Source organism: Gymnoscopelus braueri (genome assembly GCF_963280865.1).
Source record: "Gymnoscopelus braueri genome assembly, chromosome: 17".
Classification (NCBI taxonomy): Eukaryota; Metazoa; Chordata; class Actinopteri; order Myctophiformes; family Myctophidae; genus Gymnoscopelus; species Gymnoscopelus braueri.
The window spans coordinates 3,350,297-3,422,385 of NC_137617.1; the positions used below are offsets into that span (position 1 = coordinate 3,350,297).

Here is a 72,089-nt window from a genome sequence, read left to right on the forward strand (position 1 = left end):
CAAGGCATTCAGAGGGTCTGCTATCCGGGAGAAATTTGGCACATACCGGTGGTACCATCCGGCCATACCTAGAAATCTTTGGAGAGCCTTGAGGTTTGAAGGTACAGGCAGGTCCTGGACTGCTCTGATCTTTCCAGGATCCACCTCGATTCCTGTGGCAGACACAATGTGTCCAAGGAACTTAAGTGAAGTCTGGCAGAAGTTGCTCTTTTTCATGTTGACAGTTAAGCCAGCATCCCTTAGTTTGTCCAATACTTCCTGGAGGTCTTGTGAATGTTGCTCTCTGGTTTGTGAGTAAATGATTATATCGTCAAGATAAACAAAGCACTTTTTCCCCCTCAGCTCACCCAAAGCCGTCTCCATAAGTCTTTGGAAAGTGGCAGGGGCATTCTTTAGCCCGAATGGCATAACCTTGAATTGGAAAAGGCCTTCTGCACAAACAAATGCAGTCATGTCACGGCTAGATGGATCCATTTCAACCTGCCAATAACCACTATTGAGGTCAAGGGTGGAAAAGATGACTGAACCCGACAAGGAGTCCAAGATTTCATTTATGGTAGGCAGAGGGTAAGCATCATTCTGGGAAACACTGTTTAACTTCCTGTAGTCCACACAGTACCTGTAATCTCCTGTCTTTTTGGGGATAAGGACAACAGGCGAAGCCCAGGGAGACATTGACCGTTCAATTATGTCATTGGCCAGCATATCCTGTAGGAGTCCATGTTGGATGCTGTACTTAGCTGGAGACAACCTGTATGGTTTTTGCTTGATGGGCATATCATCTTGTGTAAGATGTATTTTATGCTTCAAGAGCCCAGTGCGTCCCAGCAGTGATGTACATACATCAGAATTCCTACGCAGCTGTTCCAACAACTTCAACTCTTCGGACTGTCCCAACTGAGCTCTCTTTACTGCGAGTTCAAGTAGATCCTCAACTGGTTTGTCCTGGTTGGGCAGAAGGGGAGCAACAGCAGAAAAGAATGCGACAGTGGGCCGCCAATCCTGTAGCTTTGCCCCTTCTGACAGGAAAGAGTACTTCTTGCCTGGGTGGTGAGGGAACCAGTAATAGTTGTGGGTGATATCCATCTGGATTCCACTGATGTACATGAAATCAAGTCCCAACACCGCAGGAAAAGCAAGGGTTTTGGAAGTTAGGATCACTGAAGGGATTACATAAGACTGATTATCAAGACGAAGTTCAACCTCACACCATCCAAGTGGTTGTTTGGGTTCTCCATCAGCCAGATACAAAGGACCTTCGATCCAAGGTTGTAGTTTTTGATTTTTGCCCCTCACTTCATTCCACAACTGTTCATTGAGTAGGGTGAACGATGATCCAGTGTCCAGGATGGCCTTTCCTGTCCACACTCCTACAGACAGTGGTAACACCAGCTGACGTGGTATGGGTCGATGGGGAGGTACTATGGAAGGATGGACATAAGCATTTCCTCTGGTTCTTTCCGGCGGGGTTAAAGCACTTAGGGTAGGTTGGTTTGTCTGTTGCTGAGAGTGAGGATTGGATGATTGGTTTTTATTGGAAGACTTATTGGGGTTTCTGGGGTGCAGAGAGTAACAAGTGTCCGGGGAATGTCCCTTCTTGTTACATCTCCAACAGAATAGTCCAACATTGGATGCAGACTCGGACTGAGGTGCTTGACTTTGGTTGGTTTGGGTGGGTTGCTTGGTTTGCTGCTTGGTTGAGGGTTTGGTGCGCAGTTCGTATTGTTGTTGACATTCTCTGTCCTTTTCAAACTGCTGCCCCAGCCGAACAAGGGCATCAACCGTAGTTGCTCTCTCTCTGAGTTGGCTGGCAAGAAGAGGGTTGATATTTTTGAGAATCAACTTGATTACCTCATCCTCCTGTATGTCCGTCTTCCAGCGTCTGCACAGTGAGTGATAGCTGTACGCAAAGTCTCGAATACTCTCCTTCTCGCCTTGAACTCGATTTCTGACTCTGTCGGCCAGCTCATCAGTATAGTCTTCAGACAAGAAAGCAGAAGAAAACTTGTTCTCAAAGCCAGCCCAAGAGTGAGTGTTCAAGCGTGCCACATTCCACCAATCTCTAGCGGTTCCATGAAGCACATTTCTTAATGTGGCAAGCAATTCGTCATCCGCTAGAGGATTGAGAGCCAGGAAATCGCGACACCTCTCGAGGTAAAGGAGGGGATCAGAACTGTCATCCTTCTTCCCAAAAGAAGGAAATTCCAATTTAATTGGCCGTACAGGGCGTCTATACCCATCTGTGTGAGCAGACGTATGAGTAGATGAACCAGAAGGAATTGCAGAGGTGGTAGGTGAAGGACTAAGGAAGGAATGGGTTTGAGGACCAGGATGCATAGTGGACTGCATCTGGGAAGGTGTGGTCTGGGCAGTAGTAGACACCATAGAAGCTGTGTGCAGTGACGTTCGGAGGGTGGTTATGTCGACCGACATGTCCTTTAATATTTTACCACATTGTGTAAGCTCCGCCTGTAAATGGTCAACTGAATTAATCAAAGGAGTAGTGGTTGCTTTGATTTCCTGAAGAAGCGCTTGGTGGTGGTTCTGTAAGCGCCACTGAACGGCAGTGGTGAGTTGTGTTCTGTGGTAGTCAAATTGTTTGTCCATATAATTGGTTATTTCATCCCTTCCCTTCTCATTGAGTGGTGTTAAGTTGTTAGACAGTGCGTCCATGGCATTCTTAATCTCCTTTGTTTGTCCTTCCTGTTCAACGCGGAGCTGTTTGATTTGATCGATGATGAGTGTTTGTAGTGTTAGCTGATTTTTATGCAGACTGCTTATATCATCCTGAATTCGTAGTAATATCCATGAAGGTGTGAAAGTAAGTGGAGGTTGCTGTTGTCCAGGTGGCAGATGGCGGCGTTCAGTTAAATTAACGAGGTCCATGTCAAGTAAGGTATGGCTAGTTAGCATTCCTTCCTCCTGCACATCCACAGGAATCTGACCATCTCCAGATTGAGTCACAGCAACAGGTTCCACATTGCCTTCCTCCTCAGACTCAGTTTCGGATTCAGGTTCACTTGGTGCATTGGTGACATTGGTTTCTGGGGTGTCCATGTTGGCTCCATTGATTGGCTGATTGAGTAGGTTTGGTTCTGTGTTTTCCAGATTGGCTCCATTGATTGATTGATTGACCGTGTTTGGCTCTGGGTTGTCCATGTTGATTTTATTATTCTCAATGTTTTATTCATCCCATCTGGGGTGCCACTTTTATGTAACGGTTTCCACTGAATTGGTTAATTTGTATTCGGGGTGCCAGGTAGACTCTGTCTACCAGAGAAATAATACTCCTTATTCCTCCTTTTTATATTTAGTGAGTTCTTCCTCATCTGAGTTTTTTAACCATTGGTGAAACCACACAAAGGACTTAAATATAAAATATAAACCCTTTTGTCATTGAGAATAAACCAACAAACACACGTTTTAAGTTCCGTTGCAATTGTTTTAGTGAAGAAATGTCATATTCAACACACAAAGCAGTTCATCAAACTCAATTCAACACCAAAATGAACCAAAAGCCAACTCAATTGATCAACAGTTTCAAAAACAAACAAAAAAGAAACAAAATATAATTCACAAAATCACAAAACCCAGGTTACGCGTGTAACCCATCGTTTTCAACGCAAAACACAATTCAATGCATTACCATCAGTTCACAACATCGCACAACACAATGCCATCATAAACCAAGGTCTTTGATAGATAAAGTCACGTACCACGGGCTTTAATAGTCCGTGCCCGGTCCTTAATACGCACGCAGCACGCAAGACGCAACGCAACGCACGTTATAGTAAGTCCTCTTCACCGAGTATATCGGCTCCTTGTTTAGGTTCCCCCAAACAATAAACAAATAAATCAAAATAAAGTTCGCTCTCCCCAAAACAAAAGTAGGCCTATGAGCTCAAATAATAAATAAAATACCAGTACGGCAGGCAGCGGAGGTGATCTGGAACGGTTCCCTGCATGTCAGCAGGAACGGCCAGAATGCGGGGAATCGCACAGTTGTTCAGGATCCGTTGGCGGGGTGTGTGGCTCCTTCTTTCGTGGGATCAACGTCCACTTCACGGCGGGCTACGAACACTGTTAACGGTCTAAAACACACGGTACAAACACTGAGGGAACGAGGGTCTGACTTCCTCGTCCTCCACGCTTCCCACGCTCACTCTCTCGCACCGCAGGTGCCAGCACCGGGACATTTAATGACAACGGGGGGTGACGAAGGGGTGATTGACGGTCGGCTCGCGGACCATTTCGGGCCGTCGGGTAACAGGCGGCTCGCGGACCATTTCGGGCCGTCACAGTGTGTCCGTCATTCTGTCTGTGTACAGCTAATCTCCGGCACGTTGGCTTGCTCGCAGTGAAACTGTGCACACACACTCCCTGGATGCCAAAGCGGAATCTCTGCCCCACATTTTCACATGGGCCTTTTATAGCGCCACTAGGAGGCTGATTTGTGCAAAACATTTTTTTTTTACAATACTCCTACAGATTTTGTCCAAAAATCCCGCAAATCGGTACACAGTATCTCTATAGTCATTAAACGCAACAAGTCTTTCAGATTTTTCATATTCCATCCTGATTGGCTAAAAATGGCTTTTCAGAAGTGCTCCGTTTTGAACAAAATGCCTCAAATCATGAACACAGCATGCAATTTTCTTGAAATTTTGCACGCATATTTCCACTATGCAGAGGAAGAAATGCCACTTGATTTTTTTCAAATCAACCTCATGGTGGCGCTATAACAGGCCGAATTCTTGTTTTTACCTATAAATGCACCGATCTGTGTACAATTTTGTAAGCACACTCCCTAGAGGTCAAGGAAAAACCCTTGCCCTGCAATTTTCACATCTGGCTTTTATAGCGCCACCAGGAGGCCGACTTATGTAAACATTTTTATATATTTGTCTCCGCCAGGCCGAAAGGCATGGCGAGAATATGTTTTCGCCCCTGTCCGTCCGTCCGTCCGTGTGTGTGTCCGTCCGTCATTCTGTCATTTTGTGTACAGCTAATCTCCGGCACCGTTGGCTTGATCGCAGAGAAACTGTGCACACACACTCCCTGGATGCCAATTCAGAACCTCTGCCCCAAATTTTTCACATGGGCCTGTTATAGCGCCACCAGGAGGCCGCTTTTTGCAAAACACATTTTTGGACAGTACTCCTACAGATTTTGGCCAAAAATCCCCCAAATCGGTACACAGTATCTCTATAGTCATTAAAAGAAACGGCTAATTTCAGATTTTTCATATTCCATCCTGATTGGCAAAAATTGTCTTTCAAAGTTTGCAGGAGTACTCCGTTTCGAACAAAATGCCTCAAATCATGAACACAGCATGCAATTTCCGTGACATTTTGCTCACACATTCCCATTAGGCCGAGGAAGAAATGCCATTAGAAAATGTTCAAATCAGCCTCATGGTGGCGCTGTAACAGGCCGATTCGTGTTTTTACCTATAACTGCACCGATCTGTGTAAAACTTTGTATGCACACTCTCTAGAGGCCAAGGAAAAACCTTTGCCCTGCATTTTTCACATTTGCCTTTTATAGCGCCACCAGGAGGCAGACTTATGTAAAAACACATTTTTTGATATTAAGCCTTCAGATTTGATCTAAATTTCACGCAAATAGGTACACATGATCTCTATAGTCATGTGATCAAGATGGATCTGTTAGATTTTTCATATTCCATCCTGATTGGCTAACATTGACATGTAATGTTTGCAGGAGTGGCCCGTTTTGAACAAAATGCCGCAAATCATGAACGCAGCGTCCGATTGTGGTGAAACTTTGAATGCACATTTGCACTACGTTGAGGAACCTTTTAACATTAGCATGTTATAGCGCCACCAGCAGGTCAAAATTAGCAAAACACATTTTTATACAGATGGGTACGATACTCCAGGGACAATCTTACTTTCTATCCCGTACTACAACTTTAAATGATTATGGCTGACATAACTAGTGATAATGTACGCTCAGGAGGCACAGCTGTTAGATTTACTTCCTGGAATGTAAAAGGTTTAAATGGGCCAGTGAAACGAGCTAGAATATTTACCCATCTGAAATTTTTTAAAACAGACATAGCGTTCTTACAAGAAACTCACCTACGTACAGTGGACCACACCAGACTAAGGAAATCATGGGTAGGTCAAATGTTTCACTCAAACTTCAATACTAGGTCCAGCAGGGCGGCTATATTTTGCTTCATAAGAAGTTACAATTCACCATGTATAACAAGGGTACAATTATCGTTTTGTAAGCAGTGTTACACAACAGTATGCAACTAGAAATTATGCTAGTATGCTTTGTGAATATGCAGAGGTGTCTTATGTTTGAATATAAAGTCTGTAAATACACTTTTGCAACGTTTATAGGAGACATGTGTTTCCCAATGTTACAGGGTTCCTTGTGTGCTGCTGAACACTGTGTACAGTATATGGAGGACTGCATACTCACAGTGTTGTGTGCTGCTGAACACTGTGTACAGTTTAGAGGACTGCATACTCACAGTGTTGTGTGTTTGTTCATGGTATGTTCATTCCGTTTTTGTTATGTATTTGCATTTTGTATTAATTGTATTTGGTATGCTGGAACTTGTGTGTGGTTAATTGTATTGAAGATGCACTTTTTCTGTTAATAATAATGAGCTATACAGTGTATTAGATGCAAGTGTATATCAGGCAGTTCATGCTGGATTCACTGAGAGGAGGGTTCCTTGTGTGCTGCTGAACCCTGTGTACAGTATATGGAGGACTGCATACTCACAGTGTTGTGTGTTTGTTTTATGATTGTACAGGACTGTACAATGCCACTATACCACTGCCAGTAAACAGCAACCAGCAGCAACTTGTGTCCGAGTCCCTTCTTCCCAGCAACCATAGAACACAACGCAGAGATTATCAGGGGTTAACGGATTTGCAGCCAGCCAGTTAGACTGACAGAGCCAGGCACACCCGCTACAATGGTGCCGTGACCCTTCTAAGATTGGTCTAAGGATCGACGTCAGCTCGTTCACCGTGGGAGGCTGCTTTCATTTACCTGTTACGGTGTTAAGGTATTTTTTTCTGTTTATGGACTGAGCCAGTCTTACGGTAGACTGTTATTTTTTTTTACATGGACTGTGCGTTTTTAGATATTTGTGCCTGTGTGTGTATTAGCTCAAAGGTCTAAATAACTAGCCTGTTTCCAGACGAATCTGCCTTTGCAAAATTGCATCGCACTTTAGCCCTCGGCAGATTAGGTCTGGCCCCCCTCAATAGAGATTTAATTTCTCTCCCTCCGAAGTCGTGAGGGACCAATCAGGGCCCAGTATCCAAATGTGGGCGGGCTTATCACCTTATTTGGAGCAATGACGTACAAGGAAGCTCTGCTCTGATTCGTTCGTAAAAGGAAGCACTGCTCTGATTGGTTTAGGTCTAACCAATAGAGTCCGTTTGGATCTTTTTGTAACCGCCCCTTGGAAAAAAATCTATCGTTGATAGGGACCAGACTAATATCCACGCAGTGTGTCGTGTGATATTGTCTGGCCACGCGAGGCTACTGAATAACAGGAGGTGAACTCCATGGAATGTTTCTTTATTATTTCTTTGGAATGACGCAGAGAAAATAATTTGTGGAGGAATCATCCAGAAAGAGTACAAGGTCAAAGTTGTATTAGTAACGTCACTGTTACGGCCACTGGCCGTTGGTATCATTATTATTATTGTTATTAGTATTATTATTTGTATTAAGGTACTGTGCTGTCACGGCTGTGTTTCTACATTCCATATAGTGGAAGTCTCAAAGTCATGAATGGGAGCGCTGGGCGTTGGCTTGATTGCCCCATTCATTCATCCTCGGCATGGGGGCGTGGTCTGCTACCGGATCGTCACGTGGGGAGTGATCGTCCCCACGGATTGGTCTTCTCACTCCGTCGCCATGACAACGGTCAGCTGGGAGGCCGGTGATCGCCCATAAAAGCTCAGTCTGTCGCTGACAGCCGTTGGGGGGAAGCAACAGCACTCAATATGTGCAAGCGGAGTCCTATCCCTCCTTCCCCCTGCCACCTACTACCCTTAAAATACCAATGACTATGGTGCCTTGAGATCCCTTCGGGGAGTCCTCATTTTGTGTTAAGTTATAGTTATTTCTGTTATCGGTTAGCCTGCTTAGCCTTTGCCTTCTGTTCTGTTGATTATTTGCTAAGTAATTTCTTCTGTTATTTCTTATTATTATTATTATTACTCACTAACCAGATTGTATTATACCAGTATTATACAATTTTCGAGTTAATAAATACAATTTATGCATCAAACGCTGTTGTATTCATCAAACGCTATTGTTTCCATAATTATGTTATGTTGCGTATCTTTACCTAGACCTTAAGGGTCGTAACATAATTTGGGGGCTCGTCCGGTCCAGTTTGTGTGGTGGTTTGGGTCGGATCCAGACCATTACATAAACTGGGTTTAAAAAAAAAAAATATATATATATATATATATATATATATATATATATATATGTTTTTTTTTTTTTTTGTTAGGCTAATTGATTACATTTGTTTGGTTGATTTAAGCAGTCATATTGTAGGTTGGTTGCGGGTAAAAGGGGTGTATTGTGCTAAAAAAAATAAAAATAAATATTGGCAGGGTGTAATAATGTCCTCTGGTCCGGAAGAAGTGGTACATGTCCTTACTAATGAACGCTTGAGCCAGTGCACAAAAGTGGAACTGTTGGCCATTGCAAAAGATTACAAAATCTCTGTTTCGGCTGGGGCCCGAAAGGCGGAGATACAGGCCAGTGTGAAACAGCGACTTAAGGAGAGGGGTATCCTGGAACCGTCCGAAGAACCAGCAGCGGTGAGTACATCTGGGGGTGCAGCTGAGGGGGGGCCAGACACCTCCTTGGCAGCCCCTGGAGGCCATGGGGATGCGGATCTCCATGGTTTAGGTACCGATTCAGAACCGCCAGAACAGTCTGAGCATGAACATGAAGCTGAGGGGGACCTAGGTGGCCTAGGAGTGGCCCTCCGCCTCCGAGAGGTGGAGCTCCAGATGAAGCGGCTCGAGCTCCAAACCGCGGAGGTCAACCTCCTGCGGCAGAGCAGGGAGCTCAAGTTGTTTCATCTGTGAGTGAGGTTAGACTCCGACCGGTCACCTGCCTCTCAGCCTGAAGCTGCGGCAGGATCCAGCCCCCTCCCTGAGCGCACTGAGCCAGTATTTGACATCAGCAGGCATATTGCCTTATAGACTAGGCAGGATTTCAGAAAATGTGCTTATTTAAAGTGCTGAAGGCAAATCGTGTTAATTTATGACACACATGTTTTTTAGGGGTATTAAGGTGTGCTGAATCCAAATCTGCTGTGTGTCAAGCTCAAAAATGGCCGCTAAGCCCTCAAAATTGACCATTTAAAGATGGCGGCCGCCACTATGCTGTAATATATTACAAAGCATCTTTTTGACTAAACAAGGTAGAAACTTGATTTTTTTTTTTTTTAATAGGTTTTCAGATTTTTTTCAGGTTTTTCATTAGATATTTTGATTTGAAATCAAGTGTGAGGAAACTGCTTAAAACTCATATATTGTGAAAATTGTCATTTATTGGTGAATATTGTTCCAACCAACTTTATCCGCTCCAAAGAGAAACGACTGTCCACAATACAATTGTGTGTACACACACACACACACACACACACACACACACACACACACACACACACACACACACAAATACCAGAATAGCGTCTGCAGTGAGTAGATGGACATTGTCATATAATCTGAGGACAGACATAGTTTCTCAGACATCAGCTTTGCTAGGAATGACATCAGGCAATGAAGATGATGAGTACACACACAATGAGTGCACAAAAACTAGACCAGGAGACCTGGATGTGCCAGACCCCTAGTGGTTAAATACTAAAGGTGACGTCGAGGTGACGTCATGCGACATCTGAATGGCTGGGTAGGAAAAGAGGGACAGACCGACCGACAAAGCCTCATGTAGGCCGACCCCCTGGGTCTGGCAAAAAGAATGGAGAAAGACGACTCTGATGAAGGCAGGATAGTTGTGTCATTGAAACAGCATGGTGTGTGTTTCAAGATGGTGGAGACACATTGAAAAACATGATCAACAAGGTAGTCACATCTGAGATTCAGGAATCTCTGCTTAATGCAGAAGAACTTGGACAAGTCGAGAAACGTCTATATGAGCCTCCAGATAGTGACCAGCACCTGGCTCTGAAATCACCTATTCGAAAGAATAAGGCCAATACATTTGCCTCTTTATATGAAGTTGAGCAACTTTCCAAGGGCAAGCAAAACACTATCAAAGTGGATAGGAACATTCTGCATAACTGCAAAAGTTACACTTGATGATTCCAGCTGCCTGCTCATTGATGGCCATGCACTCGTGATGGCACTAGGAATGCAACCTGGCATTAGAACATTTGGTGAATATGCCAACATGTTTGCTGGAGCTGTTCTTAAAATGGGAGAAAACTGCCAGAGGATTGATGTAGTCTTTGACAGGTATCAAGAGCTAACGATCAAAGCAGGCACAAGGATTAAACGCAAGCAGCGCCACCGACCAATACGTCGTAAAATAGAGAACGAGTCCGTTCCTCTTCCACCAGACTGGTCTAGCTTCATGGCACTTGAGGAAAATAAAGCAGACCTTGCTCTATTGCTTTCAAACCATCTGATTAAACACAGCCCAAATAATCTAACCATCATTGTATCAGGGGGGTTTGCCGAAGTGACCACTGTCAAGTCATCGGATCCAGATCTTGAAGTCTCTCTTCCAGTACATGAAATTCGCACGTTGCTTTCTGCTGATCAAGTTGACACACTACTTGCCTTCCATGCTGTCACTGGCTGTGACAGCGTGTCTCAGTTCAGTGGCCACAGTAAGAAAACAGCCCTGCAGGTGTTCCAGCAACATCACACAGATCTCATTGGGCTTGGAAAAGGCCCTCTCACAGTAGACATAGCGAGGTCAACAGAGAAATTCATCTGTAAGATATACGGTGTGCCTGAAGTTGATACATGCAATGAAGCAAGAGTCAAGTTGTTTTGTATAGGTCGTGCACAAGAGACTCTGCCACCAACCTCAGATGCAGCAAAGTTTCACATCATGCGTTCCCACTATCAAGCTCTTGTCTGGAACCAAGCTCACTTGCCACATCCTGATCTTCCTCCAGTGACCGAAATGGGATGGATGCACCTGAATGGTCAGTTCGTGCCACGGCTGCTTTCTCTGCCACCTATGCCAAAAGCATGCAGGGAGATCACGTCATGCAGTTGCACAAAGGGATGTCTCAGCCAACGCTGTGGCTGCAGGAAAGTACGTATGGAGTGCATTGAAGCGTGTAATTGCAAGAAACTTGGCAACACCTGCCAGAACACTGAGGATGACTGGGACTAAGTCCATGTGTCTGCTGCCTGCAAATACAAGTCAGAAACACAAATTAAGGCAATTGTACATCTTAAAGCAATTATTCATTAACAACCCAAAAAAAAGGAAAAGAAAAAAACATTCTTCATTACCAAAGAGGCCAATTTTCACAATATAAATTATATAAAAGTGGTTCCTTCACAATTGATCTTATATCAGAATATTTCATTGTATTCCCCATATATGTAAACATAAAAAAGCACATTTCAGTCTATTTTCTACCTTGTTTAATCAAACATATAGTGTTTTATTATGTTTCAGCATAGTGGTGGCCGCCATCTTTAAATGGTCCATTTTGAGGGCTTAGCGGCCATTTTTGAGCTTGACACACAGCAGATTTGGATTCAGCACACCTTAGTACCCCTAAAAAACATGTGTGTCATAAATTAACACAATTTGCCTTCGGGGTTAAGATTTTTGGAAAACTGACCTAGTCTATTAGTGCAGCCCTTTAAGGAAAAGGAGATAGATTCCTATTTTCATTTATTTGAACGTATCGCTGCAACTGTGAAATGGCCCAGAAATATGTGGAGCTTATTGGTACAGTGTAAATTAGTGGGCAAAGCCCAAGAGGTTTGTACCAGTCTAACGGTGGACCAAAGTTTGGACTACGATATTGTTGAAGCGACAATTCTGCGGGCGTATGAACTGGTTCCTGAGGCGTATCGCCAAAAATGTAGAACTGATAAAACTTTCAATCAGACCCACGTATAATTTGCACAGGAGAAGTGTGTGCAATTCCAAAAGTGGTGTAAAGCGAGCAAAGTACACAACTTTGACCAGCTCCGCGAGCTGATTCTATTAGAAGAGTTTAAGTCTTGTCTTCCAGAGCGAATTGTAGTATATCTGAATGAGCGAAAGGTGGAAACTATCGCTAAGACTGCAATTAGTGCGGATGAATTTGTGTTAGCTCACCGTCCCATTTTTCCATCTGGGCGTCGCGAAAACGGCTCAAATGGAAAATCTGGTAAACAGTACCACAAGAGAAGGTCCTCAAAAAGCCCGCCGCCCTCTGGTAATAGTAACAGTGCCTCTTCGGAGGCTAGGGAATGCTACTATTGCCATGAGAAGGGGCATCTCATTTCTCGTTGCCCCGCGCTCCTGCGCAAATATAATCAGAGCTCCAATTTGCCTAAAAAATCTTAAGGTGTGGGTTTTGAGCGTTTTAGTCCTCCGTCTCCTCTTGGCCCAGGTGAGCCTGTCCAGGAGGAGACGGACGAGTGCTTTGGCCCATTCCTTTTAAAAGGTACAGTTGCGCTGTCTGAAAGTGAAGAGGAGCAGGTCCCCATTGTCATGTTGCGTGATACGGGGGCTTCTCAATCTTTGATTTTACGCAGTGTTCTGCCCTTTTCCAATAGATGTTTTTGTGGCTCTGATGCGCTGTTGCTCGGGGTAGAAATGAGCTCGTTACGCGCGTCACTGCATACCATCTTTTTGCGCTCGCCTCTTGTGTCTGGTTTTGTGCAGGTCGGTACAAGAGATTGTTTACCTGTTAATGGTGTTGCTTTAATTCTCGGTAACGATCTGGCAGGGGAGAAAGTTTTCCCGACGCCAGAGGTTACTGAGAATCCTGTGATTGACTTGAACCATTTTGATTCTGTGTGTGGGGGACCACCCACTGTGTTCCCTGCCTGTGCTGTGACCCGTGCGCAGGCACAGAAATTTGATGATGTGTTAAGTTTGAACGATTCGTTCTTATTCTCTGAGAAGCCACCCACCCTTTGACAGACAAAAAAATAAGAAATGTGTCTTTGTGTGTGTCTGCAGCGTTCTGTTTCACCTGGGCCACAGTGCGTCAACGCTTTCTCTACCCAGGCCTGGCCGCCTGTTCCTTACAAGGTAAATGCTGTTTTAATTGTATTTCATATTGGTCTATCTTCAAGCTCACAACGCATTGCATCACGACACGTTGTGAGCTTGTAGCTGTGCCATTTTTGAAGGTCTTAACTTGACAGACAATAAGATGCGTCTTTGTGGTCTCTGCAGCAACAGCCGTGCGTCTTTGTGGTCTCTGCAGCAACAGCCGTACGTCCAGGATGTCTTTGGACCACGTCAGCTGTACAGTCCACCTCTCTCCACCCAGGCCTGTCCACCTGTTCCTGAGGTTTTTATAGATTTGAAATTTTACATTTGAGTAGTTTTAGTTATTTTTGCAAGATTCAACCAGGTAAAAATACAAAATAGCCAATCTGCAAACTCACAATGTGATGCAATAAATATGACATGTTGTGAGCTTGTAGATCTGCTATTTCTGTGAGCTTGTAGATCTGCTATTTCTGAAGAATTTTTACAAAGTAAAACTTAAGGGCATTTTCTCTGTTTTCTGCACAGCCTCATCAATCCGAAATGGGCGCTACATATGCAGACTTGGATCAGCCGCAGCTGCAGTGGACCCAACCCACTCCAAACGAGAGCTTTCTCCAAATGATGGTCCCTAGCACTTCATGTCCACAGGCATCTTCTGCAGATGCACTGGAAGGTGTGGTTCCTCAGCTAAGTGTCATCACTCATATTATGTCCTTCAAATTCAGGATGCAATAGATGCGTTTCGGCTCTATACCTGGCATAATAAACATGGCATAGAGTGGAAACGCGGCTGTTGCCATCCACTGCAAAAATTGGATTTTAAGAAAGTAAAAAAAATCCTCAATCCTAGCATATTAGTCTTATATTTTGTCCAAAAAGAAAAAATGTGCTTGTCAAAGATTTTTTTTGCTTTTCAAACAAGAAGTTTTTTTCTCATTGTAGGGAAATATAACTTGCATTTTCTTAATAGGGAATTTAATCCATTTTTGAGCAATATTTAACCAGTAACAAGCTACAACAGTGGTTTGCATCATATCCCAGCAGAGGCACAAGATTATTTTTCCTTATTTTAAGAGTAAGACCAGTTGGAACAGCTTCTCAATTTAAGAATTGTTTTATTGAATTCAACTGTCAATAAAATGCGACTTCATCACATAGAAATAACATGTTTCAGATCAAACAAACATGTTTCAGATCAAACCAACCATTTAACAAAGTGCACATTGGCTTTGGTAAAAGTGCAAGCTACACTTTAAAATATGGTAACTATAAAACATTTCATTATCACATCTTAACAAAACTCGGCAACGCTGTGCATGCATGTTACTTTCAGATGAGATAAAAATTAAAAGTTATATAAAACAAAAAAATAGAAGTTTGGGTTCAACTGGTCACACGCACACTACAGTTTCATTCCCACCCCCAGTACATTAATCTAATTCAACAATCTGACACAGATAAAGACCATGTTTCAGATCGCTCAAACCATTTAACAAACAGAATTGGTGCACGAATTGGTGCACGCTACACTTTAAAATCTGGGAACTATAAAACCAGTCTTAAACTCTGCAGTAACGCTGTTAGTTTTATGCATAATGTTATTAGGTACTTATTGGACAAAAGAAAAAGGGATATAAAACAAAAAAATGTCAGTATGATATCAAGCACGCTCTGTAGGCTTCAACTTGACACACTACAGCCCCCCCCCCCCTCCACCCACAGTACAGTACACACCAAAAGAAATGAACAGGCAGGACAGTGTCATAAAAAAATAGTAAAATAAACAATAATAAAGAAACCACAACAGTCACCAGTCTCAATTTGGATCAACTCGCCATTGCAAAGTGAGCTCTAATGGGGTTTTACACTGACGAAACAAGGGACATTCCATTCGTACAGGGGACCTGGGGAATTGCACGGTGCTGCAATGCTCGAACATGCTTCCAATGGCACCTAAACAAAGGTGCAACCAAATCAAATGTTTATATACTATTTGTACAAGGCAGGAAGATGTATAGCTAAAAAGCTATAGACTAGTTCATCCAAGGCATTGCTCCATTAGAAAAGAAGAGTGTCATAAAATGCCCTTGCCCATCATACATTGTCTACACTGACGGTGATCGGAGACGTGCTTACTTGAGCCAGCATGTTATCTAAAAAGCTCTTCTGCCGACTAATCTCCCGGGCCCCCACACACATATCAGTCACAAACCATCTCCCCACGGCACCGACACGATCCCAGCCGACCGAACCAGTGGCGGGTGAGCCACAACGCCAACAGTGTCGTTCACTGCCTGTGGAATGGTATGGGAGACCAAACAATTAAAAACCTGGCCAAGATAAACACCACGCACGTAACATAGTCGCCAGCACGCCCCGTCCAAATAGGAAACACCCATCCTGTAGACATCACAGGTATCAGTCGGCAGCGTGCACCACCCAACCAGACAACAAGTGTTCAATGGACATCGGGCACAACCCGACGGAGACCGGCCCAGTCAGCAGCACACGCTACCAAGTTGGATAGTGCAGCATGACCCAGTCAACAGCACACGCTACCCAGTCAAACACCATGTGCTCTCCCAACTCGACATCTCAGCATGGACTGGTGGACATGCACGATCTGTCCAACTGCATAGCTCAGCCCTTCCCAGTAGACCGCGCAACCCGTCCTGCGGGGCAGCCCAGCACAACCCACTACACAGTTCGAAATGTCCTGCTGAATAGCAAGTATGAATACATTAATAAATGAATGACTGGCTCAATTTGTTAGTGGTGTGTTTTGTTATACTTTTACTGGCTCCTGCAGTTGATATACAAATTGACAAAGCAGCTGAATTAATTATAACATATTGGCTGTAACAACTGTAAATGTATTATAATTAAACATTTTAGATGGTGTGCTCCAGAGGTCTGCTAGATCAGTGGTTTCCAAACTTTTTAGCTCAAGACCCAAAAGAGAAATTCGACATTTGCCCGGGACCCAAAATAGTGAAAATAGCAGATCTACAAGCTCACAATATGTCGCTTCACGCCGCGTTGTGAGTTTGTAGATCTGCTGTGACTTAACAAATGTGCAGATACCCTGTACTGATGTTGGTTTGTTTACTGTTGAGTGAGAGCAATGTAAGCTAATCGTCTGCATGGGGATCCCCCAAAATCTTTTGGGGAACCCCTGTTTGGGAACCACTGCCATAGAACTAAAATATGATATATTTAACCCATTAAGACCGGGAAAGAATCTGTATTTTTTAGATATCTTTGGCTATTAAAAAATAGCAGATCTACCAGCTCATAGTGCGGCACCGAGTGCCGTGTTATTTTTGAAAAATCGTGAGTATGAGAGAAAATCTTTGAATATGTATATAGAAAAAGAAAAAAAATTGCACACATTTTCACGAAAAAAAAGAGGCAGATCTACAAGCTCATAGCGCGGCTATGCGCTTGTAGATCTGCTATTTTTGAATAGCCCAAAGAAATCTTAAAATGACAGATGCGTTTTCGGTCTGAAAGGGTTCAAGTGCTTGGCCTCAAGTGCAATCTAGTTGACTTTTGTAGTGCATCTAAAAATCGATATTAAAATGAAGTTATCACAATAAGATTTATAAGACATTAGGTTTGTTATAATGAATTAAGCTGCTTTGTCAATTTGTCTATCAACTGCAAGAGCCAGTAAAGAAATAAAAAGCACAAAATGCACAACAAAGTGAGCTATAGACCGTGTATAAGTGTAGTTTCCTTTTCCAGAAGGTGGCATAAACATTTTCTGTTCCGGGTCAATTTCTCATAGCTTAATTTGATTGGCAGCAGCAGATTTGAACCGGCAACACAAAGAGGTCGTGTGCAGTTCAAATCTGCTGCTGCCAATCAATGGATCAAATGGGACACTGACCCGGAACAGGAAATGTTTATATCACCTTCTGGAAAAGGGAACTACAGTAATGCATAGTCAATTCAAGCATTTATAAATGTATTCATACTTGCTTTGCAGCAGGACATTTCGTGCTGTTGAGTGGGTTGTGCTACGCTGTCCAGCAGGACAGGATGCGCTGTGTACTGGGAGGGACTGAGCTGTGCAGTTGGACAGATCGTGCATGTCCAACGGTCCAAGCTGAGCTGTTGAGTTGAAGAGCAGATGCTGTTGATGGGTAGCAAGTGCTGTTGACTGGGTCGCGCTGCACTATCCAACTGGGCAGCGCATGGGCATGCTGTCTGGGCCAGTCTCCGTTGTGTCGTGCGCGATGTCCAATGCATGTGTCGTCCGGCTGGGAGGTGCACGCTGCCGACTGACGCACGCAATGACCACTGGATGGGTGTTTCTGGTTTGGGTCAGTGCACACTGGCGACTGGAACATGCAGTTGTTGGGTGTCTATCTTGGCCATTCAGGCCTTTTCATTGTTGGCCTCCCACAAGCCTAGCTCACCCAACACTAGCCCGGCCAGCCGCACGGTTCGCCATGACTCAATACCCTGCAGACCCTGACCTCCACAGTGGAGTGGCCTGGAACGACCTCAACAACCCCCTGGTTAAACGACAGCATATTAAGAACCTTTTCCCATATACAGCACAAGACCCCATAACCCCATTGAGAAACACTGACGCATGTCCACCATAGGGCACCACCTGAAATCAGTCTGAGGCTTTGTGTAGCCCAATCACATCTCCTAGGTAATATTTCATAGGGACATATTCCATATTCTTGTGAGTAAAACGATAATATGGAGTGTAATCAACAAGGTTATCAGCAGATATTAACTCAGTAGCTTGAGCCATGTGTGGAATCTCAATTTTATATGCCATGTAATCAGAATCAGAATAAAGAGTATCGTGCTGCTGTAACTGTGGATGGGGAAATTTAATGCACTAATAAATCAATATCAATAAAACTATGCAACCAATCTCTTAGCAAAATACAAGCACACGATTCCCGGTGAAGCCGGTCATTTTGACATATGGCACTAAATTGGGAAAAATAAACAATATTGTTTATCTTGAATATGAATAATAAAGTGTGAGGATTACTATAGTCTGGTTGCCCTGTTAGGGCAACCACACTAATTATTTTGATCAACGTTTGCCTGTCATCTCTCCTAGGGTACCACCAGCATGGAATTGTGGACAAAATCATATCCAACGATAACAAAAAATATATAACTTGATATGAAATGGGTTGAAAACCACTGCTGTATAGCTTCATAGACTTTGACAGCACTATCATCAGTATAGTGTAAATTATTGTTTGTTTATACCTTAACTTTTCCATTTCCCTCAATACTTTTGGATATGTACTTGGTCAGCTCTTTTTTTCGCTCTACACCGAACCTCTTCACCAAAAACAGAAGATCTACAAGCTCACGTGTGGCACTGCGACACGATCTGCCATTTCTGGCGAATGTTCCCCCAGTATAGGGATGCTAGGGTTCAAGTTTTTTATTATTTTTAAAGACCCCCACCCTCCCCCCAGTTACTCTGAGGACCCCCCTAGGCCTACGCTTAAAGGGACAGCTAGCTAGTATTAACAATACATAATACATAAACAAACCTGTGAAAGACGGTGCTTTTCTCTCGCAGTCAACAGAATCGCAGTAGCTTGTCTGGTCAGCTCCTTTAAAAAAAAACAATATCAGAGGTGTGTGTTAAAAATCACTTAACAATTTCACAATATTCATGCTATCGTGTTGGAGAAGCTATAGGCTTACCGTAGATGTACATGATGGACCTTCTGCAGGCTCTGGAAGATTTGTAGCAGCATGTCTGGTCAGATCCTTAAAAAAACAAAAACAATATCAGAAGTGTGTGTGTGTGTGTGTGTGTGTGTGTGTGTGTGTGTGTGTGTGTGTGTGTGTGTGTGTGTGTGTGTGTGTGTGTGTGTGTCACTGAACACAACATTCATTTTAAAAGTGAATCACTTGCATGCTATCGTGTGATGATTGAACTAGGTTTACCGTCGATGAGCATGATGCAGAGGGGCCTTCTACAGGCTCTGGAAAATCTGTTGGGTAAGCAGTCTGGGGCAGATCATGGTGCAGTGGAGGGGTAAGGGTGTCACAGGTGAAGCCAGAGTACAATGACACAGTAGTGTCAAAAGCACCAAAATGCTCTGGAACGATAGAATCCAGACATGGTCAGAATCAACTTTATTGTCACATCACAGGTGTAAAACAGTGGGTGAAATTTGTTTTGGTGCATGCTCCATTGTTTGTTATTTCCATAAGAAAAAGGAGAGAAGAAGGGGGACAAGGGGGTAGAGAGATCAAGTGCGATAAGTACCTGAGGGTGGCACTCCATTATCCTCCATCGTTGGCGTTGCATGGTCTTCAGCAGATTGCACTCTGTCCATTCCATCCTCAGGATGGATTGGTTGGTCCCTGTCAATGGTGCAAAGTGAAAGTATTTAAGTACTAATTTCAGGTAGTTTACGTGAGTGTATCCATCTAATGCCCTCCACTCTACTACATTCACCTGTCAGCTGTAATTACTTAACCCATTAAGACCTGGAACACATCTGTGTCATTTATAGATTGAGCTAAAAAGCATTATTTTACACTTTGGCTATTCAAAAATAGCAGATCTACAAGCTCATAGCACGGCACCCAGTGCTATGAGGATGTAGATCTGCCATTTTTGAAAAATCGTGAAAACGTGTGCAAATCTTTGAATATATATTTTTAAAGCAAACATTTGTAACTCAAATCTTTGCTTCTGGGGTCCCTGGAACAAAATATTTTGAGATGGGGGTCCACGGCCAAATACATACAATTTTTTTTTAAACAAATCAATACATTACTGGACAAACAGCTTCTGTTGACAATGAATATAAACCAACCACTTACTATATAAATTAATACAATTTAATATAAATTATTAATCATAGTGAATAATCATTGTGCTTAATTTTTTTTTTTTTTTACATTTTTGACTAAATAGCCAATTTTACATTGATTTGCTCAGATGTACCTAGTGCCCAGTTACGTTGCAGATCCCACAATAGTTAAATTATTAGTCTATTTACCGCCGATATCGGTTGATTCTAAGGGAACCGAGAAGGTTCCTTACATAGCATTATGCATAGCATTAGCCAGCCACGGCTAACGATGTACAAACACCGTGTTTTAAGTGGAAAAACAGTAGCCGTTAGTTACAAAAATAGACGAGTTGTTACCGATAAAAATCGATAACCAAATTCGTAGGCAATGAATTTAGTGATTGATTTTTATCAATTTAATCGTTTCGTTGTTGCAGCATTAGGCTACTTACCTCTGCTCTCTGTTGGCCTCGGGCGGCTTGTAGGCCCAATGGCTGCTAGGAATGCTAGCTGCCGGCACTGTTGTGGGTCCTCTTCTACGGTTATTAGGGTTGTTCCTCCTCCGGAGTTTACCTTTGCTTATGGTACTATTAAGATGTTCTGGGTGGGCTCTCCGAACGTGGTACCAGAGCGAGTTGTACACCCTGTACTCGTTCAAGCAATCATCTATTCCACAGACGACATGGAAATCTGGGCTACGACTATGTGTTGTGTGTATGTGACTCAACAAGACGTTGAGCGTCAGAGCCACAAACACACTACATATAACACAGCGCCAATACATTTTTTTTCTTCATTCCTAACCTCGCATCACCACTGCCAGCTGCCTTTGCACCGCGGAGGAAAAGTTATTTACTCTTTAATTTTAACGTTACGTGTTAAGTTCCGCTCGTCACCAACATCAGAAGATGAATGAGATACAACCACAACCGGCTTCTTCACTGTGTTGTTTACAATGCTGCGCACCTTCTTCTGATCTATTGGGGTTTATTGATGGTTTGCAAACATATTTGCTCATTACCGCCACCTACTGGTCAACATAAATAGTCCCAAACTACAACTAAACATAACAACAAAATGACCAATAAAACTAAATTCTTGTCTATCAAATTGGTTACTCTAAGTAAGACAATGGTTCTCAACCTGTGGGTTGGGACATGATTTTTGGGGGGTCCCCAATATAAGGACTTTTAAGACCTTTTTAATACCTAAGAAATGTTTTAATCACATTTTGAAAATAGCATTACATCAAAAGTAATCAACAAACTATACTATAAAAACTGGTTAAACATTGGCCAAATTGTCAAATAATATAAGAAAGAGGCACAAATATTTATCTGTGGAATCAGGGTGGGGGGTCCCCAGTTCAAATATGATTATTTTGGGGGGTCGAGGCCTGAAAACGTTTAGAACCACTGCTCTAAGATACTAAAATACATCGATAGCACCTTTCCCCTGAATTTTGACTTATATTTACTAAATCATATAACGTTCTTTAATTTCTGTTAAAGTCTCTATTAGCTGTCTTCTTTCTATCTCTACAGTTCATCATCACATGTTCCACTGTTTCTTCCTCCCCACAATGATTGCATCCCACCCTGTGTTGTGTTTCTCAATAATCTACAGTTAGCCTGGCATGGCCAGACAAATATCACTGTGTAGGGCTTTTTTTTTCAGTGACTCATTTAACCCTGTGCGCCCAAATCTTATCCATGATATTATTGTCTCTTCTATTATGCTCCTTCCTGCTCCCCTGATCTCTCCTACTTTCCTCTGAATTCTGTAAAACCATCTTCCCTTCCTCTCCTCCTCCCACCTCTTCTGCCATCTGTCCTTCATCCTTCTTTTTATACCCTCTGTCTTGCTAACTTTAACTGTCATCCCTACTTCAGCACATATATATATAAATAAACTTCCTCAACTGTTGTGCCCATAATCCCAATTCTATATTCATATTTGTTGTATTTCCATTAATATGTCCAGTCTTAGCCTATCTGAATGATTGTAAACGTGTTAATACTGAACTTGGATCTGAACAGACAATTGCTCTGAATGGTCTTATTTCCTCTATCCAATATACTGCTAATACTATTGCAAGCATTTCAGATGTTAATCCTTTTACCTATACATCACCTGAAATTCTGCACCATGAAATGCTATCCCTACCTTTATATCTAGACTCTTTGACCCATCAGTGTATATCTTCACATATAAACTGTAAAATGTATCAATATATTATTGTACAATGTGAGAATTACACAAACTCCATATACTTACTCTTCCTTTCTAATATTGTGAAGTCCACTGTAGCATTTGGAAGAATTCAAGGTGGAATTGCTGGCATTGGCATTGTTGGACTAAAATGTAACTGATCAATTCCAATTTCCTTCGCCCTCTGAATTTCTGTCCATCCAAAGTTTTTAATGTTCTTTTTCTCTTTTCCCCAACTAGGCTTTAGTGCCTTGTGCTGGATGATCCTGACTATGGCCTTATAAATTAACCCAATAATTTAGTTGTAATCTTATTAAATCAATTTCACCCCATCTCTTAAGGACATCATTTATTATAATAAAAAATAACAGTGGTGGAAAGTAACATTTACTCAAGTACTGTACTTAAGTACAATTTTGAGGCACTTTTACTTTACTGGAGTATTTCCAGTTTTCACTACTTTTACTTCTACTAGTCTCCACTACATCTCAGAGCAAATATTGTACTTTTACTCCACTACAATTATTTGAAAACTGTAGATACTAGTTACTTTGCAGATATAAATCATTACATTATAAAACATACATTAACTGCTTTAGCCCTATTTTATACATAGGCTATTTGAAAATAGCCGATCTACAAGCTCACAACATGTCCTGTTGTGAGCATGTAGATCTGCTATTTTCAAACATTTCAGTCCTTTTACTTTTGGTACTTTTTGATACCAATACTTATGTACTTTTACTCAAGTAAATTTTGAATTCCGGACTTTTACTAAACAGAATAATTCTACATGGCAGTATTGATACTTTTACTTCCCTCCAAACTTTATGTATTTACTCTGATTACTTTTGCTCAAATGATTAAGCTTAGATTATGTATAATTTGCAGGTGGCATGCTCGTCAAAGACCTGACGTTAAGGGGTAGTCCTCATAATTATGTGCCTTCACAGCATCAACTTAAGGCCATTTATTAATGTTCAAATACATGTGAATTTATATATACTATTTTAAGTGTAATTCTATAATTGCATTTAGAGGGAACACTTATTGGCAAATATAAATATATTTATTACAGCAGCCAGACACCCCTTGGAGGAGTTGGTTTAATCCAACCCAGGTGACGTCATGCATGCTGCTCGGCGCGAACGTCAAATCCCACTGAGGCCAGCCTACCAAACAAACAGTGTAACATTTCATTCATTGCAGTTTTAATATAAAATAAGATATATTGTTGACAATTCCGCGGCATGGACGACGTTGTTAGTAGCACGCTCGCAGGTAAGGTATAAATAAATGTATGTGTATTGACAAAATGTATGTGAAACTTATATTGTGTGTGGTTGATGCTGCATTATCAAGCTTGGTGCTAGTTAGCAGTTAACGTTAGCCTAACTGACCTGCCACTGTCTAGCCAGTGCAGCATTAGCATGTGGCTAATGCTAGGTTTATTAGCCTAGCGCAGTAACTTGTTTTTTAAGCCAGTGTCTCTTCTACAGGGAGACTAAAAGTAAAACAAAAAAAATCCTCATATTGTTTATTACCGTATGTTATTTTTTAAAATATACTATGTCAGGGTTTTTGCTTCATATATCTGTTTTGACGTTGTGTGTTTGTGAAACAACGTAAATAATCGGCGCTGGTTTACAGTGTTGGCTGCTAACGTTAGCCTACGCCCTAGCTAAGCTAACCTAGACCCAAGGTGGGGGCTGTGGGCCTTTGTAAAGAGGCTGCGAGTGGCAGGGATTGAGCTAGGCTGTAGCATTTAAAGTTTATACCTAGTATTGTTTATTATCATACGTTATATTTTCATATACTAATGTCAGGGTTTTTGCTTAGCGTGTACTATTAAGCATAATGCTTTTGCAATGCTCATTCTGGATGGAACCAGTGTTGTCAGGTCTGCTTATTATAAGTTAAGTTTCCCTCAATATATTATTTATGAAAATAGCAGATCTACAAGCTCACAACGTGTCGCTTGCTATGCGACGCATTGTGAGCTTGTAGATCTGTTATTTTCAAATAGCCGATGTATCCAGTAGGTTTAAAGTGCTCATGTGGCCCATAGTAGCTTCTTTTGGGCTTGTTTTCCTAGACCTCGTTGCTTGTTTCTCTCTCAGATTCTGGCAACACTGGATAGAACGTGATCTCAAGCCTGATTTATACTTAGTTGTAGGGCGGTGTTGCGCACCGAAAATAGACTACACCCAAGCTCACAACGACGCGTTGTGAGCTGGTTTGATATGTTATATACCTTAGTAGCCTACATAAGATTAATAAAGCAACAGTAAGTAACTAGAAATGTGTGGGACTAAATATATTTTCCTAAAAAAAAAAGAGTGCGCTAAATCAGTGGTTGTCAACCTGTCGGTCGGGCCCCCCAGGGGTGACAATTTAAGGACTTTTAAGACCTTTTTTAATACCTAAAAATGAAACGAAATGAAGAGAGGCCATTATTGCATCAAAAGTAATCAACAAACTATACTATAAAACATGGTCCAACGTTTGTGAAATTGTCAAATAATTTAAGAAAGAGGCAAACATTAAAAAAATAGCTGATCTACAAGCTCACGAGGAGTTGTGAGCTTGTAGATCTGCTATTTTCACAATATATCTGTGGAACCGAGTCAAACTAAATGTAATGCCTACAATTCCAAACTACTTGTCAGATATTATGATTATTTTGGGGGGCCACGGCCTGAAAAGGTTGAGAGCCACTGAGCTTAATGACAGAACATTATGGCAATTGTACAGGATATGTCACAATGTAAAATAATAATAAAGTTAAATATCCTCAACTATTATACAGAAGCTCTGAAATGTTCATGTTCACAGAGCTTGTAGATTGGCTGTTTTAAAATATCCAATTTATAGGATTGACTGTGTTATGCAGATTTTCTGGGGACACCCTGGAACCCCCTCAATAACCCCGGACCCCACTTTGAGAACCACTAATGTACACTGGGCTGAATTAATTGTATCATTTTAATAATTATTAACTGTAATTTCTGTTCCAGCTGCAAACATTGATGAGGACTTGCTTCACTCCCTGTCTCGGGATGAAGTTAATGAACTCTTTCCGGGGCCTGAGAACTTTTTGAGGCGCCGGACTGTATGGCAGCTGGTGACTGGAGGCAAAAGGGTTAGTTATTTGAGTTATACTCTATGACAAAACTAATGGGCCATTCCAATTGAACTGGGAAATGTAACTGTATATTATTCTTTTCTTTGTCCTTGCTAGTCAGATGCTTGATTGTGATACTGCACACAGGTATACTCTTGTATATTTGGCATTTCAATAATGGACAACATTAAGTACTTATACTTGCTTTCTTTCATTTATTCCCTGATAGATACTGCATGTTAATTTAACTATAAAGTAAAGGCACGCTACAATAGGTTATCCCATGAAATATCTTAAGATTAAAATGTATTTCAGGCAGAGGCTTCTGTTCCTGTACACCTACAACCGTCAACCAGTGGACAACCCTCAACCAGTGGACAACTGTCAACCAGTGGACAAAGTGAGCTTTCAGAAGAGGACCAAAAGATTGTATCACATATTGTGACCATGCCCACCCCATCATACATTGTCTACACTGACAGTGATCTCCAACGAGCGAGAGATGCCTACTTTGAGGAGATGCGGCAGGGGACTCAGCACAGCATGTTATCTAAGGAGCTCTTATGTCGACTAATAAGACACACCATGACAAACATGCTTTCAGTAGCAAGAGTGACCGGCAGCAGGTATCCAAAAAGATTTGAGGCTGAAGCAATGGCCAAGAGATTGGTGGAGTACTATCCGATGTTGAGCGTTGACTGTTCATGTGTAAGTATAGCTTTTGTAACAATTGTTCTTGAGGGTGTTCAGAGTAAACAAAGGTGCAACCAAAACATTGAGTGCCCCATCACTGGAACACCTAAATAAAGTGTTAGTTGGAAACCTGCTTTGTTTTGGTAGCACCTGTGTGTATCATGTTTTTTTTTTTTTAGACAAAATGTCTGTAAATGTCAGGCTTAAACAGTGCCATGTCTTGTCTTGAGTTTAAATGCAAATTAACTATTTGGATGATCAAATGTTTACTACCTACTATTTGTGCCCGGCAGGAGGATGTAGCTAAAAAGCTAATGAAGAGACTATCAAACGTGAAAAGTCCAAAGAAGGCTACAAAGAGACCACGACAGACTGAGACTGCGCAGTCTCACCCTACTGACTTTGAAGGAGATTCCAGTTCATCTGAGGTTATCCTTGAGAGTTGGTCACCTCCAATACAGCACCCCAGAGCGCCGGTATCTGCTGCCAGCACCCCAGTGCGACCCCGGGAAAGCAGTGATGGATGTATGTATATGCATGCTGTCTTGAGTACTTTGGTTACTTAACAGTTTGTTAACCTATCCATCTATTTCCCCCCCCTTTCCATCATCATGCAGCCAGTAACTCGGTGCAACGCCAGCTGCTTGCAGCCAGTGGGTGTGTAATTGATAGAAAATAAGTAATTTTTGGGGTGAATACTGCAAAGATTTTGTTCAAATGTTGTTCTACTTGAATGTTACATACTAGACAAGGTTTCCACCTGACAGTTAAAATCTGGCACATTAACATGTCTTTAGGTGTTATATAAAACCTGTGGCTAGTTGAAGAGTAAATTTAGGTCTCATGTACCGTGCATGAATGTTCAGATCATTTAATATTATTTCAGACAATTTTCTAAAGCATTTAATTTTCCACATTGAGGTGCCTTCTCAGGTACCCACTCTTGTATCCAGATTTTCTTTTTCAGGAAGCAGACAATCTGTTGACAAACCTTTTATAATGCACAAAATTGAAATCCTGTTTTTTTTATTATTATTAAAGGACCATCACTTTAGAGTGTTGCAGTAACAGGGGTCTCTCCAGCTCTTTAATGAACAGAAAATACATTTTCAGGTGCGGGCTGCCAATATAATTTTGTGTTCCACTTCAAATAGTGTCCCGATCTGAAAAAGCATTTTGTTTATAAGGGCTGGAGAGACTGCGAGACACCTGTTACTGATGAACACTCTAAAGTGATATCATGATGCAGTCCTATCATGATACAGTCCTTTGATTTCAATTACTTATCTTTGCACTGTCCTGCCTGCATTCAGTGCACTTTTATTTACTTCTCTTGTAAGAAAAGACATGTTGCTTAATGCTGTAGTTTTGTTTTGTTTCATGAGTTTTACTATTTTGTCTTACATATTTATTTTGTTTTAAAGGTGTAGTTCACCCCAAAAATAACTTTTTCCTATCAAATACTCAACCCATGGAGACTTGAATTCATGGAGACTATTTTGGTTTTGTCTCATTCCTAAGCCAACAATTTGACTCAAGCATCTTTCCACCACCATCAAATTATTGGCTGAGAAATGCGACAAACCAAAAAAAAAAACTCCATGAATTCAAGGGTGTGTAATTGGTAGAAAATAAGTCATTTTTTGGGTGAACTACTCCTTCAAAGATTTTGTTCAAATGTTCTACTTGAATGTTTCCAGTTCAGTGTTCGGACGAGTGAAGTCCTCCCCCCAGGATCCCCAAATTAATAGTTGGACCCCCATCTGAAAAATCTGTGCCAGGGAGTCCCAATACTCAATTTGGGTTGTTAAAAGATATCCATGTCAACACATTTTCATGAGAATCCCCTCAAGGACTCCTGGGGTCCCTGCGTGGACCCCACTTTGAGAACCACTATTTTATGGGCCTGAGCTGCTAAAAAGAAAATAAATTCTGGAAATAAGAATGCTTCTTGTTGTCTTAATTTAAGACTTTTCATGATGCTATTTGAAGAAATGTCGTCTTATTGTAAGATTTTTGTGGCTAATTATTATTCTTAGATTTAAGGAAAAAATTCTCAGAATCGGCTTAATCAATAGACGAAAATACCACATTTAAGAAGATATTTCCTAAATAACAAAGTCTTCATTGCTTTTATTAAGCAAGAACTTGCTTCAGATGTAGGCATTTTTGTCTAGTTTTAAGCACCAGTATGCTCTTTCAGTGGCTAGACTTTGTTTCTAGGTTTAAGAATTCTAGTATAGAAAAAAATGCTGACGCCATTGGCAGATTGTTTTGCTTTATATGAAAAAATATGTCTCAATTTAAAAATATTTTGCTTGTTTTAATATGGCCATTATTTGCAGTTATTAATTAATTAATTGCATTATTCCCACCCTGTAATTGGGAGTGGCGTAGTCACACTGTGTATAAAGGAGTACTTGGTGACTCCTTCTGGTTACACTAAGATACGGTCTGTGCCCCATAGATTGTAGGGTAAAACGGGGAGGGGCTACTGGCAACCTGTTGTGAAATAAGGACAGATCTACAAGGCAACAACGCGTCGACACGCAAGGCGTTGTTAGCTTGTAGATCTGTCCTCCAGAAATTGTGGCGATTGCAGTACCTGCGGAAGTGATTTACATACGTATTGGGTCATAATGCGTATGTTAATTGTACATCGTGCAAGTACAGTAACGGTATGGGAAGCTTTTGGTGTTATACTGTAGGCATAATATTGAGTAATATTTTGTGCAAAAGTGTGTGAGTTGTATGGAGCATGCATCTGCCATTTTACCCTGGCGAACGCTGACTATCCACTCCATGGGTCTCGGCTCGGATTAGTGTAGGAGGATAATATACATATTCATTTTTGTTTATGTTTATAAAAAGGTATAGTGGACATGTGAGTTGGACCCAGAATTCAAACCACACAATAAAAAGTATTGACAAGACTAAGTAATGAATACAAGAAACAACAAAATACTTTTGTTACCATGCACTTTTATTGAATACAATGGGTCATATTTTATGACTTTGTACGGTGACTTGAATTGGAGAACTTATTCAGCAGCTTCTTTTCCCTGTAACAAAAGTAAAGAATATAATTTTAGATATTCAACATACATTTTCAGTTGAATCTTAGTTAACATAATGAACCTTCATATTGAACATGTATTACCTTGGAGTCACGACTTTTAGCTCTCATCTTGTTGACCTGGCCTTCAGCGATGTCAGCACGCTCTTCAGCCTCCTCCAGCTCATTCTGAACCTTTCTGCACTTGGACAGGTGAACGTTGGCTGCTTCCTCCTACAATATGATAGAGATGGTTCAAAGCCTCAATATTTGAAAAGAGAATCTTACAATTATAGTTCAAACAAGACTATTTCAGGAAATTGTAATGTGTGGTTGTGACACAGTGGCCCATGCAGCATGTTTATGAGTGAGCCTCGACAGGTTCTCATTGGAATGGCACAATCATGGCTGTTTTCTTGTTCTTGTTTGGCACTCGAGCCAAGAATTGCAGGTTATAGGAAGCAAAATCTATTGCTTTCTGTAGTCCATTTTGGAAATGTACTTTTACCATTATGCCTGAAACACACTGCCTGCGTCTGCAGCATGTGCAAGCTTTTCCTTTCAGCACCCATGTTACTGTATAAGGTCAGAGCTTCCACAACACCCATGTGTGCAGTGCACTGCAGTACCGCCGTGTGCATGCTATACTGCAGAAGCATGGCAAGCTAGAGATTACATGTGCCGCTTGTGGAAAGCAGCAAGATGGACACTGAAAAATGCTCTGCTGTTGGTCATATTAACAACTGATTCCTATTATACCTTTAATTATTCCATTAGTTAAACTTCGACAATAACCCTATTCCCATCGTGACCACAACTAAAGATGTATATTTGTCTTACCGCTTCCTCAGCCTGCCTCTTGTAGCCCTTCACCTTCATCTGCAGTTTGTCTACCAGATCCTGAAGCCTGCCAAGATTCTTCTTGTCCTCTTCAGTCTGAAGTAAAGTGAATTTATAACATCAGTTGTATGTTCATGCCATCTATTAATCTAATCAGTGGCATGATGGTTATTTAAGTGAACATGATATACAGTACCTGGTATGTCAGCTCCTTCACTCTCCTCTCGTACTTGCGGACACCTTTAATAGCGTCTGCTCCGCCTCTCTGTGCTCCTTCAACCTCTCCCTCCAGTTCACGCACCTTCAAAATGAAATGATGCACAATTAAACCATTTCTTTTTATTTCATTGATTATAAGCCGTGTTGAAGTAAACTACTCTTACCCTAGACTCCAGTTTTTGGAGCTGCTTCTTGCCTCCCTTCATAGCCAGGTTCTCTGCCTCATCCAGGCGGTGCTGCAGGTCCTTGACTGTGACCTCCAGATTCTTCTTCATCCTCTCCAGGTGAGAACTGGTGTCCTGTTCCTTTTTAAGCTCCTCGGCCATCATAGCAGCCTGGAAAGTAATGTTTGTAAAAATATACTTCATTGTCCAGCAAGGAAAACATTATGCTGCTTTATCACACTTGCCAAGAAAATCCAAGCCAATCCAAAAATACAAACATGGTACATAGATTATACTTATATGAATGCACATGTTGACTGTGAGATATTAGCTCATTAAAATGATAATAAAAAGGTCATAATAAGGTAATAAACAGATACTACTGTCATAAGACCAGAAGGAAACAAACCAGGTAAATATCTTTGAATAAATGAATACATTCTTGTACCAGTTCAGTCTGCACTGTAGCATTCGGAGCCATCTGTCAGAAGCCAGCACCTCAGAATGCTGGGTTCAGAATGTTATCTTTCTCCCTGAGCACATATTTCTGATATAAAGACTGAAAATAGCTATATTCCTTTTTTCCCTATGATCTTCATCATATCTGTTTGAATAAGACAAGTTTAGCATTTAGTTCTAAAATACATCCTCTGTTGTAGCCTATTATACAGCAAAGGTTTTCAACATAAGACAGGCCATGAGCTATTGTATTATACTGCATGTTTATATTAAGGATAACATAAGGATGTCTAATTGTCCTGGTATATTGGATAAGGGGCGGTCATCCTAACTTACATCAGTGATGGCTTTCTTTGCCTTCTCCTCAGCATTCCTTGCTTCTTGAACACTGTCATCCACTTCGCCTTGGACCTGGATCAGGTCACTCTCAAGTTTCTTCTTGGTGCCCAAAAGGCTTGTGTTCTAAAATAAAGATTCAGTTTAGCAATGCAAGTATGCATGACTTGTATGTTAAATATGTTGAGAGTTTTTCCATTGACTTACCTGGGAGTGCAAAAGGCCAGCGCGTTCACTAGCATCCACTAGTTCTTGTTCAGCCACTTTGCGGCCTCTCTCTGTCTGTTCCAGAGCCACTCTCAGCTCCTCAATCTCAGAAACCATGAGGCCATTCCTACGCTCCACCATGGCAGCTTGCTCCTTCACATCTTCTTGGCCTCTGACAGCTTCGTCAAGGTGCAGTTGGGCATCCTAAAATAAATCACATTTGAGGTGGTCAGGTTAAGAGGAACATCAGAATGTGACTTGTTCAGTGCAGTTCCATTGTGTGAATATGTATCTAACTAATATGTTTTGCACCTTAAGCGTTCCCTGGACGTTCCTCAGCTGCTTCTGGGCCTCAGCAGCCTGGCGGTTGGCGTGGCTCAGCTGAACCTCCATCTCGTTCAAGTCTCCCTCCATCTTCTTCTTGATTCTCAGGGCATCGTTTCTGCTCCTGACCTCGGAATCCAGAGTGCTCTGCATGGAGTCAATCACCCTCTGGCTGTTCCTCTTGATCCCCTCCATCTCTTCGTCCTTCTCTGCCAGCTTCCTGTCAACCTCACCCTTGATCTGGTTGAGCTCCAGCTGGACACGAAGAATCTTGGACTCCTCGTGCTCCAGAGTACCCTAAAATGTAATACAGGATCAAAAGGTTGTAGGACATTTTTATGTAACATCGATCATATACTGCTACACTGTCTGAATATAAAACTTATTGAAAGAATTCTAAGATATAGTCAATTGGTAAAAGTTTTACCTCAGCTTCCTCCAGGGCTGTCTGGATCTCTGACTTCTCTGTCTCTGTCTGTTTCTTGGATTTCTCCAGCTCATGGATGCTCTTTCCAGTCTCACCAATCTGTTCAGTCAGGTCTGAGATCTCCTCTGCAGTTGATTGAAAATAATGAATGAGCAACTTTCCAATCAGCAACTATTTTGTATTTGAATTTGCATTTGAATAAAGTTGTAGTTTGATCTTGAATATTTAATGATTTTATTATTTTACTGTTATAAAAAAAACTCACGTTGCAGGTTCTTGTTTTCACGCTTCATGGTCTCCAGTTGGTCCAGAGACTCCTCATAGGAATTCTTCATTTTAAACATCTCAGTGCTGAGTGAACGAGCCTCTTTCTGGGCTCCCTCCAGCTCGGCCTGGCCCTCTTCATATTTCTGCTTCCAATCTGCCAAGACCTGCACAGCATTTGTAACGAAATGTGTCATTTACCCCAGTTTAAGGAGGCAAGAATGATTTTGTTCTAAATAAATAATGTATGTCAAAGCACCTTATCAAAGTTCCTCTGTTTCTTGTCAAGGTTGGCAGCCAAAGCATTGGCCCTCTCCACATCAATCATGAGGTCTTCCACTTCACCCTGGAGTCTCTGTTTGGTTTTCTCCAGAGAGGCGCACTTGGAATTCACAGCCTCGATTTGCTCCTCAGCTTCTTGAAGACGCTGGGCGAGCTTCTTCCTGTTGATCAGTTTTGAATGGAATCAAATTATTGTGAGTAATATGTTGGTATTGGGAGAAATCAGTGGTACCTGATGTTGTAAAAACACTGATCACTTACTTAGCTTCCTCCAGCTCCTCAGTGCGTTGGACAGCATCAGTCTCATACTTGCTCCTCCACTGACACACCTCAGCGTTGGCCTTGGACATTCCACGCTGCAGCTCGGCCTTGGCCTCCTGCTCCTCCTCAAACTGCTCCCTCAAAAGGTCACAGTCGTGGCGAGCTGATTGCACCGCATGGGCAAGGGCATTCTTTGCCTGTCAAAAGAAAAATGCCAACGAAATGTCAGCTGGATAAAATTACAAAAAGACACCTATACGCCTATTAAAAAAAAAAAGAAAGCTGTTCCTTACCTTAACCTCCTCTTCAACGTGTCTCTTCAACTCCTCAATCTGTTGGGTGAAGGCCTGCTTGCCTCTGGTGAGCTGAGAGACAAGACCTTCCTTCTCCTCAAGTTGACGACCAAACTCACCTAGTTAGAAATGTAAATATTAGTTTCAATCATTTAAATAATCTTTGTTGAAAACATATTCCTTAAATTCCTGGGATGACTGCTGATCAAAGCATTATCTCTAATTATGGAATTTACCATTGAAAAACCATATAGCCTAGTAGACTTTAACGTGAACATTTACCATTTTCCGTCAACAGTCTTGCTCTCTGAGCTCCAATATCATTTAACTGGCGAACATTCTCATCACTCTTGGCCTTGATTTCACTGAGTTGGTCCTCAAGGGTGCGGCACATCTTCTCAAGATTTCCCTGTTGATTAACATTGGACATATTCAATCACTGAACTACAATGTATTCCCTTGTTTTAGTAATTCTTGTATTTGTCAAGAATTACGCACAAGCATTCTATTCTACCTTTGCCTTAGCAACAGCTTCCATGTTGCTGGACAGGTCATCGATCTCCATCTTGTATTCACTCTTCTCCTTCTCCAGTTTCTGCTTGACACGCTGGAGGTTGTCGATCTGCTCGCCTAGCTCTGCAACGCTGTCCGCCTGTTTCTTACGGAGAGCAGAAGCAGTGGCTTCATGCTGCAGGGTGGACTCTTCGAGGTCACGACGCAGCTTCTGGAATTCAGCCTCACGCTTCTTATTCATCTCGATCTGAGCAGCGGTGGCTCCACCGGCTTCCTCCAGCCTCTCGCTGATCTCCTCAAGTTCCCTGGAGAGGTCAGCTCTCTGCTTCTCAACCTTGGCACGAGCGGCACGCTCTGCCTCGATCTCCTCCTCCAGTTCTTCAATGCGAGCCTTTCAAATTAATGAACATATTAAAATCCTAATTTACACTTACTTATTATCAATGATTTTAAAGAAGATGAATAAAATAAATACCTGGAGTTCTTTGATCTTCTTCTGCAGCTGGGCTCCCAAAGATTGCTCATCCTCAATCTTACTCAGAAGCTGGCTTACTTCAAAGTCCTTCCTGTGGAATACAGTACATCATATTTTAGTGGTAGTTTTTATCCATGGCATTTCATATTAATAATACATAATATGAATAAAAATAACAATATCAATTATTCATATTGTGGTCCACATTACTTCTTAATCTTCTCATCAGACTGCTGCTTGTCATTCTCCAGATCCATGATGGATTCCTGGGCCAGTTTCAGATCACCCTCAAGCTTTCTCTTGGCTCTCTCAAGGTCCATGCGGAGCTTCTTCTCTTGCTCCAGAGAACCCTCCAACTGCACAACAATATATTTGTCTTAGTATTCAGTACAATAATAGAACCTTATACGTTCAAAACATCCAATTGACTTGATAAACTCACATCGTCAACTTGCTGCTCCAGCTTGGTCTTGGCCTTGGTCAGAGTGTTGACTTTGTCTTCCTCTGCCTGCAGGTCATCAAGAGTCTGCTGATGTGCCTCTTGGAGGGCCTTCTTTTCCTTGGTCAGCTTAGCAAGACCTTCATCCTGAGAGGCCATCTCCTCAGTCAGGTTCTTCACCTGAATAACATGAATGAATGGATCATTATTGTTCTATAACTTGATAAGACGGCTTGAGTGTATAATCATGAATGGATCATTATTGTTCTATAACTTTATAAGACGGCTATGTATAATGTTGAACCTTGTTTTCAGTGGCGTGTTTCTCCTTCTCCACTTTGGCCAGGGTGAGCTCCAGGTCATCAATGTCCTTCTTGAGCTCAGAGCATTCATCTTCCAGCTTCCTCTTCTTGGCAGTCAGTTCAGCATTGATCTCCTCCTCGTCCTCCAGTCTCTCAGTCGTCTCTTTGACCTTTGCCTCCAACTGGATCTTACTTTTAATAAGACCCTCACATCTCTCCTCAGCATCATTCAATGCTTCATCTCCCTGGTTGTCAATGAAAAAGATAAGTGAGGGAAATTGTTGCAGCATTTGTTCTGGTTGAGATATAAGAGATTTGTTTTGCAGCTGCTTCCTGGGGGGGGGGCTACATTAACACAGGGGAGATTAACTGACTTAACAAGCTGATGAAGAAGGCAGGCTCTATCATTGTCAGAGCCTGGACGGTACGGAGGCGGTAGCGGAGGTGAGGACAAGGAAGAAGCTTGAGGCTATCAACCTCCTCCAAAAGAATATACTATAGTAGTGCGTGGTTGAGGAGCAGTGGCATATACAGATTCAACTTCCACCACAGAAGAACGACAAATTGGGTCAGGCCTTTGTGATAGTAGCCATGTAGCTATACAATGATGCCAACAGCCGTTCGACCACCAGACATTCTCTGCCATGGTCTACATCTACATTATACATTAGATAAAATATATAAGATAGGCTGATAAACAATATGAAATATTATCAACATTTCCTGTACAAGTGTAACTTACTGATGACGCTGCCGTTGCAAGGTTATTCTTCTCCTGCGTCACAGCCACCAGTTTCTCTTCCAGTGTCTTCTTCGTGGCCAGGGCAGCAGCCAGGTCAGTCTTCATCTTCTCATAGTTCTCTTTCATGTTCTGCAGCTCCTTCTCAGTCTCAGCGCTCTGCAGGAGAGGCTTGATCTTGAAGTACAGCCCCATCCATGGCCAGTTTTTCACATTGCAGAATGAGCGCACGTTGAACTGGATGGTGTAAACGGCCTCTCTGTGGAAAGCGGTTTCAATGGATCATGATTTAGCTGAAGATCGAGGGTTTCCATGTAATAAGACTGCAGGCTGTTATTAAAGCTGTTATTATTGTGTCATAGTTGTTTCTGTTGTTGTCGTTATTATTAGTGTGGTTGCAACCAGACTATAGTACTCTATGAAAAAAAAAGCATCTCCTACCACGTCAAAATGACCGGCTTGACCGGGAATCGTGTGCTTGTATTTTGCTAAGAGATTGGTTGCATAGTTTAATTGATATTAATTTATTAGTGAATTACATTTCCCCATCCACTTTAATGGAAAATGGGAAAATTAAAAAACTAGATTTCAAGTATTTTTTTCTCAGAAACTGTAAGGGCTAGAGTTAAAAGGCTTGGAGGGGAGGTTTATAATTTAGTCCGAAATTATCCCCAAAAAAATTACACTAGTCGGCCTCATGGTGGCGCTATAAAAGCCCCCTTTACGTTTTGGCCTATAACTCTTTAACCGTAGGTCGTAAAATAAAAATATTTTCCCCTAGATTCCTTGGGTCAAGACGCAACTTCCCATATAGGCCACGCCCATTTGCATCAGGATAGATTTTCCGCCATTTTGAATTTTCTTCAAAACACACCTTTTGCTCCTTATCCTTCAAATTTTGTCCAAATCTCACACAAATCGGTACACGTGATCTATGGACCCATGCGATAAATATATCCAAACAGCATTTTGATAGTCCTTACCGTTCGTCCGTAATTGGCTTCCAAAGTTAGTGGGAGGGGCCCGTTTTACAAAGAATGCCAAAAATCACGAACGGAAAGTCCGGTCAATCCCAAATTTGAATCACATGTCGAGGGTGGTTTACTTAACAAATCCCCAAAAGCATTTCCACTTTGACCCATAGGGGGCGCCACAAATGCACAAAACGTAACCGTTTGATGCAAAAACATGATTTTTGGGGGTATCAATCCTCTCAAAATGAAACGCAAGTGATCTCAGGAGTGACGTGACAATGTAATTGGCACAGCCTTCGACGGTATTCCTCCCAGCGTATTCCTCGAGTCCCGGCGGCAGCGACCCGCGACTCGCGTCGGCGCAACCACACTTTGCAATTGCCCTGAATTGCGAAAATTCTAGTTGCTGTTGGTATTATTGTTGTTAACCCCCGGGAAGGTAAATGCAGATGGCCACCCGTCCTAGAGCCCGTATCTGCTCAAGGTTTCTTCTCCTGTTTGAGGGGAGTGTTTTTCCTTACCACCGTCATCAAAAGCTTCCTCGGTAATGTTTGCTATTTTTATTATAATGATTTGACATTTTACTTTTGTTTTATTGAACAGCAATGACAACGTTTACTTACAAATTGTACTTAATATTGAATTGATGTTTTCATATTACCTCCTAACCGTCATCTTGACATATTCCTTCCTCATGAGGTAAGCTCGTCCGAGAGCCTGAGTCATGGTGACCAGAGCAAACAGCTTTTCATCTCGCATCTCCTCAAGGACACCCAGCAGACCAGCTTTGAAGAACACCTGAATACAATGTTACAAACACTGAGCATTGAGCAACTAAACAACCGTAAAATCTACTTTTAGTCCTCTCTGGATAATGTTAAACCAGAATGGGAGTGTGTTTACCTTGGTGTGTCCAAACTTGTACTCATCATGAGGTACGTCAATGGACCCAAGAAGCTTCTCAGAGGCTTTCTTGTTGTCCATGAACGCGCCATCGGGACATGCGCTGGCATTCAGTACTTTGTACCTGTTTTTTTAAAGTTCATGGTCATTTTGCGCTGACATTCAGTACTTTGTACCTGTTTTGTAAAAGTGGGTCATTTTGTGTTAATAGGTGTGGAACTAAAAGTTGCTGGAAAAAGGAATGAATACCTCTGCTTGAAGTCAGCATAGGGGATTCTGCTTGGGAAGCCCTTTGTACAAATCCTGATGCCCTCCAGCACACCGTTACACCTCAGCTGGTGGATGACCAGGAAGTTCTCCATCAGGCCTGTAAAGATGTTGCTTCATTATTATTAGGACAAAATAGTTACACACTGGCCAAAGTTGCATTCAATGGCCACCTCACAATCATTTGTTTAAATGTTTATTTTCAGTGTTTACCTGGAGTCTTGGACTCGTTGGGAATCAGGCAACGCACAAAGTGAGGATGAGTGCTCCTCAGATTGGTCATCAGCATCCCCAAGTTCGCCTATTGAGACAATTATTATTAGTAAAAAGTAAGACAATATTGTACTTTTCCCCCCACTAGAATTATTGGAACTGTTTAGATTCTAGCTACTTGACAGATTTAGATTTTTCTAAAACATACATTAACCACTTAAGCCCTGTTTTAAACTTCAGCCATTCAAAGATAGCTGCTCTACAAGCTCACATCATGTGATACAGAAATTGTTTAATTCCAACATGAAAAGACATGCCTATTTTTTACAGGAATATAATGTTGATAATAATGAATAAATATTCTTACCCTGAAAGCACTAGACACAGTCTGCATGGAACCACCCTTCTTCTTGCCGCCCTTCTTTGTGCTATCTGTTTATATTGGTTAGAATCATGAGTGGACAGTTTCTCCCGCATCCCTCCTTTTCTTCATTTGTTAACAGACATATATTTTTTGATATACAGAATGAAAATTCCTCCCTTCTTGTCAAATTCTGAGTGTTTATAGTATTAGGCTAAGGTGGGGGATAGAACACATTACATTATGTTATTATATTAATAAACATACCTTCAGACTCAGGAGGAGGATAGAACACATTATATCATATTATTATATTAATAAACATACCTTCAGGCTCAGGAGGAGGATAGAACACAGCCAGCAGTTTAACTGTAGACTTTTGGAACAGCCCAATGACAGAGTCGTTCAGGGGGTCCTTGTTCTTCTCAAGCCAGCCTGTGATGCTGTAGTCCACAGTTCCAGCGTAGTGGACCAGGGAGAAGTGGGCCTCACCCTTGCCTTTGGCCGGCTTGGGCTTCTCAAAGGCCTTGTTCTTCCCAAGATGCTGGTCAAGCAACTTTTCGGCGAAGGTTTTGTCTGAAGACTTTGGGAACATGCACTGCTCTTCAAGGATGGAGAAGATGCCCAAGGGCTTTGTAAAGGAGACAAAAGAGACAAATCACCACAAACGAAGTGCCAATGACAAACTATATTATCATCATGTCCGCACAACATAATTGTATACCTTCTCAATGAGCTTAATGCAGACAGCCAAGTCCATGATAATATATAATAATATAATAATAATTGTATAACTTCTCAATCAGCTCAATGCAGACAGCCAAGTCCATGATAATATGTAATAGTATAATACTAATTGTATACCTTCTCTTCTCTTCCATTTTTATCCCACGATTTTGTAACCCTATTTTTTACACCCAGTGCCAATTGTCTATGTAATCCTGGGCACTACCTTCCCTCTGCCAACCTAGGGAGGCCAGGGCCGAGCTCATGCCTCCTTCAGTGCATGAGAGCCAACTGACCTTCTTATCACCTGACAGGGGAGAGGTTCCCTGGTTGGACGTAGTGCGTGGAAGGAACACGTTATTCCAACCAGTTCCATTCCCCTCCATCAGGCACCCCGGCTGGCCAGGGGGAGGCAGTATAATGACCAGGATTACTGCATGTTTTTGTGAGGTTACCTACCCTAGGAGACACGGGGAGAACATGCAAACTCCACACAGAAAGGCCCTTTCGCCAACCCCACCTAGGGTATGGGCACTGATGACGCGGAGGAGAGAACACGCCCCCAGCGCCCACAGCGTCCCCTGCGGGAATCGAACCCAGGACCTTCTAAATGTGAGGCGACAGCGCTACCGACTGCGCCACCATGCCCCCTTTGTATTGTATACCTTCTCAATCACCTCAATGCAGACAGCCAAGTCCATGATAATATATAATAGTATAATAATGATTGTATACCTTCTCAATCAGCTCAATGCAGACAGTCAAGTCCATGATAATATATAATAGTATAATAATAATTGTTGTTTAAATCCCAGACAATAGGAACACAGAGGGGGTAGGGCTTAAGCAATTACAGCCTGTCCATATTGGCCGCCTAAGAGCACCTACCAAGTTTGGGGCGTTAAGAATGCTGGGAACTGGAGTTATGGCTGTTTAAAGCCCAGCCAATAGGAACACAGAGGGGCAGGGCTTAAGCAATTACAGCCTGTGTTTATTGGACCGTCTAAGAGCACCTACCAAGTTTGGGGCATTTAGCAAGCTGGGAAATGGAGTTATGGCTGTTCAGCCAATAGGAACACAGTGGGGGCGCCCACTGGGTGCCACATATGGTCCCTGTTGTGTCTATTCTGATGGCAGACCCCTGACTAGTGTTGGTGCCAAGTTTGGTGCGGATCGGGGCAATGGTACGCCTCGCTGTTCCGCATGTTACATTTGTGACGTCCGTCCACCCGCCCGTCCTCTAGACAACATAAATTATCCCGCTAATTAAATGGCTACTTAAAGTGAAACAAGATTTCTCAAGTCTAGCGAGAATTTCGGTGGGGCGAATTCAAGACAGTCACGTTGGATAGTATTCTGTCACTATGAACGTCTGATCTCACCAAAAAAAAACAAAAAAAAAAGCTATTCAAATATGCGATTTAGCGCCCATAGGCGCGCGTTTTTAGCTGTGACGGACCCGGGATGGAGTTATGACATTTTTCTACTGTACCACTCATTCTAGGATATCATAACATCATAGAAAAGGTGAGAAAACCGTGGGGAAATTCCTTTAATAAATAAATTAATAAATGTAAATAAAATGTCGGTTACTGCATTTCTATTTCTCGCAGAAATAACACACAGCTGAATTCAGTGATTGACCAATCAGAATTAAGCATCCAACCAAGCCGTGTAATAAAATATAATAATACCTTCTCAATTAGCTCAATGCAGACAGCCAAGTCCATGCCGAAGTCAATGAGATCCCAGGGAATTCCTTCCTTCTTGTACTCTTCTTGCTCCAGAACAAACATGGTGTGGTTGAAAAACTGTTGCAGTTTCTCATTGGTGAAGTTGATGCACAGCTGCTCCAGGGTGTTGAACTGTGAGTGGAAATATCATTAGCCCAATTTCTTGTAATTGTGTAATTGTGACAAAAATAATAAGTCTCCCACTTAAAACAAGTCCATGCTTACATCAAAGATTTCAAAACCAGCGATGTCCAGCACACCAATGTAGTAGTTTCTCTGCTGCTTGGTGTCCAGCATCTCATTGATCCTAACAACCATCCAGAAGAACTCCTTCTCATAGAGGGACTTGGCCAAGGCACCAACTGAGTTCATTACCTATGGAAATAGGAACGTTATTAGTAGGGGTGTGAATTACACAATTTACAATTAGGCATTTAGCAGACACTCTTAATCCAGAGTGATTTACAGTAAGCAAGGAAAACACGAGGTAATGCATCAAATGCATTGCATTAGTAATCTAGGATCATAGGTAAACCAATAACCTATCATCAGTCTAAACATTATAATCTAAAACAATCTATAATCTGCACATTGATGCACACTTGGATGCCAGGTCTACAGATTAACCTGGCATCTGTCTACATAACATGCCATCGAAATTACATTTAGCCTTTGCATAAGCCTGCAAGGTCATCAAGGCTAGGGCAAGTTCTACGGCAAGTGCTACGGGCTATGGAGTCTGAAGAGGTGAGTCTTCAGATTAAGGCGGAAGATTGGGAGTGAGTCTGCAATGGGGAGTTTGTTCCACAGTTTGGGAGCCAGAAGGGAGAAGAGTCTGTCCCGGGTGTTTTTACAGAAGATGATTTAAGACAGTCTGGACACAACTTAAAAAGATATTAGAGTTCTAATGGTATGCTGTGTTGAGAATATAAAGTGTGTATGAAATCAGAACATGGCAATAATGTAATTTACTCACCTGTGGCACAGTCTGTCCCTTAGTGACATACTCGTTTCCAACTTTCACTCTGGGGTAGCAATACGCCTTAAGCATCTCTGCTGAGTTTATGCCCAACAGGTAGCAAATCTTGTCAGCCTCTGAAATGTTCATACAATTTGCAATTTAGGCATTTAGCAGACGCTCTTAATCCAGAGTGTGATATACATTAATATATATATATATATATATATATAGTTTTTTATACCAGATATTTGTAACCCTTTCTTTTACCGAGTGCCAATTGCCTAAGCTTTAATCCTGGGTGCTACTCTCCCTCTGCCAGCTTGGGGAGAGCCCCGAACTGAGCTCATGCTTCCTTCAATGCATGAGGAGTGAGCAGGCCGCTTCTTATCACCTGACTTTTGGGTGGAGTTTCCCCAGAAGGGTGTAGCGCGTGGAACACATTTATTTACCATAGGGGACACAGGGAGAACATGCAAACTCCACACAGAAAGGCCCTTTCGCCAAACCCACCTAGGGTATGGGCACTGATGACGCGGAGGAGAGAACATGCCCCCAGCGCCCACAGTGGGAATCGAACCCAGGACCTTCTCGCTGTGAGGCGACATCGCAACCGACTGCGCTACCGACTGCGCCACCGTGCCACCGTAAACGGTAAAATATAAAAAAAACTAGAAAAAGTGCTCCTCGGATTACAGGTCTCCGCCAGGTCAGGTAGGTTATTGTGGCCTCCTGGTGGCGCTATAATAGGCCAATGTGAAAAGGGTGCCATTTCTTCTTAAAACTTGCACGGCAATCGGACACTGCATTCATGATTTGAGGCATTTTGTTAAAAAAAATGTTTTGCTAAATTAGACCTGCGCTATAACAGGCCAATGTTAAAAGGGTGGCATTTGCTCCTCAATATAGTGTGATTGTGCGTGCAAAGTTTGACAGCAATCGGATGCTGCATTCATGATTTGCGGCATTTTGTTCAAAACAAGCCACTACTGCAAACTTTAGATGTCAATCTTAGGCAATCAGGATGGAATATGAAAAATCAAACACATCCGTCTTGATCACATGACTATAGAGATCATGTGTACCGATTTGCGTGAAATTTGCATAAAGTATTTAGGCTTAACACATTGGGTGCCAGAGGTTTATTAAAATATTATACGTTGAGTGCCAGCATTTCTTCCATCCACTTGCGTTATACATTTCGTGCTGTGAGAAGCCCCGACGAGGAAGTGCATGTAAACAAAGCGTGCGTGCGAGACGGCGGAGGGTCCCGACTAACGCCTGGAACAATAATGTTTCCAACGCGACCCTCCATTGCAGCGTGATCGCCGATCGAAAACGGCTCGTTTCCACCACATTAAAAAGAAATGGAGATATTAAGCTTTTAATCAAGGAGATAACATTGAAAACGCCGACCGGAAGGATTTTTTACATGGAGCCAGATCCAGCCTCTTCTTCTCAGAAACTCCTTGGGTGATGTCAAAGTTTCGTTTTAGCGCCCCACGTGGCCCACATGTATAAAAATAGAATTGGGTCAAAAACGGTCCGGACCGTTTTCGGCACTTCTCGTTTGGACCCTCAAAAACGGTTTTTGGCATTCAATGTGTTAATAGCAAAAAAATTGTTTTACCTAAGTCGGCCTCCTGGTGGCGCTATAAAAGGCAAATGTGGAAAATGCAGGGCAAAGGTTTTTCCTTGACCTCTAGGGAGTGCGCTTACAAAATTTTACACAGATCGGTGCAGTTATAGGTAAAAACATCGGCCTGTTATAGCGCCACCATGAGGATGATTTGAACATTTTCAAGTGCCATTTCTTCCCCGGCATAGTGGAAATATGCGTGCACAATTTCAAGGAAATTGCATGCTGTGTTCATGATTTGAGGCATTTTGTTCAAAACGGAGCACTCCTGCAAACTTTGGAAGCAATTTTTAGCCAATCAGGATGGAATATGAGAAATCTGAAAGACCCGTTTGGTTTAATGACTATAGAGATACTGTGTACCGATTTGCGTTATGTTATATATGTTTTGCACAAATCGGCCTCCTGGTGGCGCTATAACAGGCCCATGTGAAACATTTGAGGCAGAGGTTCTGAATTGGCATCCAGGGAATGTGTGTGCACAGTTTCGCTGCGATCAAGCCAACGGTGCCGGAGATTAGCTGTTCACAGACGAACACACGGACGGACGGACATACACACACAAGGACGGACGGACAGGGGGCAAAACATACTCTCTCGCCATGCCTTTCGGCCTGGTGGAGACAATAATAATAATGGAAATATATTGAAAATATATTTAGCTTAGTCCATTTAGAATGTAAGTAAATACAGCTAGTAGATACAGCTAACCCTCCGTGTTAATGATACATAATAATAATAATAATAGTAATAATAATAATGATAAAGATTAGCTCACCCTCCGTGCCATCAGGTTCTGCCTGTTCTTCACGCTGCTTCTGTTTGAACTTCATGACACCATGATGCATCACTGCACCGGTGAACTTGTAGATCATCTGTTTTTCCTCACCGTTGAAGCCCAGGACGTCAATAGCATCCTGATGTCAATAAGCAGAGATGTATTCAAAAGATTGAGATTAAGCATTAGATTAACAAACATAATTTAGAACTGTGTACAACTCAACAGTTAACAAACCAACATACAGTATAAGTGTATATACATGGTATCTGCACATTTCTAAAGTGACAATGTAAGGACTTTTAAGACCTATACAATAAGTAAGTTGAAATAAAACAAATAAGACCATTACTGCATCAAAAGTAATCAACAAACTATACTATTCAAATTGTCAAACATTGGCCAAATTGTCGAATATTATATTATAAAAATTAAAACATGTAGATCGGCTATTTTCACAATATTTATCTGTGGAACCGAGTCAAACTAAATGTAATGCCTCAACTGCTACAATTCCAAGTGCTTGTCAGGATGGGGGGGGGTCCCCAGTTCAAATAGGATCAGTTTGGGGGGTCACGGGCACGGCCTGAAAACTTTGAGAACCACTGCTTTATAAAATACATTTTGCAGAGCAATTGACTGCAGTTCACACTATAGTGAGTATTAGAAAGAAACAAAAATGTTCACTGACATCAGTAGCGTCCAGCTCCACTTTGTCATCAATGCTGGCCACAGTGATCTGACCCATGCTGATCAACGGGAAGTCGTAGGGGTTGGAGCTGATCAGACACATTTCTTAAAAGGGATTAAAAAATGGTGAACATGTGTTTTTATTCATTAATTTATGTTCTCACTGCATCATCAGTAATTCCACTTACCAATAATCTCAGGTTTGTGGTTGGTCATCATCTGGAAAAAGATGTGATAACCTCTCTCTGCAGGAAGCTGATAGGTCACTCTAGACTTCTCCAGCAGATCTATATGGGTTGTACATAACTCATAGTAATAATAATAATAATAATGATAATAGTAATAATAATAATAATAATAATAATAATAATAATGATAATAGTAATAATAATAATAATAATAATAATAATAATAATGATAATAAGAATTATAATTATAATTACCCTTATAATTATAATTATAATTATAACAATTTCAATTATAATAATAATTATAATAATAACAATAATAATCTATATGGGTTGTACATAACTCAAAATGTAATCCTCAAATGAACACATATATAATTTATCATCTGTGAACTTCATACTTACATGTCTCAATATCAGCACTGGCCAGTTTACCCGTTGTGCCGAAATGGATTCTGATGAATTTACCCTGTTTGATATAGCACAATTAGTTGCATCTACACTGTGGAATTATTGCAGGTTTTCTAATAAAGTGTAATTATTTATACTTACAAAGCGAGAGGAGTTGTCATTCCTCACAGTCTTGGCATTACCATAGGACTCCAGCAAGGGATTGGCTGCAATAATCTGATCCTCCAGTGACCCCTAGAATGTTTTAGACAATTGAACATTTGGTCAGAATTCTTTTAAATTGAATTGCTATATTGCATACAAATGCTTTATGTTCAAAAACATGTATTTGTTGAAGTTAAAAACCTGTACATATACCTTGATTTTACCGCTATCGGCCGCCGATTTCTCTCCACCAGAACTAGCTGTTGCAAAGTACTGGATGACACGCTTGGTGTTCACAGTCTTTCCAGCACCGGATTCTCCACTGGTTATAAATACACATATTCAGAGAAATGCAGTTAGTGAATTGATGTACAATGTTCTATTTTTAAAGCCTAGTAGATGGGAAACTTACGTGATCAGGACAGACTGGTTCTCTTTATCTGTAAAATGTAAAGCAAGCTTTTAGTCATGGATACACCACAAAACCATTAAAGTTATATTATTGTTTTGACATTGTCCTAAGTAGTACGTACCCATCTGCATGAACTGATAGGCGTTGTCAGAGACAGAGTAGATGTGGGGTGGAGCCTCAATACGCTTCTTGCCTCTGTAGGCATTTACAACCTCCTGGTCATACACTGGGAGCCACTTGTAGGGGTTCACAGTTGCACAAAACAAGCCAGAGTAGGTCTGAAGGGGAGAAGAGAGAGAACAATAACATCATACAACATAGCACTGAGCATGCCACATATCTAGCACAACGGATCACTAGAGCTGGGATTACAGTCACGAGTTTCAAGTGGCATCAACTAATGAGCTAGTTAACTTCAGAAGAGTTTGTTTGCATTTGTTTTTCTATGGTTTTCACTTGATGATATAACTTGTACACTGTATTTTTCTTTCTTCGCTATCGACTCAGTATGTAGAAAACCTTACATAGATCATCCATGCTGCATAACGCTCTTTGAGGTTATACAGGACAGTGGCTTCACTGAGGTGGGTCATCATGGCCATGTCCTCAATTTTGTCATACTTGGGAGGGTTCATAGGGTAGACATCAGCCTCCTTTACAGTTCTTTCCTAAAAAAAAAAAGCACAACCTCAGAATGTAATGTGATTTTTACTGAGCCACTATTTGATTTTAGATACACCTCTACCTACCGCCTTATCCAAGAGCGTTTCCACGGTGACGTTGCCACCGTCCTTCTTTAAAATTTTACACTTGAGGTAAAGCTCCTTAACATCGGCCACATATGCTGCAGTTTTGCCATCAAAGGGTGCAGCTTGAGCCTCCATTCTCTCCCTCTCTGGCTTACGGAGATAAATGGCGGCCTTGCCATACTGCTCCATCTCTGCGTCCGTACTCATGGTGGCGGCTTTCTGTAGACAGACAAATAGATGGTGTTGATGCCTTTGCTGACTTGAGATCTGAGCAGATAATTGTAGGACTATTCTTATGGTTATAGCTTATTGTAGGTTTATTAGAAAAATTATGAACACTCACTTTTCCCCACTACCAGTAGCAGTAGAATCTTGAGTGCAACCCCTAAGAGTGGAAAAAACACATCATTTTGAGGACATTAACATGAGTTGATGACTCAATAGAAGAGGTGGGAAGACTAGCCAAACTGTAGTTGAGTAAAAATATTGTTACTTATTACTAATAATAACTAGTAGATGTTAAAGTACTTTTCCAAATAACTACTTGATTGAGATTAAGAAAGTATCTGGTAAAAACACACACACACTGTAAATTATGATTTAAATAATCATAACATAATTGAAATGTCTAAATACAAATTAATGAACAAAAGTAAATTCCAATCTGGCCTAAACCAGATTACTATACAATAATACACAATCAATCATCTACATTGTTCAATATAACATAAATTATTCTGTCCACTCATTATTCGATGTCTTTAGCTATGTGGCACTATGTACGGAGTCATTAAAAAAATGAATAACTTTACGACTATGAATAGCTAACATCTCTAAAACATTCAGACTATGAAGGACAGATGAAGTCTCACTCACCACTAAATGGAACTCCTCTGCAATGGGTACGTGTCAACCATCTCAGCATGCCTTATATTAGGTGCTCATTGCATGCTATGCAGAAAGTAAAAGGAGTTGGAGTTGCCTTTCAAGGTCCTTTAATTCCTGTTGACATTGCAATCGTATCCATTTAGCCATACCTTTAAAAAAAAACATTTAAAATCTATTAATAATCTTGTAAAATTATACTTCCAACACTCACGTGATATTTGATAGTGCTTCTTGGCTATGTGGTTTATGTACATGCCAGTGGCTATGGTATAAAAATAGTATAATTGGCAGGGTGGTGGTCTGAGGACAACCTAGAGAGTGGTGGGGTGCTGGGTTTCTTCATCTGGTCATTACAGCAGGTTTATCAGATACATTATTTGGAATGTTGATATTCAGTGAGGAAAGTAAATACTGAAATACTGTACTTGTCATTTTACTTGAGTATTTCCATTGTATGCTACTTCATACTTCCACTCCACTCCATTTGAGGAGGACCCTTCACTAAATTTGACAGCTTTAGTTACTTTTTGGGGGTCTTGATGTTTATGTAGTCAGGGTCACAGTTCAGATGTTTATGAGTTGTTAACAGCTCCAACAAATAGTCTGGCACTGGCTTAACGGGACAGGCTTCACTGTGGGTGTATCACTGTCACTTAATCCTTGACAGACCCATAAAAAAAGTGTCCACGTTATTTCCATTCCTTGTACTCATCACTATTCATTTCTGCATTACATTTCACCATAAATATATTCATTTGCAGACTCTGTAATGTATAATTGCACACACAGCCCCTCTCACACAGCTGATACGGTCGAAGATTGTTGTCACAGCTTGCCTATCAATTCAAGCAGCCAAGTGAGCCCTACCATCAAGGGGCAGTTAACCCAAAAAACTCTGATCCAATATTCCAATTTTTTATTAATTGAAGTAAATAGGAGGCCAACGCAAAAGTATATTTTAAAAAAAGTATAAACTCCAAAACAACTCTGTGTAATCACTGCGAGGCTTATTACTGTTCAGGTTATAAGCAAAACGTTTAAATATAGTATTGCTCTTGTTAAGATTGGCCGATATTTACTTTAAATAATTATAAATATTGGTCAATGGATCAGGAATGTGACAAAAACAAATTCTCCATGATTTTATAGGAAGAGCAATTGAAAGAGGAAACAAATGTGGGTGAGCTTTAAGCTGGTCCCATGCAGACAGGAGTTTTACAATCTTAAAGCATTTGGAAATCTGGTTGCCTCACACACTACAGGAAAATCTTATCAGATTATTTTGTAGGATTATTTTAAACATGCACACACGATGTCGTGTCAGTTGCATCTTTTTGTACTGCTGCTACTAACATTGAATCTCAATGGGACTCAATAATAATAACTAGAAAAAGTGCTCCGCGGAGCACAGGTCTCCGCCAGGTCAGGTAGGTTATGGTGGCCTCCTGGTGGCGCTAAAATAGGCCAATGTGAAAAGGGTGCCATTCACGGCAATCAGCAGCGTCTGATTTGAGGCATTTCGTTCAACTTTTTTTTTTTGCAAAAATCGGCTGCTGGTGGCGCAATAACAGCCAATGGGAAAAGTGTGGCATTTCTTCCTCGGCCTAGTGGGAATGTGCATGCAAAGTTTTACGGCAATCGCACGCTGTGTTCATTATTTGAGGCATTTTATTCAGAACGAGCCACTCGTGCAAACTTTAGATCTTAGGATCTTAGCCAATCAGGATGGAATATGAATAATCGGACGGATCTGTCTTAATCACATGACTATAGAGATAATGCGTACCGATCCTCGTGATGTTAGGACAAAATCTGTAGGAGTAATATAAAAACAGGTGTTTTGCAAAAATCGGACTTCTGGTGGCGCTATAACAGGCCAATCTGAAAAATTCGGGACAGAGGTTCGCCTTTGGCATCCAGGGAATGTGTGTGCACGGTTTCGCAGCAATTACTTAAATTTTGATTATTATTACAAAGCATACATTAACCACTTCAGCCCTTTGTGCATTTCAGCCATTTTAAAATAGCTGATCTACAAGCTTACAATGTGTCGCGATGCGACACATTATGAACTTGTAAATCGGCTATTTTCAACAGAGTTTTATTCATTTGAAAACTTGTGAAATGGGATATTTTGCATTATTTGTACTTTCTACTTTTGGTACTTAAATACAGTTTGATACCAATACTACTTTTATACTTTTTCTCAAGTATTTTTTTTGCAGTATTAATACTTTTACTTAAGTACAAAAAATGTAGTACTTTGTCCACCACTGTGTACATTCTGGACCGAATGACAGACCATATCAATCATTACAAATCTGAACAGAAAAGGAACGAATAGATTAGCCTTTGATCATGACAGTCATGTATCAGGGCTAGAACCAAGCTCCACAACGCAATATGAGATACAAGATGTGTCCTAATTAGTAAGTTGGTTTGTGGTGATTTTCTTATCTGCAATATAATACATCAGTTATGTTTTGATAGGAAGGTGGTACATGATGCAATGACATGACATGATGCAATGACAAAAAAAGCCGCTTCATCCTCCAGAAAATATTAATTTAAACACAAACTGCCCACGAACTGCGTTCACAAAGTAAACCCCAGCTGCGCGCTCTTGCTCGTGCATGTATTCGCCCCTCCTGCAGTTCCAGCTTTGGCCAGTAGGGTAGGGCGGCTTAAATGTTTCCCAGCAGCTCTGGGGGCCGGGTAGGTTCTCACTCCTCCAAGTTCCACACCCAACTGAACAGGCCCCCTGGCCAACCTGGAGGACTGACTAGTGCAGAGATAACCCTCCCCACCTGCCTTCCTGCAAACATGGCCAAATGTATTTGTTGGAAGCCAGGCCCAGTTGGAGGCCCCATGGAGGATTTGAAACCCTAGTCTCTGAGGTGGGAGGCAGGAACTTTACCCCTGTACCACCAGAGAACCCTATAGAGATATAAAGATTGAATTCACACACACACACACGCGCGCACGCACGCACGCACGCACGCACGCACGCACGCACGCACGCACGCACGCACGCACGCACGCACGCACACACGCACACACACACACACACACACACACACAGCTTGCCTAAGGTAGTCCATCGTGACCGAGGATGACTTCTGCTACTATTTGTGGGTCCTTTGATGACTGTACAGTACAGTGTAATACAGGATGCACACTGTGGAGCAAGTGAAAACCTGACCCGGTGGGGCAGGTGCAGACTTGGCCAGCTTCCTTCCTCTGATTTCAAGGAGGCGACTTGCCAGTTGGACTCGTTGTTGGCAGAGTCCAGGCCAGGAGGAACGATCTACAGTGGCATCGATACTTCTTTAGGACACACACACACACACACACACACACACACACACTCTTCTATGGCATGGCTCTGTATAGAGCATGTGCGTGCATGCATCGGTGCGTGCGTCGGTGTGTGCGTGCGTTGTTTACGGCGAGGCGCTGTGCTTGCGTTGCTCCGGCAAGCCTGAAAATCCTGTAGTGTGTGATGATCTGTAATGCGCCATTATTTTCTCCACCAGGCCGAAGGCATGGCATAGACTATGTTTTGCCCCCTGTCCGTCCGTCCATCTGTGAACAGCTAACTGTTGGCCCGATCATAGTGAAGCTTGCACACTCCCTGGATGCTAGAGCAGAACCTCTCCTCCTTTTTCAAATCGGCCTTTTATAGCGCCACCAGGAGGCAGATTTCTTTTTTATATTGCGCCTACAGATTTTGTCCAAACATCACGCAAATTGGTACACAGTATCTCTATAGTCATGTGATCAAGACAGATCTGTCAGATTTTTCATAGACTACTCCTGAAAACCAAGTCAAGTCAATCAGGATGGAATGTTTTGAACAAAATGCCTCAAATCATGAACGCAGTGTGCGATTTCCGTCAAACTTTTCACACACAGCCAAGGGAGAAATGCCACCCTACATTTTTCAAATCAGCTTCATGGTGGTGCTTTAAAAGGCCAATTTGCGTTCTTACCTATAACTGGACCAATTGGGCGTGAAACTTTGCACACACACTCCCTAGAGGCCAAGGAAAAACCTCTATCTTGCATTTTTCACATCAGCCTTTTATAGTGCCACCAGGAGGCCGACTTTTGCAAAACATTTTTTTATATTAATCCTACAGATTTTGTCCAAAAATCACAAAAATCGGTACACATTATCTCTATAGTCATGTAATCAAGACAGATCCGTCGTTCTGAATAAAATGCCTCAAATAATGAACGCAGCGTGTCTGGTGTTCAACCGCCCCAAGTTCTCCCACACAACTATCCTTCTCCGTTCTCTACACTGGCTCCCCGTAGCGGCTCGCATCCAGTTTAAAACCCTGGTGCTAGCCTATAGGGCAGTGAAAGGAACAGCTCCTTCTTACCTCCGGGCTATGGTCGATGCTTACACCCCTGCCCGACCACTTCGGTCTGCCACCTCGAGGCGACTGATTGCGACTGATTGCCTCGTCACTCAAGGGTCCTTCTGGCCGATCTACGCGGTCACGACTTTTTTCTGTTCTGGCCCCACAGTGGTGGAATGAACTTCCCACTGATGTCAGGACAGCAGAGTCACTGCCCATCTTTCGCCGCAGGCTGAAAACCCACCTCTTCAGGAAACATACCCTTCCTCTTTGCCTGGCCTACTCGATGTTAACTAGTTGTACGAACGCTTGTTTTATTGTTGTATTGTTTTATTGTCTCCGCCAGGCCGAAAGGCATGGCGAGAGAGTATGTTTTGCCCCCTGTCCGTCCGTCCGTCCGTCCGTCCGTGTGTCCGTCATTCTGTCTGTGTACAGCTAATCTCCGGCACCGTTGGCTTGCTCGCAGTGAAACTGTGCACACACACTCCCTGGATGCCAAAGCGGAATCTCTGCCCCACATTTTCACATGGGCCTTTTATAGCGCCACTAGGAGGCTGATTTGTGCAAAACAATTTTTTTTTACAATACTCCTACAGATTTTGTCCAAAAATCCCGCAAATCGGTACACAGTATCTCTATAGTCATTAAACGCAACAAGTCTTTCAGATTTTTCATATTCCATCCTGATTGGCTAAAAATGGCTTTTCAGAAGTGCTCCGTTTTGAACAAAATGCCTCAAATCATGAACACAGCATGCAATTTTCTTGAAATTTTGCACGCATATTTCCACTATGCCGAGGAAGAAATGCCACTTGATTTTTTTCAAATCAACCTCATGGTGGCGCTATAACAGGCCGAATTCTTGTTTTTACCTATAAATGCACCGATCTGTGTACAATTTTTAAGCACACTCCCTAGAGGTCAAGGAAAAACCCTTGCCCTGCAATTTTCACATCTGGCTTTTATAGCGCCACCAGGAGGCCGACTTATGTAAACATTTTTATATATTTGTCTCCGCCAGGCCGAAAGGCATGGCGAGAGTATGTTTTCGCCCCTGTCCGTCCGTCCGTCCGTGTGTGTGTCCGTGTGTCCGTCCGTCATTCTGTCATTTTGTGTACAGCTAATCTCCGGCACCGTTGGCTTGATCGCAGAGAAACTGTGCACACACACTCCCTGGATGCCAATTCAGAACCTCTGCCCCAATTTTTTCACATGGGCCTGTTATAGCGCCACCAGGAGGCCGCTTTTTGCAAAACACATTTTTGGACAGTACTCCTACAGATTTTGGCCCAAAATCCCCCAAATCGGTACACAGTATCTCTATAGTCATTAAAAGAAACGGCTAATTTCAGATTTTTCATATTCCATCCTGATTGGCAAAAATTGGCTTTCAAAGTTTGCAGGAGTACTCCGTTTCGAACAAAATGCCTCAAATCATGAACACAGCATGCAATTTCCGTGACATTTTGCTCACACATTCCCATTAGGCCGAGGAAGAAATGCCATTTGAAAATGTTCAAATCAGCCTCATGGTGGCGCTGTAACAGGCCGATTCGTGTTTTTACCTATAACTGCACCGATCTGTGTAAAACTTTGTATGCACACTCTCTAGAGGCCAAGGAAAAACCTTTGCCCTGCATTTTTCACATTTGCCTTTTATAGCGCCACCAGGAGGCAGACTTATGTAAAAACAAATTTTTTGATATTAAGCCTTCAGATTTGATCTAAATTTCACGCAAATAGGTACACATGATCTCTATAGTCATGTGATCAAGATGGATCTGTTAGATTTTTCATATTCCATCCTGATTGGCTAACATTGACATGTAATGTTTGCAGGAGTGGCCCGTTTTGAACAAAATGCCGCAAATCATGAACGCAGCGTCCGATTGTGGTGAAACTTTGAATGCACATTTGCACTACGTTGAGGAACCTTTTAACATTAGCATGTTATAGCGCCACCAGCAGGTCAAAATTAGCAAAACTATTTTTTAGAACAAAATGCCTCAAATCATGCATGCAGTGTCAGATTGCCGTGCACAGCCTAGGAATAAATGGCACCCTTTTCACATTGGCCTATTATAGCGCCACCAGGAGGCCATAATAACCTACCTGACCTGGCGGAGACTTGTGCTCCGAGTTGCACTTTTTCTAGTTGCATATTAAAATAAGAACGCCGGTTTTTGGATAGGGGATACATGACATAATGTAACAATATGTGTGTTTTTTTTTTGTGTGGCCCCCTAGTGGTTGTGGCCCTAAGCGACCGCTTATATTGCTTATAGGAGCGGCCGGCCCTGATTGTGTTAGAAACCTGGTGACACTTTTGGTGTTAGCGGGTCAAATTTGACCCGTAATTTTTCAGCCAAAATCCTCAAAAAATAATACATTTCAAAAACAAAATCTTCCCCATCTCATAGAGGACTTGTTATGCATGCATATCCATGTAAACACTATTTTAAGTATTATTTAAAGTATTATTTTGGATTAGGGTTAGGGGTTTCATCTTTCAATATAGCTCGGTTTCAATAAAACATTTAATTAAATTCACTTACATTTCCTATAATAAAGACAATGTATAAGATGTTATCTAGCTGTAATAGACTATTACTAGAACAAACTTCCCCCCAAAAATTACTTTTTTAACTTTAAAATTGTTAATATTATGTATTAAAAGGGCGTTCACCTACTTTAGACTTGGGGGTTTGGGGACTATGACATATATACTGTTTCAGCGTTTTCTCATATTTTATTTTGGGTTTTATTTTGTTATACTATGTGTTGTGGATGAGGTAATACAGTGTCAAGCTTGGTACATGCATTATGTGTTAATTATATATGGTATACAGATGGGTACGATACTCCAGGGACAATCTTACTTTCTATCCCGTACTACAACTTTAAATGATTATGGCTGACATAACTAGTGATAATGTACGCTCAGGAGGCACAGCTGTTAGATTTACTTCCTGGAATGTAAAAGGTTTAAATGGGCCAGTGAAACGAGCTAGAATATTTACCCATCTGAAATTTTTTAAAACAGACATAGCGTTCTTACAAGAAACTCACCTACGTACAGTGGACCACACCAGACTAAGGAAATCATGGGTAGGTCAAATGTTTCACTCAAACTTCAATACTAGGTCCAGCGGGGCGGCTATATTTTGCTTCATAAGAAGTTACAATTCACCATGTATAACAAGGATACAATTATCGTTTTGTAAGCAGTGTTACACAACAGTATGCAACTAGAAATTATGCTAGTATGCTTTGTGAATATGCAGAGGTGTCTTTTGTTTGAATATAAAGTCTGTAAATACACTTTTGCAACGTTTATAGGAGACATGTGTTTCCCAATGTTACAGGGTTCCTTGTGTGCTGCTGAACACTGTGTACAGTATATGGAGGACTGCATACTCACAGTGTTGTGTGCTGCTGAACACTGTGTACAGTTTAGAGGACTGCATACTCACAGTGTTGTGTGTTTGTTCATGGTATGTTCATTCCGTTTTTGTTATGTATTTGCATTTTGTATTAATTGTATTTGGTATGCTGGAACTTGTGTGTGGTTAATTGTATTGAAGATGCACTTTTTCTGTTAATAATAATGAGCTATACAGTGTATTAGATGCAAGTGTATATCAGGCAGTTCATGCTGGATTCACTGAGAGGAGGGTTCCTTGTTGCTGAACCCTGTGTACAGTATATGGAGGACTGCATACTCACAGTGTTGTGTGTTTGTTTTATGATTGTACAGGACTGTACAATGCCACTATACCACTGCCAGTAAACAGCAACCAGCAGCAACTTGTGTCCGAGTCCCTTCTTCCCAGCAACCATAGAACACAACGCAGAGATTATCAGGGGTTAACGGATTTGCAGCCAGCCAGTTAGACTGACAGAGCCAGGCACACCCGCTACAATGGTGCCGTGACCCTTCTAAGATTGGTCTAAGGATCGACGTCAGCTCGTTCACCGTGGGAGGCTGCTTTCATTTACCTGTTACGGTGTTAAGGTATTTTTTTCTGTTTATGGACTGAGCCAGTCTTACGGTAGACTGTTATTTTTTTTTCCATGGACTGTGCGTTTTTAGATATTTGTGCCTGTGTGTGTATTAGCTCAAAGGTCTAAATAACTAGCCTGTTTCCAGACGAATCTGCCTTTGCAAAATTGCATCGCACTTTAGCCCTCGGCAGATTAGGTCTGGCCCCCCTCAATAGAGATTTAATTTCTCTCCCTCCGAAGTCGTGAGGGACCAATCAGGGCCCAGTATCCAAATGTGGGCGGGCTTATCACCTTATTTGGAGCAATGACGTACAAGGAAGCTCTGCTCTGATTCGTTCGTAAAAGGAAGCACTGCTCTGATTGGTTTAGGTCTAACCAATAGAGTCCGTTTGGATCTTTTTGTAACCGCCCCTTGTAGTCTGGTTCCTTATGCTTAGATTTACAATGTTGTCGGATTTTTTTGAAGATTTGCAAAACTATACATTTTTGGAAAGGTTATTGTCTAAGGAATCAGAAAATCAATGTTTGCATTTGCCCAGATGTGTATATGGCGGCCATATTGGCAATTACAAAATGGCCACCCTAAAATGTACGTTTTTTAATATCTCGGCCTCTAAATAAGCTGGAACATTGATTTTAACTCCTAAACCTACATTTTCAGTGTTGAGGAATCCAATGGTGGTAATTATAAAGCTACAAAACTTTACAATATTAACCCTTAGATGCATGACTGAGTCCAAAATGACCAGATGTGGTTGTTTTCTTGCAATATCTTTGTAATTAAAAAACATTTATCAATTCATATTGAAGATTTGCAAAACTATACATTTTTGGAAAGGTTATTGTCTAAGAAATCATAAAATCAATGTTTGCATTTGCCCAGATGTCTGTGGCCATATTGGAATTGACAAAATGGCCGCCGTAAAATGTATGTCTTGTAATATCTTGGCTTCTAAATAAGATGGAACATTGTTTTTAATGGCTAAACCTACATTTTCAGGGTCAAGGAATCCAATGGTGCAAGTTATCATTTCATTTTTTGTATCATCCCATTGACATAATCCATCATATGGGTAAAAACAGCACAGCCCAGGCAGTCAGTCAGATACTAACTCAGTGTTCTTTTTATTTCTTTTAACTGTGAACTTTGGATGTTTGTGTAACCATCTCAAACATCATGACATGTGTAATCTTAGACAGTCTATGCATCATCATTATCATCATCATCATCATCATCATCATCACTTTCGTGCGTCACAGCTTGGGAATCGTCATCGTTCTGACACTGGCTGCTGCAATGACACATTTCAGTATAGGCTAAGTCCTTAGCTTTGCAGGAACATCTGCCAGAAGAACAGTCAGATTTACACTTGCATTGAACCATCTCAAGGATGGCCTTTTGGGCTGGGAGGACCTCTGTGGTCGTTGGTTTCAGCATGCCATCCAAGTGTTTGAAGTACCCATTTTGCAGGGGATGCAACTGTGGATCCTGCATATTAATGGCTGCTTGTGCCCATGCCCTTGTTTGGACATGGATTCTCAAGATGTGCTGCTTCAGAGCTCCAGGTGTTGGAGGGAGCTTGTCACTTTCTGCCCTGTGTTTGCAGAACAGATGCCATCGCAGTTCAGGGATTGTCTTGATGTTGATACCCTTGGGTGAGTAAGCTGTAAGGACTCCAGTGTTGACAGCATTCCTTCCATCACTTCTGCTTCATCCAAAAGCATCTGTAGAGCATTGATAACATCTTCATCCGTTTTGAGGTAGACCTGCAGCCAGGTTGCCTTGCCTACCATCAAACACATCCCGATGAGCAGGTTCCTCTCCCATGACAAGACGAAGGCTGATCTGACTGACTATCTTGATACCAAAACACTAGAGTACAACAGGGGATCCTCCAAGCTGATCATCACGTCTGCTTCTAGATACACCAGGAGCAACAAAGACCTGGTCTTTGAAGAAAATAACCACGAAGAAGCAGACACACTGCTGATCCACCAGGCTGTGCTGGCTTCACAGCGAAACCCACCTGATGCACCGTTGGTATTATTCTCCCCAGATACAGACGTTTTAGTGCTAGTCACAGCAAACTATGACCTCCTGCTGATGAACACGTCCATTTCTATGGCCTCTGGTGTTGTGCAGATTGAAGATTGTGGCGAGCTCTAGGTAAAGAAAGAGCAAAGGCTTTGCCAGCCTTCCATGCATTCACTGGGGCCGACAACACAGGGAGGTTCTCCCGTATAAGCAAGGCAACCTGGCTGCAGGTCTACCTCAAAACGGATGGCGATATTATCAAAGCTCTGCAGATGCTTTTGGATGAAGCAGAAGTGACAGAAGGAATGCTGTCAACACTGGAGTCCTTTGTATGTGCAGCTTACTCACCCAAGGGTATCAACATCAAGACAATCCCTGAACTGCGATGGCATCTGTTCTGCAAGCACAGGGCAGAAAGTGACAAGCTCCCTCCAACACCTGGAGCTCTGAAACAGCACACTTTGAGAGTCCATGTCCAAACAAGGGCATGGGCACAAGCAGCCATTGCTCTGCAGGATCCACAGCTGGATCCCCTGCAAAATGGGTACTTCAAACACTCGGGTGGCATGCTGAAACCAACGACCACAGAGGTCCTCCCAGCTCCAAAGGCCATCCTTGAGATGGTTCAATGCAAGTGCAAATCAGACTGTTCTTCTGGCAGATGTTCCTGCAAAGCTAAGGACTTAGCCTGTACTGAAATGTGTCAGTGCAGCAGCCAGTGCCAGAACGATGATGATTCCCAAGCTGTGATGCACGAAAGTGATGATGATGATGATGATGATGATGATGATGATGATGGATAGAGACTGTCTAAGATTACACATGTCATGATGTTTAAGATGGTTACACAAACATCCAAAGTTCACAGTTAAAATAAATAAAAAGAACACTGAGTTAGTATCTGACTGACTGCCTGGGCTGTGCTATTTTTACCCATATGATGGATTATGTCAATGGGATGTTACAAAAAATGAAATGATAACTTGCACCATTGGATTCCTTGACCCTGAAAATGTAGGTTTAGCCATTAAAAACAATGTTCCATCTTATTTAGAAGCCAAGATATTACAAAACATACATTTTACGGCGGCCATTTTGTCAATTCCAATATGGCCACAGACATCTGGGCAAATGCAAACATTGATTTTATGATTCCTTAGACAATAACCTTTCCAAAAATGTATAGTTTTGCAAATCTTCAATATTAATTGATAAATGTTTTTTTAATTACAAAGATATTGCAAGAAAACAACCACATCTGGTCATTTTGGACTCAGTCATGCATCTAAGGGTTAATATTGTAAAGTGTTGTAGCTTTATAATTACCACCATTGGATTCCTCGACACTGAAAATGTAGGTTTAAGAGTTAAAATCAATGTTCCAGCTTATTTAGAGGCCGAGATATTAAAAAACGTACATTTTAGGGTGGCCATTTTATAATTGCCAATATGGCCGCCATATACACATCTGGGCAAATGCAAACATTGATTTTCTGATTCCTTAGACAATAACCTTTCCAAAAATGTATAGTTTTGCAAATCTTCAAAAAAATCCGACAAAATTACATAGTGAACCAGACTATTGGAAAAAAATCTATCGTTGATAGGGACCAGACTAATATCCACACAGTGTGTCGTGTGATATTGTCTGGCCACGCGAGGCTACTGAATAACAGGAGGTGAACTCCATGGAATGTTTCTTTATTATTTATTTGGAATGACGCAGAGAAAATAATTTGTGGAGGAATCATCCAGAAAGAGTACAAGGTCAAAGTTGTATTAGTAACGTCACTGTTACGGCCACTGGCCGTTGGTATCATTATTATTATTGTTATTAGTATTATTATTTGTATTAAGGTACTGTGCTGTCACGGCTGTGTTTCTACATTCCATATAGTGGAAGTCTCAAAGTCATGAATGGGAGCGCTGGGCGTTGGCTTGATTGCCCCATTCATTCATCCTCGGCATGGGGGCGTGGTCTGCTACCGGATCGTCACGTGGGGAGTGATCGTCCCCACGGATTGGTCTTCTCACTCCGTCGCCATGACAACGGTCAGCTGGGAGGCCGGTGATCGCCCATAAAAGCTCAGTCTGTCGCTGACAGCCGTCGGGGGGAAGCAACAGCACTCAATATGTGCAAGCGGAGTCCTATCCCTCCTTTCCCCTGCCACCTACTACCCTTAAAATACCAATGACTATGGTGCCTTGAGATCCCTTCGGGGAGTCCTCATTTTGTGTTAAGTTATAGTTATTTCTGTTATCGGTTAGCCTGCTTAGCCTTTGCCTTCTGTTCTGTTGATTATTTGCTAAGTAATTTCTTCTGTTATTTCTTATTATTATTATTACTCACTAACCAGATTGTATTATACCAGTATTATACAATTTTCGAGTTAATAAATACAATTTATGCATCAAACGCTGTTGTATTCATCAAACGCTATTGTTTCCATAATTATGTTATGTTGCGTATCTTTACCTAGACCTTAAGGGTCGTAACATAATTTGGGGGCTCGTCCGGTCCAGTTTGTGTGGTGGTTTGGGTCGGATCCAGACCATTACATAAACTGGGTTTAAAAAAAAATATATATATATATATATATGTTTTTTTTTTTTTTTGTTAGGCTAATTGATTACATTTGTTTGGTTGATTTAAGCAGTCATATTGTAGGTTGGTTGCGGGTAAAAGGGGTGTATTTTGCTAAAAATAAATAAAAAGAAGAAATATTGGCAGGGTGTAATAATGTCCTCTGGTCCGGAAGAAGTGGTACATGTCCTTACTAATGAACGCTTGAGCCAGTGCACAAAAGTGGAACTGTTGGCCATTGCAAAAGATTACAAAATCTCTGTTTCGGCTGGGGCCCGAAAGGCGGAGATACAGGCCAGTGTGAAACAGCGACTTAAGGAGAGGGGTATCCTGGAACCGTCCGAAGAACCAGCAGCGGTGAGTACATCTGGGGGTGCAGCTGAGGGGGGGCCAGACACCTCCTTGGCAGCCCCTGGAGGCCATGGGGATGCGGATCTCCATGGTTTAGGTACCGATTCAGAACCGCCAGAACAGTCTGAGCATGAACATGAAGCTGAGGGGGACCTAGGTGGCCTAGGAGTGGCCCTCCGCCTCCGAGAGGTGGAGCTCCAGATGAAGCGGCTCGAGCTCCAAACCGCGGAGGTCAACCTCCTGCGGCAGAGCAGGGAGCTCAAGTTGTTTCATCTGTGAGTGAGGTTAGACTCCGACCGGTCACCTGCCTCTCAGCCTGAAGCTGCGGCAGGATCCAGCCCCCTCCCTGAGCGCACTGAGCCAGTATTTGACATCAGCAGGCATATTGCCTTAGTGCAGCCCTTTAAGGAAAAGGAGATAGATTCCTATTTTCATTTATTTGAACGTATCGCTGCAACTGTGAAATGGCCCAGAAATATGTGGAGCTTATTGGTACAGTGTAAATTAGTGGGCAAAGCCCAAGAGGTTTGTACCAGTCTAACGGTGGACCAAAGTTTGGACTACGATATTGTTGAAGCGACAATTCTGCGGGCGTATGAACTGGTTCCTGAGGCGTATCGCCAAAAATTTAGAACTGATAAAACTGCCAATCAGACCCACGTATAATTTGCACAGGAGAAGTGTGTGCAATTCCAAAAGTGGTGTAAAGCGAGCAAAGTACACAACTTTGACCAGCTCCGCGAGCTGATTCTATTAGAAGAGTTTAAGTCTTGTCTTCCAGAGCGAATTGTAGTATATCTGAATGAGCGAAAGGTGGAAACTATCGCTAAGACTGCAATTAGTGCGGATGAATTTGTGTTAGCTCACCGTTCCATTTTTCCATCTGGGCGTCGCGAAAACGGCTCAAATGGAAAATCTGGTAAACAGTACCACAAGAGAAGGTCCTCAAAAAGCCCGCCGCCCTCTGGTAATAGTAACAGTGCCTCTTCGGAGGCTAGGGAATGCTACTATTGCCATGAGAAGGGGCATCTCATTTCTCGTTGCCCCGCGCTCCTGCGCAAATATAATCAGAGCTCCAATTTGCCTAAAAAATCTTAAGGTGTGGGTTTTGAGCGTTTTAGTCCTCCGTCTCCTCTTGGCCCAGGTGAGCCTGTCCAGGAGGAGACGGACGAGTGCTTTGGCCCATTCCTTTTAAAAGGTACAGTTGCGCTGTCTGAAAGTGAAGAGGAGCAGGTCCCCATTGTCATGTTGCGTGATACGGGGGCTTCTCAATCTTTGATTTTACGCAGTGTTCTGCCCTTTTCCAATAGATGTTTTTGTGGCTCTGATGCGCTGTTGCTCGGGGTAGAAATGAGCTCGTTACGCGCGTCACTGCATACCATCTTTTTGCGCTCGCCTCTTGTGTCTGGTTTTGTGCAGGTCGGTACAAGAGATTGTTTACCTGTTAATGGTGTTGCTTTAATTCTCTGTAACGATCTGGCAGGGGAGAAAGTTTTCCCGACGCCAGAGTTTACTGAGAATCCTGTGATTGACTTGAACCATTTTGATTCTGTGTGTGGGGGACCACCCACTGTGTTCCCTGCCTGTGCTGTGACCCGTGCGCAGGCACAGAAATTTGATGATGTGTTAAGTTTGAACGATTCGTTCTTATTCTCTGAGAAGCCACCCACCCTTTGACAGACAAAAAAATAAGAAATGTGTCTTTGTGTGTGTCTGCAGCGTTCTGTTTCACCTGGGCCACAGTGCGTCAACGCTTTCTCTACCCAGGCCTGGCCGCCTGTTCCTTACAAGGTAAATGCTGTTTTAATTGTATTTCATATTGGTCTATCTTCAAGCTCACAACGCATTGCATCACGACACGTTGTGAGCTTGTAGCTGTGCCATTTTTGAAGGTCTTAACTTGACAGACAATAAGATGCGTCTTTGTGGTCTCTGCAGCAACAGCCGTGCGTCTTTGTGGTCTCTGCAGCAACAGCCGTACGTCCAGGATGTCTTTGGACCACGTCAGCTGTACAGTCCACCTCTCTCCACCCAGGCCTGTCCACCTGTTCCTGAGGTTATTATAGATTTGAAATTTTACATTTGAGTAGTTTGTTATTTTTGCAAGATTCAACCAGGTAAAAATACAAAATAGCCAATCTGCAAACTCACAATGTGATGCAATAAATATGACATGTTGTGAGCTTGTAGATCTGCTATTTCTGTGAGCTTGTAGATCTGCTATTTCTGAAGAATTTTTACAAAGTAAAACTTAAGGGCATTTTCTCTGTTTTCTGCACAGCCTCATCAATCCGAAATGGGCGCTACATATGCAGACTTGGATCAGCCGCAGCTGCAGTGGACCCAACCCACTCCAAACGAGAGCTTTCTCCAAATGATGGTCCCTAGCACTTCATGTCCACAGGCATCTTCTGCAGATGCACTGGAAGGTGTGGTTCCTCAGCTAAGTGTCATCACTCATATTATGTCCTTCAAATTCAGGATGCAATAGATGCGTTTCGGCTCTATACCTGGCATAATAAACCTGGCATAGAGTGGAAACGCGGCTGTTGCCATCATGAATTGAAATACATTTAACTTGTCTTGAGTGCTGGCATAATTCTCATTTTTTATATTGTACTGTTCTTTTTTGACTGAAGTTGTGCTTTCATTCCTTCTAGTTCCTCGTGCTTTCATTCCTTCTAGTTCCTCATGATTTAGCTGAGCTAAATCATGGGGAAGGGTTGTGGCAACCATGTGAATCTTGCCGGCCTGAGGTGCTGAAGCTGAAGGTGCAGCTCAAGAACATGACTGATGTCATTTCAAGTTCCAGTAAGTTAATTCTGTCTTTTTTGTAATGTACAAACTGTTGGAACCAGGCATTGGTACTGGAACCAGAGATGGACAAAGGAAACAACTGGGTGGCAACCATTTTGGTCCACTCTCTCTGAAGCGTCCAAATCGTGCCATGAATTAATCCACTGTCGCTGCACGAAAGAGTGTACTGGACTATGCAAGTGTGCCAAAGCTGCCCTCAAATGTACTGCACTGTGCCTCTGTTGTGGAGACTGTTACATTTTGATTATTACCATTATCATTATCACAACTTTCTTGTTGTGATAATCTTGTTTTTCTCTTTCCTGTACACAAGATGTGACAATAAAGAAGCCTTGAAACTTGATTATTGTCATTTACTATGAATTTAGTATTAAAATAGACTACCACCATAGGTTTAATCTGTTCATTTGTTTTGTATTATTCCCATTGTCACAAAATGGAAGTACAGTTTCACTATATTGCAGTACCCAGTGTCAAAGCTTAAATATACTTATTACTATGTAATTTGACCTTGACCTTGATTTAATGTATGTTCTTGGGTTCTGGCAATCTCCAACGTATCATCAAATGAATGGGCAACCCCAGCTTAGTTGGAAAGAACGCCTTAAAGGAGAATTTTGGACTAAAGTTTTCTTACCTTTTCTATGACATTATGATATCTTAGGATGAATGGTACAGTAGAAAAATTTCATAACTCCACCCCTGAGCCGCCACAGCTTAAAAGGTACGCGGATAGGCCTTAGGTTAGATCACATATTTTAATAGCTTTTTTTTTTTTTTTTTATCTGACGTTCATAGTGACAGAACACTATGCAAAAAAAAAAAAAAAAAAAAAAACTCGCTAGACGAGATTGAAATCTCGAGATTTCAATCTCTTTTGGGACAGTGTTCTGTCACTATGAACGTCAGATCTAAAAAAAAAAAAAAAAGAGATATGAGATATGAAAATTTTCTACTGTACCATTCATCCTAAGATATCATAACGTCATAGAAAAGGTAAGAAAACTTTAGTCCAAAATTCTCCTTTAAATGTTTTTAAAAAAAAAGTATTTAGACATTAGACCCAGTAGACTGGCGGCCATCTTGGATTTGACCTCTCAGAGGTCAAATCTGACTTCCCTCCCCGTCTGAAAATTTATGTTATGGTATTTACTAACTATCCTGAAAGTTTCAGCCTTCTTACAAAAAGTGCACAATGTATAGTGTCAAACCGCTCTACTAATGGCCAATAAATGCCGTAAGAGGGGGAAAGAGGCCTGCTGGTGACTTCAAACAAGAGACATGTGACTTTTCTGTGGATGCCTACAAACAGTTTGTTTGTTATAGTGCTTATGTTTGTTCATCTTCAGTGTGTGTTATTCATATTGAAACTACTGGCACTTTAAAAAAATAAAGTTTTATTGAAGGAAATGATTTGCATTTTATTGAAGGAAATTATTTGCATGTTTACTGTATCTCTTTTACAGCTCAAGTGAGGAACGGGTAATTAAATCTCAATTATTGCTTATTTATGGCTCCAAATGGGAATCATGGGAGACACTAAAGAAATGTGAACTAGCCAATAGAGAGATCTCACCTATGGCTCATTTATCACTCAAGTGAGAAACGGGTAATTAAATCTCAATTATTGCTTATTTATGGCTCCAAATGGGAATCATGGGAGACACTAAAGAAACTTAAACTAGCCAATAGAGAGATCTCACCTACTGCTCATAAACTAGCCAATAGAGAGATCTCACCTACGGCTCATTTATCACTCAGTACTATCTCAAAGCTCCCCTTATTGCTCACTTATCGCTCCTAACATTCATTTTAGGAGCAGTAAACGAGCATCTGGTTATGGCTCATTTATATCTCAAAGTGAGATGGGTAATTACATCTCAATTATTGCTTATTTATGGCTCCAAATGAGACTCATGGGAGACACTAACGAGACTTAAACTAGCCAACAGAGGAATCTCACCTACGTCTTATTTATCTGATAAAATAATGTTAAGTTCCTTTCTGTCTCGAAGAGCTATAGATCAGCTTAAAATGAAAAGCCATTTTTTTCCTCTGGGGAGTGTTCCTGCACACGAATCCAAGCAGAAAGTGGGTGATAGGCTGTTGCCCATTAAGGCCGAGTTTGTGTTTGATGTGAACAGAGAATCATTAATGCTGGCGCAACAGAATGATCCGTCTCTCACTATATGTTGGGATGCAGCTCGTACATGTGACGTGAACTGCCCATATAGTGAGGAGGACGGCCTTCTGGTGCGCAAGTGGTATCCTTCTGTTGTAGGTAATTTGGAGTGGAATTCGGTGCAACAAGTTGTTGTACCTCAGGCCTTTCGATCTCAAATTCTTAGTTTGGCTCATGATAATCTTTCGGGGCACCTGGGTGTTCGAAAAACTTATCATCGCATCCTTCGTTATTTTTATTGGCCAGGACTGAAATCCGCGGTGGCCGATTTTTGTCGCTCCTGTCATGTGTGCCAAGTCACAGGAAAACCTAACCAAGTTATTCCTCCCGCTCCGTTGAGACCAATTCTAGTCATTCAAGAACCATGTGAACATATTATCATAGACTGTGTAGGCCCACTGTCTAAGACAAAGTCTGGTCACCAATACTTATTGACTGTGATGTGCGCGGCTACTCGCTATCCGGAAGCGTTTCCATTACGCACATTAAATGCTAAAGTGGTGATAAAGGCTTTGATTTTTTTTTTTTTCTACCTTCGGCCTACCGAAAGTAATTCGATCAGATCAGGGAACTAATTTCACCTCCAAAGTGTTTGCGCAGGTGATATCCTCTCTTTCCATCAAACATATACAGTCCAGTGCTTACCATCCACAGTCCCAGGGCGCGCTTGAGCGTCCCAGGGCGCGCTTGAGCGTTTTCATCAAACGCTTAAGTCAATGATGAAGAAGTTCTGTTCTGAGCGTGGGATGAGGGTTTGCCCTTTCTTATGTTGGCAATTAAGGAAAGTGTGCAGGAGTCGCTTGGCTTCAGTCCTGCCGAACTAGTGTTCGGCCATAGTGTCCGTGGTCCTCTCCATGCGTTCAGAGATGGCCTGTTGTGTGAACCAACTAGTCCAGCTACAAATGTGTTGGATTATGTTTCCAAATTTCGTGAGCGCCTGCACAAAGCTCGAGAGACAGCCCCGCAGTGCGTTGTCTCAGTCTCAGGGTCAGATGAAAGAGAATTTTGACAGAAAGGCTGTAAAAAGGGATTTTTGAGTGGGTGATAAAGTTCTAGTCCTTCTCCCAATCCCTAGTTCTGCCTTTCAAGCAAAATGCTGTGGTCCTTATGTAATAGAGGAAAAACTCAGAGCGTAGAAAGAAGACGAGGGTCTGTCATGTGAATATGCTCAAGTCATATTGTGATCACGCTGAGAGCACATCTCCAGTCTCACCCGCCGTTGTTGCCTCTGTGGCATTCGTTGCGCCCTCGCTTTATTCCCCCGAAAGTGATGGCTTACGTGCAAAAAACTCCTCTGGTTTGCGTTTGCAAAATTCTGACGTGTTGGCAAATTTGCCTTTTTTTTGCACCATTTAGATGAAACCGCACAAGCAGCTATTATTTATTTAATTAAGGATAATTCTGCTCTGTTTTCAGACACTCCCTCCCGCACCAATGTACTTTCTCACGACGTAGAAGTAGTTGATAACCCCCCAATCAAACAACATGCATACAGGGTTAACCCTACTAAACATGCTCTTTTTAAGAAGGAGATTAATTATCTGTTAGAGAACGGACTAGCTGATTCAGCGAAGAGAGGGAAATAAAGAGGAAATAGCTATGGTTGATTATATTGTGACAATCAAAGTTGACCGCACCCAGACCCATAACGCCATTCTGGCTCACAGAAATGACCTGAAAATTCCTGATCTGCACATTGTGGCAGATGGCACCGTTGCGGTCTTCCTGCAGCAAGTAAAAAATCGAATGATTACGATGGGTCTTATTGATGACAATGGCGATGTACCCGGCCTGGCTGAAGCTATAATATATGGCGGTATCATCGTATACCAGTCCAACGGGAATTGTGTTTACAAATGTTCAACAGTCGACACAAGGCGCCTGACAGACCTATGCCCCGGGATACCCCAGGATGGGACTGGGGAACTTCAGGTTAAGCAATGGATGGATGTCTAGGGGAATCACTGGGGTGGAAACGGATGAGGATCCACTAGGATACCCGGGCCCCGCTGCAAGATCCGACGGCAAGCATCGTCCTCTATCAAGCCCCGATCCCTTCTGTTGATGCATCTCTACTGTTTTTTTTGTTGTTGTTTTTTAAGGCATTGCAATACCACTTGTAAATTCAGGTTCTATCAATAAAACATCAATGATATGCAAAACAAAAAAGAGAGAACGGACTAGCTGTGCCCAGCTCTAGTGCGTGGAGTTCACCATGTTTGCTTGTGCCTAAATCTGATGGGAGCCAGCGTTTTTGCACTGATTTCAGAAAAGTTAATAATGTGACAAAAGCTGGGGGTGACCCTCTGCTTCGCATGGAGGACTGTGTGGACAGGGTTGGTTCTGCTAAATGTGTTACTAAACTTGATTTGCTCAAAGGCTATTGGCAAGTCCCTTTGAGCTTGCGTGCGTCTGATATTTCTGCTTTTGTTACACCCGATGGTTTTTAATCTGTACACTGTAATGCCATTCGGGCTTCGAAATGCACCCGCCACATTCCAAAGGTTAATGCACTGTTCTTAACGGGATAGAGAACTGTGAAGTTTATTTGGATGATGTTGTTGCGTTTTCAGAGACTGGTCTGAGCATATTCACATTTTAAAATGGATTTTTGAGAGGTTGACAGAGGCCAGCCTCACATTGAACTTGGCCAAGTGCGAGTTCGGGTGTGCTATGGTTACATATCTTGGCAAGCAGGTAGGTCAAGGTCAGGTCCGCGCAGTAAATTAAAAAATTCAAGCAATACTTGAGTATCCGGTGCCCAAAACAAGACGCGAACTCCACAGATTTCTCGGTATCGCCGGATATTATCGGGGTTTTTGCAAAAATGTTGCTGCGGTAGTTGTGCCGTTAACTGACCTGACTAGCATAAAAAAACTGTTTGTGTGGTCACCTGCTTGCCAGCTCCTCTTCAGTACCCCTGTGCTGGCAGCCCCAAACTTCGACCAGCCGTTCAAACTTGAGGTGGATGCCAGCGCCAGCGGAGCCGGTGCGGTGTTATTGCAAGAGGACGCACAAGGTATCGATCATCCCATCTGCTATTGTTTGAAAAAATTCAATGCGCCACAAGGTAATTACAGTACTGTGGAGAATGAGGCTCTTGCCTTATTGCTGGCACTACAGTTCTTTGAAGCGTATGTTGGCTGTTCTTGTTTATACCGACCACAATCCGTTTTTTTTTTAAGCAGATGCAAAATTCGAATCAGAGGCTGATGGTCGTTACTAGTGCAGATTTTTAATGTTGAAATTCGCCATAAAAAAGGCGTAGATAATGTGCTGGCTGATGCCCTCTCACGTGTGTAAACCATAGTGTTAAAAGGTGTAAACCCATGTTAGAGAAAACTTCTGGGGGAGGAAGTTCTCTTTAAGATGGGGGGTGTTACGGCCGCTGGCCGTTGGTTATTATTGTATTATTGTTATTAGTTTTACTATTTGTATTAAGGTACTGCGCTGTCACGGCTGTGTTTCTACATTCCATATAGTGGAAGTCTCAAAGTCATGAATGGGAATGCTGGGCGTTGGCTTGATTGCCCCATTCATTCATCCTCGGCATGGGGGCGTGGTCTGCTGCCGGATCGTCACGTGGGGAGTGATTGTCCCCACGGATTGGTCTTCTCACTCCGTCGCCATGACAACGATCAGCTGGGAGGCCGGTGATCACCCATAAAAGCTCAGTCTGTCGCTGACAGCCGTCGGGGGAAGCAACAGCACTCAATACGTGCAAGCGGAGTCCTATCCCTCCTTTCCCCCGCCACTACTACCCTTAAAATACCAATGACTATGGTGCCTTGAGATCCCTTCGGGGAGTCCTCATTTTGTGTTTAGTTATAGTTATTTCTGTTATCGGTTAGCCTGCTTAGCCTTTGCCTTCTGTTCTGTTGATTATTTGCTAAGTAATTTCTTCTGTTATTTCTTATTATTATTATTACTCACTAACCAGATTGTATTATACCGGGGGGTGTGACCTGATCCAAGATGGCTGCTTAGCGGCGCTGCTCCACACAACCGTGCATAGTATTAATGTTTGAACTAAGTTAGATTACTATTTTATCGACCAAAACCCTTGGCTACGTCCAAAATAAATCCTACTAGTGCTGTCAAGGAGTGTGATTTTTTTTTCAACGCTACAAACAAACACACCACCAGAAGACACAGACGCCAGCATGGCCAGCGTGGCTGATGTTCGAAAGGAAATTAAATCACTCCGAGCAGAGTTTGGATTAAAATTGGACGCCTGACTACTATGGCGACCTTGCTGGCTGCAGTGGAGAATAAAATGACGATTGTACAGCGAGAGGTCTCATCCAACACAAAGCGTATCGGAAAGGCTGAAGACTGCATACTAAAGTCAGAAGAATCATTGGACCAAACAGAAGTCGCACTTGAGGAGGCCATCAAACAAATCGCTCACCTTGAATCCAGAGCAGTGGAGCAGGAGAATCGCGGAAGAATGCAGAATCTTCGCCTTTAGGGCCTATGTGAAGGTGCGGAGGGACAGCAGACGCTCATCGACTTTGTCGGCACCGCGCTGCCACGGTGGCTGGGTCTGGACCCTGAAAAAATTTGCATTTGCTTTGGAACGAGTTCATCGTACGATGGCACCGGGGAAGCCTGGTCAGAACCGAGCAGTCCTCAAGAAGCGGTTCTTAAGGTACCCAGAGAAGGAACTGGTCTACCGCAAGGCAAAGCAACTGGACATCAAACACGACGGGACCAAGCTAACATTTGCGCAAGATCTCTCGGCGGAGACGGTCCAGATCCGACGGGGATTTAATCCGATTACACAGCTATTTGTCGATATCAAAGCCTTCCGTGGATTCCAACACCATCCGTGTAAGCTGAGAGTGCTGTATGAAGGAAAATACATCTCTTCTCAACGCCGCAGGACGCTGAAAAGTTCTACAAAACCATCACCGAAGTGGATCCGGAGCCCATTGAGGAAAACACAACACCGGTGTTGGAGTTAGAAGAATGAGGACTGCTGTGGTATTTTAGTTTTGGAATTAACTTTTATTTTTTTCGTCTTTCTCTACCTATTTCTCTCTCTTTTCTTTTCTCCTCTCTCCGATCACAACAAAACACGGAGAAAACAGCTGATGAACTGGTCAGCTGGTCAGACGTGGACAATAGCTGATCGCTGACCAGAGCTGTATGGTAGCCCCAAAGGTCCAAATAACTACAAGTAAGACTATACTATTGCGGGGCTTGAAGGGTAGAATGAACATGATGTCTATGCAATCTAACACTGCTGTTGTGTTTTACTCTAATGGTTTAAATGATGTGTTTATTTGTTTTTTTTTGTCTTTTTCTTTTTTTTTTCTCCTCCCTTTTCCATTTTTATTACTGTTATTTTTCATTTGTTTTTGTCTTATCGTATTTCTTTACATTTATTTGGAGGTATTGAGAATAATAAGGAACTGAGAGAGTGAGGGGTGGGGGGAGAGGAGAGGCAGAACAATTTGACTAATGTGACAAACAGATAGCCTATAGTTAAAAATAGTCTTTTTCTTTCTAGTAGATCAGCAGATACTGGTCTAAATATGGTCGAACTCTATCGGTTCATATTCATATTCATATATTGGAGCAGGACGCCTCTCTCTGTGTGTTTGTCACAAGTCTCTGTTTAATTGTTTGGAAGTAAAAAAGACGGTTAAAAAGTGAACTGAACAACTAAAAATGTAACATTATTCCACATGGACGTCGAGTAGAGTTAACAGTGATTACCAGGGAGGTGAACAAGCTGTTAAAACCCTAAAACAAGAGAATTATCTCCAAACAAACAATCTGTGCTGAGATTGTTCTTGTGTCCTAAATGCCAAGAAGACTGAGGTTCTCACAGTATAACACCCTCCCAGAAACCAGAAGACTGAGGTCCTCACAGTATAACACCCTCCCAGACACCAGAAGACTGAGGTTCTCACAGCATAACACCCTCCCAGACACCAGAAGACTGAAGTTCTCACAGTATAACACCCTCCCAGAACATCTCAGCTCTAATGCCTACACAGAGGTTATCTGGTGAAGCTACCTGAAAGATTTCTGTAG

The 72,089-nt window shown here is 42.0% G+C and overlaps 1 protein-coding gene across 1 annotated transcript; it reads right to left on the reverse strand.

Moving 5' to 3' along the window:
* Positions 1-29,038: 29,038 nt before the first annotated feature.
* On the reverse strand, positions 29,039-47,022 carry LOC308104563 (myosin heavy chain, fast skeletal muscle-like; the record flags this gene model as incomplete). Its single annotated transcript, XM_080455007.1, has 39 exons — positions 29,039-29,132; positions 29,231-29,359; positions 29,966-30,061; positions 30,162-30,266; positions 30,349-30,519; positions 31,144-31,269; positions 31,351-31,554; positions 31,663-31,971; positions 32,102-32,226; positions 32,367-32,532; positions 32,625-32,808; positions 32,909-33,105; positions 33,202-33,320; positions 33,484-33,610; positions 33,716-34,105; positions 34,190-34,280; positions 34,400-34,545; positions 34,632-34,808; positions 34,933-35,175; positions 35,673-35,928; positions 37,305-37,441; positions 37,547-37,670; positions 37,796-37,913; positions 38,027-38,114; positions 38,394-38,458; positions 38,715-39,018; positions 40,808-40,978; positions 41,072-41,221; positions 41,823-41,941; positions 44,222-44,360; positions 44,913-45,016; positions 45,100-45,198; positions 45,505-45,568; positions 45,652-45,744; positions 45,868-45,976; positions 46,067-46,094; positions 46,188-46,344; positions 46,591-46,734; positions 46,816-47,022. The coding sequence occupies 39 exons, from the start codon at positions 47,020-47,022 to the stop codon at positions 29,112-29,114; spliced, it is 5,802 nt and encodes a 1,933-aa protein (XP_080311133.1). The 3' UTR covers positions 29,039-29,111.
* Between the last annotated feature and the right edge of the window lie 25,067 nt (positions 47,023-72,089).